Below are 72,089 nucleotides of genomic sequence, written 5' to 3'. Positions count from 1 at the left end.
TTTGTAGGGATAATTATTTTCTTTTCACATTTTTAATATGGTTGAGTTAATAGTGTTTAGTATTCTCTAGTTAGTTAATGATGCTTAGTGTTAATGTAATGATAAATATGTTAAATTTCTCAAATTTCATGTCACTGCTTATGTTCTAGAGTATGCCAGTCTTTTAGATGTTTATAGATGTTGCGATAGATATTTAATTGATGGTGTGCAAGTAGAGCAAGTTAGTTTATATACTTGCTATTTTGTATGCTTAGACGTGGTATATAATACTCTAATGAAATCAACTTATATTTACACGCATGCTAAAATTCCATACAAATGATTTTTAATTTCTATATGGAGAAAATATTGATAAGTTTTTGTTGTTTTGATTTTAGTTATTATAATTTGTAATATCTATTCATGTTGATTCACACTACTATATTCATACTACTATGTGCAATGATTAATTTTTGTTGTCACGTTATTATAATATTTTAACTATACGACAACGCATGAGAAACAATGAATTTAAAAAAGTCGCGCTCAATGAATTTCAAAAATTGACGGGAACGGTGAAAATTTTGAATTCCATGTCAAAAGAAAGGGTTCAATTCTATAACGATAAAAATTAGAAAGACGTTCCCATAAATTCTTTTTTTTAATATATAATAGACAGAGCAATGTAAAATTATAAATATTTTATTAAAATAATTAAAAATTATATGAGAACGACTCTAACCTATTAGTAATCAGAATTGTTCTCTTTGACCACTATAAAAATGACTTTGAGCTGTTGCATAAAATTTATAAAAAAAACATATAAATTATTGCAATTAAATATAAAATCCGTTGTCTATCACTTTTTATAAGAATAATATTTTTATCTCTCAAAAATTAAAAGTTGTCATAGAGTTTAAATTTTAGTGTGTTAAAATATAATTTTAATCATGGTTGGAGGAGTCAAAGAGGTTGAAACTATGCAAGCTAAAGGATTGTGAAAAACTCTTATTAGAAAACATGAACCACAACACAAAGAGGCTATCTATTAGTTCAATTTTTTTTTTTTGAATAATCCTAACGACATACTTCAATCACAGGTTTCTTTAGAGTATTTGATAATATTTTAAGTTTTTTTCTAGTAATATTTAATTTTTAATTGTTATGTATTTTTTTTTTTGCTATTATGATTTTTGAGTTGTACTAACAAGATATTGGTGTCTCCTCACGCGTAAATTAATTTAATACGATATACAATATATTTAAATATACGTGTAAATTTAAAATGAAAAAAAAATCGGAAAAAGAAAATTTTAACATTTAAAATTAAAAAATTCATCTCTTAATTAAAGGTAATTGTTGGTTAAAATAAAATAGATGTTGTCCTGTGATGCGTGAAATAAAAAGTTAGTGGTGCGCACTATTATTGAGTGTTATTTAATTTGGTGAAATATAAAATGTTTTTAAATACACATGTCAATTTATAATGTGTTACTTAATTGTAAAATGAACAGTGATTATATAAACTCAGGAGTATTAAATAATCATATAAAAAAGAGACTTGTGAGATGGAGAAAGAAAAAAAAATCACATTTGAAAATAAAAAATTTGACTCTCAAAATAAAGACAATTGATGATTAAAATAAAATAGATATTATCCTGATAGTGACCCGTAAAATGGAAAGTTAGTTGTGTGCACTGTTATTGAGTGCTATCCAATTTGATACAGTAGAAAATGCATTTAGAGATTTTTTAAAAAAAATAACCAGTTATTTCAAATTAAATTCCAAAATAATCAAATTTTAAAAATAAAAAACAAAATAACCATTTTTCCCTACTGATGCGCAAATTGAACTGACGTATCCTATTAACCTACAAAGGAGGCGCCCTTAGCCTTGGTGCATGCTTACAAAGTCAATGCATGTAGGCGCCACATGCATTGGCGCATGCATGTGTGCGTCACATGTATGTGTTATGTGTGTGTGTGTGTGATTCATAGGGCATTGGCAGACGCATGCATGTGTTCATCTATAAATACCATGAGCATCTCCCATATTTTTTCACACAACTTCTTACCCTCCTTCCATTTTTCTTCAATTTCTTCAATCTCCTTCAATTTTGTTTTCTTTAACCATGTTTGAATACATTCACAAGAGAAATATTGATTTAATCTTTTCAGTAGTGCAACCTCCGATAAAGATTCGACTTGGGAATATAGAATCGTTTGAATGTCTTAATCGGACGTTGAACCGTTGGTTAGATGGAGAAATTGCAGAGGGTGAAAGGATTAGAAGAATTCAATGGCTTGAGTCCACATTCAATCAAAATGGAGAAGTTCGTGTATGGATGAATATTAAGACTGACAGAGATGTTCACAGGATGATGTATACTATGTTCAAAATTGTTTTGATGGTTGTAATCGCATAATTATAGTAATGGTATTTTATTTGTTGTAGTTTGTTGTGTTGTTGTTTATGTGTTGTATTTGTTTATGATGGTACTTCCTCGCAAAGTTATCATATGAAATAAATATTGTTTTTAATATAAAGCAAAAGAGTTACAATTAAAATTATCTTGTTGTGCTTGTTCCAACACTGGGACATTTAGTAAGATTATGACCGGGCTGGCGAGATGAACTACATAATTGAACCATTTATTCGTCGTATCCATTTCGGTTCGAATACGGGTGTTGTTTGGGCGGCCCTTTTTCTTTCTTCGTATTACTTCATTGTGCCAGAGAATGTTCCCTTCATAATCAAACCAGTAATCCTCTTTTGCTACCACTGAAAAGCTAATTTTGTAAACATTTAAGAGGCTTATGACATTGTAAACGTCGGATAGTAAGTATGATGGATCCCGTCGAACCTTTGAACATGCGGCTATGACATGAGAGCAGGGCATACGAAAGACTTGGAACTTTCCGCAATCGCACCAACCTCTATCTAGTTCCACTCTATATTATCCCCTTGGCATGCCTTTATTATGATTCATTGACTCATCAACACTGTACCAACCTTTAGTATGGTCAAACACCGTGACCACATGTATGTTAGCTTTGGCAACTTCTGGCTAATGAATTTCATTAAAGCATCATTGAACAACTTCCCAGATTGTAACACTGAACTCCATTTGGAACGTCTGGTCTCAAACAACGCCCCTAACCTGAAATAGGTTGCTTGCGCTAAAGCGGTTATAGGTAGGTTTCAGATGCCTTTGAAGACAGAGTTTATTGATTCCACAAGATTTGTTGTCCTGTGTCCCCAACGTTGACCGTTGTCATATGCCATAATCCACTTCTCTAATAGAATATTGTCGATCCACCATATTGCATTTGTGTTTGACAATCTGATGTCTTCGCGGTGGTGTTTGAAAGAAGGTTCTGTTAATTCATACCCTGTGTTGACAACCTTCTTCCGTAATATTTTTTCTTTGATCTCCCACATAAAATTTTGAGCGATATGTATAATGCAGTAGACATGCGTCGACGGAGGATCCTGTCAGCCATTTTCAATGTTTTTGTAGGCACTCACTATTGAAGGGTGTCAGTCAGAGATCAAACATAACTTAGGTTGAGGAGCAACGTGCAATCAGATTTTTTTAAGGAAAAAACTACATCCCTAAATAGTCTCCCCTTCAACTAGGGCAAAGGCGATTGGACAAATGTTGATGTTGCCATCTTGTGTCACTTCCATCAGTAGTATTCCTTTATATTTCTCTTACAACCATGTACCATCAACTTGTATAATAGGTTTACAGAAAGCAAAACTTTTGATGCATGGTTGATACGCCCATAAGAGTCAGTGAAATATTCCATTTCCAATAGCACAAGTCTCATCTGGGGTATATGATGACAACGTTTACAAATTGACAATAGTCCCTGGAGTATACTGTTTAAGAGTTACCAATTATTTTAGAAGTTGTTTATAAGACTCCTCCCAATTGCCATACACTTTTTCAACTGTATTTGTCCTAGCTATCCAAGGCTTCCTGTATGATGGAGTATAGTTGTATTGTGTTACAATATGCAATATTTTTGTACTCACCTTTAACTAAGGGTTATTGCTAATGACATACACAATTTCATCGCATATTAACTGAGAGTTGAGTTTGCGATGGTCTTGCATTGGGTTCGTGAGCATGAATGTGTGAATTGGACCCATGGAACCAATCTCCCAAGAATCACTCCTCTTCCGGTAAGAAGCTGACAATCGGAAAAGACAGAGCTCATTTCGACAAACATATATAACTCTATATCATTGTACCCAGATTGTTCATGACTGACAAACATATGTTGAACATCGTCATCATCTTGAATCTTCAACTGATAAAACTTTACTTGGTTGTTTGCAAACCACACCGGATTTTTATAGATGATTTATCCCACCTGACTACAGTGCAATTTATTTTCTATTCTTTGTTTCAAATGTAAAAAACTTGATTGTCAATTTATTGTAAACCGAGTTACTTCTGTGTGGCGAAAACAAAAACTGAATAAGTGATGCTCAAATATTTCATCATCGGTATGGGCACTGATCATGTAATATGATGATGAAGACATTTTTTTAAATATAAGTTTAATGTTTGATGGTGAATGCATTTATCGCATATTAGCATGTATTTAAATAGGGGAGACAGTGAATGTGCTGATCATGCAAATAATCTGCAAAGACAAGATAATGCAATGCAAAGAATCGGCAGGATTCTATGCAGAGACAAGACAATGCAAAGCATACACCTGTATGATTCTCTGTCCTAATAAGCCAAAGCATGCACCTGCAAAGATACTTCTTCCCTAATAATCCAAAGCATGCGCCCTTTTTAATGGCGCATAAAGCAAGTCATGCGCCACATGCATTGATGCCACTTTCTTGCATGGATAAAAGTAAGGCATGCGCCACTAGCCTTGGAGCCTATTACCATGCATGTCTAATTACATGCATGCGTCCTTATCTTTGGCGCCTACCCCATTCTTCACATGCATGCGCCCTAGTCCTGCCCCTACTCCCATGCTTCAAATGCTACATTCACGTGCTGCCTATCTTATATATAAATATTGCAGGAACTCACAACACTCAACATCTGCAACACACAATATATGTAACAATCAACATCTGCAACACTCGACCTATACAACACTCAACCTCTATAACACTCAATCTGTCTATCAAGGTCAATCTCTCTGCAACATTATGTCTCTATTGACTATGGGTGATGAACATCGAGCAACAATCGATAATATTGTGACATTTGTATGTTATCACTTATTCTTATTCTTATTACTTCTTCTTAGTTATTTCTTACTTATGTTTCTATTGTTTATTACTTCTTCTTACTTTATTTCTTACTTATGCTTTATTAGGATCCAAAGAGATTTCGATGTCGTGTACATGAATATATACCACACGATCCTTTGATAGAGCCATATATTCGAGGATGCGGTTTTGGTAGTCTACTCAACATAGTCTCATACTCGGTTGACTATAAATTTCTTCTTGTTTTGTTAAAGAGATGGAGAACCGAGACCCACACATTTCACCTTCCTTTCGGTGAGTGTACCGTCACACGTGAGGACGTCTACATGTTGTTAGGTCTACGTATCGATGGTAAGATCGTAAATGGTAGAGTTAACCAAGATAACTCTATATGCAATGAATTGTTGGGTGCTCATTTATGTGAAGACACAACTACCTGAAAGACTTCTGGTCAAGTTAGGGGTCAAGGTATTAACTTAAAATATCTTAAACAATATTATGCAAGTATAACATTAATCGAAGAATCTATCAAGTATGAAAAAATAATTAAAGCTCAGTATTATATTACGATTCTATTTGGTAATTTTTTATTTCCTGAAAGTACTGGTAATACGGTAAATATTATGTATTTGTCTTTGTTACGAAACATAAATAAGGTAAGCACATATAGTTGGGGTTCAACTATTTTATCCCATCTATATAGTGTGTTGTGTAAAAATACCGAAAAAATACTTGTACGTTTTATTCATGCGCCTATTTGCTGCAAGCATGGGATTGGTCAAGAATGTCGTCACTCGCCCCGGTAAACGAGAAGCCATTCATATTCCCCTTTGCAACAAAGTAAGTTTAAAATTTTACCATCTAACTTATTAGACTTTATATTACAACTAACTGTAAATAATATTTTTCAAATCTTTTCGATCTAGGTGGTCAATTAAAGGGATGAACTACAATAGGTGTCTGAAACACGTTGTAGTAGTCTATCACAATCTATTAGACTATATTGGACCCGGCGATGTAATACTACTACACAACTCTACATTTGATTTTTTAAAAAAAATATCCAATTACATATCATCTAATCATGTCATACTATTGTACAGTTTATCTGGAGGCCATATATGGATCTTGATCATCAGGTTAACCATGATGATGATGCAGTTTGGACAGCAAAAACACCAATTATCTGGTTCACTACTGTGGAGATGCACCAGAGTGACAGTGTAAAACTGCAGTTCGGCATGCAACAACAAATTCTAGAACCTTCGACGTGTTTGGGAGATTGACATCAACAAAGAGTCAACGGCTAATGGGATTATTTCGACTGGAGAGACTTTACCAATGTTTCGTCATTGGAGGAATCGACGACAGCATATCTTAAATGAACCAGTCATACAGGATGCTAGACCAACTCAACATTATATGACATGGTTTAGGTCGGTTACCATGCCATAATTTGTGTCTGAGCCAAGTTATTTGATTGATCCATGCCAACGAGCTTCGTCATCATATGCCCAACAACAAATCCCCGTCCAAGAACAATGTCAACCCACCCAAACCCAACGACCAACCTCACACCATCACCCTACCATATACACCAGACAACCAAACACCCAACCTTGCAACCAATTCATGCCACACACCCAAACTCAAAACCAAGAATTAAACCCTAACCACCAACAACCACACGCAACCACCATAATATTCTATAGCCTAGATGATTCACACGATTCAACGTCATGCCATTGTAGCGCCCCACCAATGAACATCCAAACATCCCATCGCCACAGTATCCAGCCATTGTTTGACTTTAGTACACCCCAGGAACCATTGATTTGTTTCCAAACCGATTCAATGTCCCAATTCGGGCAACCATACCATCCACAACTCACCCAACCACAACAACCCAACCACGACAACATGAGCACCGAACTCAATTACGGAAGCACCATTAGCGACAACACCCTCATCTATTGGGGAAAAATGATGACAAATCTATCAAATACCAATGGACCTTCCACCGGGCTTTCACACCAGCTACCATTGGATCATGTCAGCACTCAAAGACCCCAAACATCTCAGGAAAATCGTGGGAGACATCGAAGACACACCAACGCACCTGGATGTAGAACATGAGGGCGTTTCAATCGGGCGGGTCATTGAATTTTTTGTCAATTCAATGTATTTTTTCTTTATAATATAATTTTTAATTTCAATATTTCATTTAATTAATTATAATTATAAAAATTTAAAAATTTAAAAAAATATATGAGAGGAGCATGTGCCACATGCATTGGCGCATACACTATGTAGTGTATGGATGCACCAATGCATGTGACATCAAGACATGCATGCAATAAGATGGATTGATGCCTCTCAGATCACTCACACTCCAACCAAGGGCTCTCAACATTTTTTCCTCTTCCACCTCTAACAACAAGTTGCTAATGATTGCAACCAATAATGGATTCTCACCTAAAAAGACATATTTCAAATGCTTTGGAAGATCCTGCAATTCAGGATCCTTTTGAACTACTTGTTGGCTTTGTTGTTCAGTCTCACTCAATTCTTCAATTTTTCTTGTTACATATTCAACTTATGTTGCTTGAAGTTGAAGTAAACATTCAGCTACTTCCATATCATAATCATTTTCGTCTTGTCCTATTGAATTAAGAATGACTCGATCCATTGGTTGTATAATGGTACTTGCATCATTGACCTCCTTCACAACCTCATCTAGCATGTATACTTAATAATGTTAATGGTTTTCCTTGTGGTGTTTTATTTCTTCAAACACGTTGAAAACTACCTTTTCTTTGTTAAACCTTAAATTTTAATCACCCAGTTCAACATCAATAACATCTTTACTGGTTGCCAAAATTGGTATTCCAAGAACTAGTGGTGTCTCAGAATCTTCCAACATGTCTAGGATCACAAAATATGTAGGGAATAGTAAACCTTTTACCCTAACTAGAACATCTTTAAGAACTTAGTATGGGTATTTAACCGAGTGATTATTTAGTGTTAAGGTCGTCTTAGTTGGCTTTGGTTCGCCACACTTTAGATTTCTCATCATAGATAACAACATGAGGTTGATGTTGTCTCTTAAATCACATAAGGCATGACCAATACTTATTGAACTAATGAAACAAGGAATAGTGAATCTACCTGGATCAGTGGGTTAGGGTGGAAGTTTCCTTTAGGGTGGGTTAGGCATGACCAACACACTCAATAAGTATAAATGTTGCTTATTTTATAAAACTTGAGTGAAATTAAGACAAAATTATTACCGCCCCAACACTCTAAAAACTTCAACATGTTAGATCAGTTTAAGTACCTATTATACCAATTCCTTGAACTTTTAGTTTTATAGTAACCCCGAGTAGTTTATATGAGAAGTCGGCACCATCTTAATAGCAAATTACGTGGAGAGCCGATGAATACAAGTGAATGATTCCCAAAACAACATATTAAAAATCAGGAAATGCACTAATTAAGTTAGGTGATCCTTACCCGATCATTTAATCCAAAGGTTGCGGACCCTACAAAAACATAGTATGAACGATCTATTGTGAGTTGGTTCGGCGGTTTCTGGTGCTGAACTTGGTAGGGCGGACTACGGTTCGATCCCCCGCAATTTGCAATAGACTAAATAAAGAAGTTATCCAACTTATGTACTAGAACTTCTAACTAAAAGGGGATCAGAATCGCTAACCGGTTACTCTACTATATGCGCGAAAAGATAAAGGGCTTAATGTGATTTCGCTCGAATGAAAACGGGTGAAATAAGAGTAAAAGAACTAGGCTGAGCTATAATAGCATGACTCGAACTGGTTTGCATAAGGTGGGGTTATCTAGTGTTGTTACGGTAGTTTCTGATGTTAATATTAAACTCAGGTTATTTCTAAACGAGATTTACTCGCAACCTATTACGAATTGATGTGTGTTTGGAAATTTCATCTTGCTTGAGGACAAGCAAAAGTCTAAGTGTGGGGGAGTTTGATAACATGAAACTATATCACATTTTTAGACTTGATTTAATTAAATTATATCGTTATTTGAGTCAATTTATTTTATATTATTCGATATTACTCGGTATTTTCTTATTATTTATTTAAGGTATCATTATTTAAAGCACGTGTGAAAAAGAAAGAAGATGGGTGCAAAAAGAGGATTTTCTAGGAAAAGCAGCAAGCTGAAGCACCAAAGCCCAGCCCACGTTTGGAACAAAGGAAATGGCTGTCACGACCGTCACAACCACGTGCCGAGCGCCACGTCCTAAGACCTAGTGTTACGACCGTAACACATAGTGTGACGGACGTCACACATTCCATCCTATATTTTAGGCTTTACGTGCGTAACGGAGTGGACGGTTTCCCCTAAATCCTCGCCTGCACTCGTAGACGTTTTGAATGACACTGAAGACCCATTCTAGAAAACGGTTATTTTGAGAGGTGAATATAAATAGACTTCACAAAAGCCAATGAAAGCTCTCTCGGCTCCGTACTATTTTTCCAGCAATATTTTTCCAGCACTCTAAATTTTCAAGCAATTTATTTTCTTTTCTTTTCTAGTTTAATTTCCGCAGCATACAATTTATTTTCTCACGATAGTTTCTACACCGGAAATTATTGTGTAATTTTTACTGGATCTAACCTTACGTTAGATCATAGTATTTTATTTCCTTGTTTTTACTTTCCTATCTGATCGAGAATTGTGAAGAACAAATCCAACCGACTTGTGGTGGAGTGTTCGAGCACCGAAGCTAGGAGATAAAATCCAGATTTCTAGTATTTTTCCAGGTTCATTAATTAATTGATTTATTGTTTTAATTTACATATGCTTTGTTCTGCTGTTTATATATATATTGTTTGTTTGATATGACCGTATTTATGCATGATTATAGTTTGTGCATGTTTATCATGTCTGGCTAATTAATTTAGATATCGGTATGTAAAGTAAGCGGAATAAAGGAATTCAAATTGAATTGGTTTTAAATTTATTTCAAAATATAGTCACTCTTTTTCTGGTCTCAATTTACAGAGTTAATACCAAGGTTTTTGTACGAGAGTAAAAGGCATAAAGAAGTTAAAATCAATAGAACGACGGTTTGAGTTTTTAACTGGACAGTGTAAATTGAACATTAACTTTAAATCAGGGCGAAAACAATTTTTAAGGTTAATTAAATTTTAATCATTTTCAAAAATTATTTTTAAAAGTTAAATGTGAGGACGAGAGTTAAGCATTTAAGTTTAATCATATAATCTAAGTTAATAGAGCGAGAGTTTGAGACGAGGGTGTTTAGACGGTTAGTATTTTCTCAAAAGGAGTTTCTATAGATTCTATTATTTTCAAAAGTGATTTTAGATTTGACGAAATAGTGAGAGCGTACGTTAAAATATAAAGTCATAGTCTAATTCAACAGAGCGAGAGTTTGAGGAAAAGACTTTTAATTAATAGTGTCTACCGAAAAGACTTATTTTAAAATTAAGAAAAAGACCAACGAAGATTTGATTCCCTTATTACGACGAACTACATACTGATATCCATATAATTTGATATTTTATCTAGATCCAAATTTAGTTTTACTTTTCCCCTAATCATTAAAGTATCATCCGTCTTAACTTTACGCAGTAACCCTAGAAAAACGGTAGAATCGATTCATTAAGTCCCTGTGGGATCGATATCTTTTAAAACTACGCGATTAGACTGTGCACTTGCAGTTAGTACCCCGATAGACTCATAAAGTCGCGATCATGACTCTAATAGAAAAGCCTCTGAAGGTGTGTCAAGCCTTCAATATTCTGCACTCTCAAGTTTGTAAAACTCTGAAGAACAAGATCTAAAGACTCTGAAAACCAGGTTTTGAGGAACTATGTCAAGACTCTGAAGATCAAGGTTCTGAAGATTCTCTCAACCAGTCTCTTAATCCTTTTAAACATGCTTCAACATCATTTATTCATACATTTCCCTTCTCTCAACCAGTCTCTTAATCCTTTTAAGCAGTTTTTCATCCAAAAAAATTGAATTTTTCTCTTGCACCAGACTGTAAACATTGTTCAACAGATCAATAGCTCCTTGCTCCGAAGTTAGCATGTATATACTAAAGGACATGAGCGTTTCTTGTCGGGGAATCACATGTAGTGACGGATATATATGTGAAGGTTTGTCTTGATGAAATTGTTATGTGGATCCGAAATTGGAATACTCCTTGACCGGCTCTCGATTGAACATGATCATGTTGCGAAGATTGGATAGAGATGCTACCAAGATTGAATTGTCTTCAGTTTGATGAGGAGAAAGCGTATCTTCAATAGTTTCAACAACGAGGCGTCGACTTTTTGTTGAATGGAGGAGCAAATGACTTTGGATGCCACCATGGTTGATGAATTTGAAGAAGGATTTGTTGGAAATGAGGTTTAGATTCGAGGAAGAAGGTCATTAAACAGAGATTTGAACTTCTAGAGATGAGATTTGTATCTATATAGGAGATTTGAATGTAAAAATCTGTGAGAATTAGATTTCAGTTCCCACGGACATCGCCATTGTTTTGTAGGAAAACCAAAATTCTTTGATGGGTGATGTAGTGATTACTACGATGGACTTGAAGTTTCGATGCAGTGGAGAGAAGGCTGACCTGCAAGATTAAGACTTCGACACTCAAGTCTATAAAAGAATAAAAAATGATGATAAATTTCAATACTTGAGAAATGACGCGTTTTTCCTCTTAAATAATAGGAAAGATTCTTAACATGTTTAGATTGTTAATTGTTAAACTCTATAGATTTTTCTTTTGTTGACTAAATAAGTCTTGATCTTGGATGCAACAAACAATGCCATAAAGCTTAACGCATATCTACTAGTATACATGTAATATTTTAGCAAGGAGGGGGAAAGAGGAACCGTAGACAAAGGGCAGATGTACTAGGAATGGCCAACCTGCTTGAGGTAAGCATCATTGGTTGTATATGTGACTGAGCATTGACATGATACAGTTTTGATAATGTGTGACCCACAACCCCTCATGACAATACTGGTCAATGACAATTTTTTTGGAGGCATCCACATGCTTCACCTACCCATCTTTAATGGGCCATAGTAAATTCAGTTGGGTGGGACTTCACAGTAGGTCTGAAATACAAACATTTATGAAATCCACAAGAAAATGCTTCCCCAACAAACAACACAAAATGGTTAGGACTTGAGAGAAATATTGGCAGCATGTGATCTGTATTTCTTGAATTAATATCCTATGCAATTGTAAACACATCACACTTCAAATATGCTTCTTTCTTTTAGCTAATGCCATCATTGTCAGAAACCAAAACTTCAAAATAATAATTAACATTATAAGGTAGATTAACTCCTGTGGAATCTAATAATTTGAATATAATGGTGGTTGAGCGACAATGGATATCTCTGTAATCTAACTATAACTCTAAGGTATCAAATTTCTTAAAGTTGTCCGAACAATTTAATGAAGAAATGATGAGTGTGCAGTGTACAAGTATAAACACATTCCTTTCATTTGTTCATCACTAGTTTATTGTTATTCTTTGTTATATCGCTTTTGCTTTTCCGAATCCCTCCATTCTTTACTAATAGTCGTTTTAAAGTTTATATATATATATATATATATATATATATATATATATATATATATATATATATTATATATTTGTATTTTTTTCCATTATAATTTTATCTATATTCTCTGCAATAAATAATTAAAGATAGTATTGACAAGATAATAGTTAATATTTCATTAAATTTTAAAAATAACAACAAAATAGAAATTAAATTGCATGCAAATATGAAAAAATAAAATAAATTGATTGTTATTTTAAGTCTTGTTCCTTTCGGTCAAGAAACGTTATTTGATAGTAGGACCGACCCGAACATTTCTGTTCTAATTTTAAAAATATATATTTTTATAAAATTTTAATATATTTATTATTTTTAATGTACTATTAAAAATAAAATAAAATGATATATATTTTTAAAAAAAATATTAAGTCACATACAACACTACATTATATTTTATCATACAAATATCATATAAAGTATCTTAAAATATTTAATAATAACATTTGTTAAAAAGTAATTATTCAAAGTTTTTTTTGAAAAAAAATAGACTAAAATTAAAAGTGTATGGATGAAAATATACAAATATCTTATCCTAGCCTCTATAAAAAAATACAAAAATTATACGTGGAGTTTAACTAAGACTGTGTTAGTTATAAACTTAAAAAAAATGTATTTTAAAAAATGATTTTATGAGAATTTTATAAAAATATTGGAAGTTATTTTCAATTATTTTTTATAAATTAAAAGAGCAATTTTGACATCTAATTACTTAAATATATATCATTAAATATTTTCATATAATAAAAGTTACATAAAATTTTAAAACTATCTCAATTATAATTTTTTTTAAAAATATATTTATTTAAAATAATATTATATTTAAGTGATATTTTAAATCTAAAAAATTGTAACAGAATAATAAAATACTTAAAATAATATTAAAAAATTAAAATAAACTACACTTGGGTTAAAATGGAATAATCCTTAAAGCATTCAACAACTAACTTTGTTTTTGAATTAAAACAATTAATTGTAAAAAAAACACATATGGATTTGGATTCCCATCTATAACACCTCTTACCATCACTCCAAAATTGAACCGTTGCATCAATTGTTGCTATTATATAACGAAATGTATTATATTTGATATATAAATAATTATATTTCTATTTAGTCCACGTGTAAATTTGTGACCGAAAAATATTTGAGGTATTGTGTAGTGGATTTGGTTGCACATCCACTTGGATGACTATGTTTGATAGTGAATTTGGTCAAGTCCAAACAATTCTAGAATTAAAAGTCTTTTAATGATTATCCAATGTGAGAGGTATAAAGAAAATAAAGTGTGTGTTTACCTTGATTTGAAGTATGTTGTCCCATGTATAGGGATTCTCTAGCTTTTTGAAGACATAGAATTGTTGGTTGAATCATCGTCGTCAAGTTGAAAAGATGTTTGAGTATAATTAGTTTTGTCATCAATCATTTATTCTTTAATAATTTTCCTAGATCAAGTGTTTTTTTAGGACGAGTTCATACTTGTTCTCGAGATCATTATCTTAGATTATTATTGTGAGAGTGATATTTCTTCCTATGATGTTCTTGGTTTGACATCATTATAGAATACCATCATGAATTCCTTTTGCTTATTGGTTTGACATCATTATAGAATACCATCATGAATTCCTTTTGCTTATTGTACTTCGTATCTTTAGGCCTCGTGTTTCCTTTGATTGTTACACTAGGTAAAAATAAATGCACTCTGACCCTTGTTAGTTGTAGAGATGAGTTATGGACAAAGTTTTGATTACTTGTCTAGGTCCATTTAAATTTTGACACATGTGAATTTTACTCCTTAAACAATGAGTTATGTGGTTTAAACTTGTTGATTCATGTATACGAATGTGATATATCTAACAATTATTTTTAAAAACTAACTAGTAACTGACACGTGCATTCACACGGGCCCGCGTATTATCACTCGTAATTTGGTCTTGAATGTTGTAGTTAAAAAACGGTAAAAATTATTATGAAACAGTTGATTCCTATCTTATTTTTTGTGATGGAATAAGAAAATTATTTAGAAATTAAAATTGATAGATGGAGATAAAGTTAAACACAATCAACATAAGGAATATAAACATAACTTACATATAATTGATTTTATACACATCACATTTTTGTTTATGGATGTAACACCAAATTTATATCATATTTTGTCATCAGATCTAAACAAATTTGATTCACAAAATTTGTCTCATTCGTATGTTAATTTGGTTCTATATGGATCTTCAATATTCAATAATGTAAGTGTTTTTTTCTTCCCGTTATCATCATATAACATAAGAAATTGATAATCATATTCCCTTAATACTGATGCAAAGTATACCTTTAATTTCTAAAAAAACAACATATTTCAAACTAGTAAAGATAGAATGAAATTGAGTTAAATAAAGTAAGGAAAAAAAGAAAAATCATACATTTGTTGAAAGTAAATAAGGTAAAAGAACTCAATTAATTTTGGTGGTGAAATATTAATAGGGGTCAATGTAATTTCAAATGAATATATGTATTTGTGATAGAGATATCTACTATGATAGAGGGGTAATTGTTCAAGATGAAACAAGGGTTTAAAACCATTTATCCCAAAATTGTTGTCCCCGTGATATGCTACTTTAACAATAATATTTGGCGGGAAATTGTAGTATGCCTCAATATCTTTCAACCCATTGATTATAAGTGAATGATCTTGATCTATATTATATATTATGAGACGATGGTTTCCTTGATTATTTAATATTTTTTTATTGTTATGTTATTTTCATAAAAATTAACAAAAGAATGATCAATCTCAGTAAATGGCTGCCAATAACATAATGCACCGGGAAAAAATTAGGGTTAAAGATGATTAAAGTAAAAAAAATTAAGTCAAAGAGTTAATGAATTGAAAAACTACTTACTTGTAAAGAAATTTTAGCAATTGAGAAAGTGTAAATCATGGTTGAATGGAGAACAACTCCTCTTAATTTCATATGTGAATTTTGTGTCTGGTGGGAAAATACAGGGAAAATGTGGTATTAATGAGTTTGGTTTTGGAAGTGATAAGAATGCTAGGAAAAAGATTTAGTTGGTCAATGTGGTATTTATGATTGGGCTTAGATAACAACAAGCTGGCATAGGTGAATAGTAACGATAACATAAAATCTTCTTTAAAGATTTCTAAAGTGATTAGTCACAAGTTGTTAATCAAAGCAACCATAATTGGACATGTATGTGTGTTATGTATCGAACGGTTTGCACAAAGTTTATGGATTGGGCCAGAAAAAATGAAAGGTCCATTAAAAGATACATTAAGCGGATAATATTGGGTTAGAACTATAAATATGGTTTACATCTTTTCATTTTTTATCTAATACCAGTTATCTGCAAAGTCCAAAACATGTCGAAAATGATCACCTTGTCTTCTTCCTCTTCTTCATCCAACGGATAAATATTACAAATTTTTATGATATTCTTTTGTTTGTTATATATTTGTCAGTTTTATAGGATGATATATGTGTGGTGCATGCACATTTATTAAAAAATCTTTCCAATCAACTGATGATATTTTTAGTTCCATGCATGTATATTGAAGTTTTTTCCATTACATACATGTATCAGTAAGTTTATTAACTGCACTCACATTTTTGTAATTGTAGTTCATCAGATGGTGACATGGAAGAGATAATGGCAGTTGAAATTGTATATTTTATACTTTTAATAATTTTGGGTTCAATTTTAAAATTGAGGAAAAATCTTTATTTAAACCTTGGATGGGCTTTCACTTTGAAAGAAATCTCATTTTCCATCATGGTGTCAAGGTGAGCATGGTATTCACGGAGGACCAAATATTCCCTATTGTTAAATAGGCATGTTATAATTGATCAGGTAAATGGATATAAGATCAAAGAATACCTATTAACGAGTATAAGTAAGCTGGTATGATTCATAATATTCTGCAGTTCCTAAGCAATTTTTCCCAAAAGGATTGTGCAATCATTGTCCCATAGAATAAGCCTCCTCCTCAAGCTTGTACCTTGATTATGAAATAAGATTAAAAAATGAAGGGCAATAAAAATTCCTTTGATTATAACATAAACATGCAAATATCCCAAGGCAATACTTAATCAAATGAGATATTATAGTGTGATTTTCCTTCCATTTGAAAGGTGGTTTAAGAGTAATGATACTTATGGGGAATTGGTCACAACATAAATAATGTCGTCCATGTTTTGATACCATTACATGTTAAGGAGTGGCAACAGTAGTAAAAAGGAAATCCTAATGGGTAAGTATGATATTGTCAGAATAGAAAATAACATTTATAATATGAGATGTGAATGAAATCATAAATAATAATGAACCCACTCCAAGGAGTGTTAGCATTTCAGAAATATGTTGTGGTGGTTCCATACAATTGTATCGTATTAAGGCTGAGTATTGGGAAGAATGTGAGGTGTATTGAGTGAGACTTAATGCGTGTCCATAGACTAAAGCATTTTGAGACATAATTTTGACTTTATCAGGTAAATTGTTTGATAAAACAAATGAGTTATTGATATGAGGACATAACAAAAAAATAAGTAATTGAGCTCATCTATCTATATATAATAACCTAGCTACAAAGTCTTTGTTCCTTTAAATTCTTGATTCAATATCAATTTAGTTCCACTCCAAGAATTTGAGATGATCAAATCATATTGTCCTAGAAGGAAGTAAATGCAAGTTCATATTGAAAGTGTAATAAAGAGTGTTAAGGTAACATAAATGACCTTGTGGTTCCTTGATTTTAGCATGCTTCATAATAACAACGTAAGGCAACGATGAATCACGATTGGTGAAACCTTTTACAAAGTCAGCATCAAAGGTCTCCTAGAGAGTCCGTGTATTTTTGTTCATTCTGCATCAATAAACAACATTAAGTAAAGATAACAATCCAAATAGAGAGTTAAAATAATAACCAATCATAATGAAAGTGAAAACCTTACTTTTCATTAACTAAGGTGAAGGTGGTAGGTAACTTCTTATGGTCAGGATTAGATCTGAGAGGACCAACTTCATAAACAACTCCAATAAAATATGGAGATTTAAATTAAAGTTAAAACTTTGTTAAAAATAAGATTATTGCAAGATCCCATAACTCTTTCTGTGGAGAGTTTACAAGTAAGAGATCAAGATAGTATCTCCCATAGTTGATTTCAACAAATATTTTAAAGTTAAATTTGTATATGGGAATATCGGGAAAATCCTTTGGAGTGAGTTTGGATCCTTCTTCTCCTCAAAGGAATAGCAGTTTGAAACGATGATCACATGACTCAGCGTAAAGTAATTATTTTGAACATTAAAATTTTGCATAAGATAACTTGCTCCTTCCACCAATTTTGACTGTCAAAGTGGACACACCTCAGAGGGTAGAACAACTTGTATGTTGTGACCCTATGAAAGTAAATAAATTTATATTAGTTGGTATAAATATGAGGTGTAATATAACGCAAAAAGTTAAAATTCAACAAAATTATACATGTTTATCCAGTAAGAGGAACTCAATATGTTCACCCCCTTAGAGGGTTGTGTAACATGCCAAATGTCTTCAATACAAATAGCAAGCTTCTAGAGTTCTTTTGAATCATCAATGTCTTTCATATTCTCAATAGACCTTGACATTGTAAGTTGTTATGAAAAGAAGGTGGGTAGAAGTAATAAGTTATAGAAGTCAAAAGATGATGAAAGAAAGAAGAAAAAGGTTGAAAGTAAAGCATGCTAAGGAAGAAAAAAACGTAATTGAAAGATGAAAAAGCGAAACTCTAACCGAATGAAGAAAAACATGGGACCAACAAATGAAAGGGTAAAAACGACATGAAAAACAAAAACATGGAACCAACAAAAGAAAGGTTAAAAGAAAAACCTTTACTGAAATAAGGTCAAAGCAAGTACTTCCTTTGACATGTAAGAAAACACGTAGATGAAAAAGGGTAAAAAAAATGAAACTTGACAAAAGTAGGTGTAAAAAACTAAACCTTTATTCTTACCTGCAAAAGTAACGTAGAAAGAAAAAGATTGTGAAAAGAAGAAAACCCTAACTAAAAGGAGAAAAAGAAAAACCCTAACTGAAATAAGTAAAACCAAACCCATGTCATTGGAAAAGACATGCAAATAAAAACTTGTAACGAAGATGTTGAGCGAATTCCTCAAACGGTAACCAAAATGTTAAACAAACACCATGAAAGCAATAAGGAAAATCGAATAACAGCAACCTTCATATTAAGCGAAAACCATAGAAAACAATCATAAACCCGTTTTGAAAACCATGAAAATCATAAAAACTAATACCACCATAAAAAATATGACAACTACGAAAAGGAAGAACGAAGAACGGTAACAGAAATATTGAGAAAAAACCATATCAAACTGAGTTAACATGCAAAACAAGAACCTTACTTGCTCGGTTGGTGTAAACGCTCGTTTGCGTAGCTGGAAAGAGGAAAAACGGAGTAAGTAAACAGATGTGAAGAAGTAAAAGAGAGAAGAAGAAGAAGAAGAAAAGTTACTCATTCAGCGCATAAGATGAAGAGAGAATTGAGATAATAATGAAGTAGAGAGAAAACACACACACACACACAGAGAGATAAACATATAGAGAGAGGTTTTTATAGTGAATATATATATATATATATATATATATATATATATATATATATATATATATATATATATATATATATATATAGACATATAGAGAGAGGTTTTTATAGTGAAGTAGTTATGGAATAAAATATTTACATTATATAGACAAAAGTGTGGGATGACCAAAAAAACTACTAAATATAATAGGTATTGCGAAATCCGATATGGACAATTATATATATATATATATATATATATATATAAAGGTTTAGCTGAAAAGTAAAAAAATACTACAAATAATATTTAAATTAGTTTAGACTATATATTAAAATTCATTTTACGTATCATTTATGGTTTATTTTACATAATATTTATAACTTAAATGTTATAATTGAATATTTAGCAACAATTACAATTATTTAGATTTTAAAAGAAATGAATTTCTATGTTACTAATTATTTATTTATTTTAACAAAAGAATTATTTATTTCTTTATTATCTTAAGATAGCATATCAATCAATTTAATCATGGATTAATCTGGGTTAAATTCAACCCAATGTATCACAACTCGTTATTATTTGCGGACAAGCCAACTTGGACCATCTAATGTGTGGATTTATTCACATTGGCTTAAACGGGGCATACTGACACATGCCTAACTCTAGCTAGAAATGTGATATGATTAAGACCTTACGATCTCTTAGTATGTGGTAAAGAGTGAATCCTCTAGGATTTTGATTTGAACACACATATATAAAGGAGAAATGGTTCACCCACTCATCTTAATTGTGACCTTGGTATTGACTCTGACCTTGTATAATTGTTATTCACGTATCTCCTTACTTCAGATTGGACGATCGAGTAATATCCATAATTTGGTGGTGCCTCATTGTTGGTTGATCGATTATGACCTTGTGTACCCCTGTTATTTGGAATTTTCCTTACTCGGATATTGGTTCCTCGTAATTGGTGATTGGCCTAAAGGCCTAGTATGGTAAAGGTAAATTATATACAAGATTCTTATGACAATCCATATCTCCCCAAGCACTAAACCAATAAGGTAAAAGTGCTTAAATAAATGTGTGAGAACCTTAGGGGTTAGCGAGGTGCTACATATCCACGAACTTGTTCTAGGAGTAGATATGCATTATTGGCATCCTGTCATACCCTCAAATTCGTCCTACCCCATGTCATATTCTTGAGCCCTAAAACCTTAAGCATACACCCCATACATATCATCTCATATGCATCTATACTCAATGGTCACAATAATCCACAAGTCCAAAGGCATGTGATTCATCTGCAAAGCCACGGGATTATCTGGTCATGTTGAGGTGTGCCCAAGCCACCTTAACCCTAATCTCATCCTCAAGCATCTCACAAAGCTTGAAGTATCATATAAGACATCTCACTCACTCCCCAAGTCCAATTTGGGTGGTGAGTCCCATTTGAATAAGCTTCAAGATTCATCTAGTCACCTAAGGACCAAACCCTAGATCTTGGCCCTCCTTTTGGATTGTAGAAGTCATGATTCACCATGGATCTTGACCATTCCATCAAGGATCCATCAAATCCTAAGTTTGTTCGTGCCCTATGACCTTTAACATCTCAATTGGATCCCTACAACTCAAGCCCTAATTCATCTGACCATGGTTCTTGATGAAACTTGTGGCTCAAGAAATCCTAACTTAGGGGCTCATTGACCATTGAGATTGATCACTTTTTGCCATCCAATCACCCTACCATTCATTAAAAATAATTTTATCTCTATTACCATCAAAATAAACCATTTAAACATCCATCCAATCCATGTTACAAGTAGTTGGTTCATACATGATTTTTCAATTTTTCCATGACTTGATCCACCCACCAATTTGACCTAAAACCATTCCACAAAGGCCCAAACTTCATTTCCCATAATTATTTGATCATTTTAGGTAAAAAAACATCCATCATTGTGGCTTTAAAAGCAAGAAATCACAAGAACCCTAAAACAAGGTCATGTTGATTGGTCACATTTTGGCAAGAATGGCCAATGGAAAGTTCCAAGGACCATAAATTCTTCATTTTTCAAGATTTTTAAATTCAAATTTGAGAAAAATTTCCTAAATAACTTCCTCTCCAACTTTGTTTCAATGTGAAATACCTAATTCATTGAGGAAGGGGTTCAATTTTGCTATTGGTCAAGCTGGTCCAACATGCCTACATGTTTGTTGTGATACACCATCGACAAGAAGCAACGGAGTGCAATCTATCAACATTAGAAATATTTGTGTTAGTCAAGAGTATTAAACATGATTTTCTAATCCCTAGAAGAGTTTATTGTCAGTCAGAAGCAACTGGACATGATCTTCTAATCCTTTGAGGAGTCCACTTTCAATCAAGAGCAACTGAATTTGTTTCCCTAGAGAATTTGCATAGCATATGATGATTAAGGAATCAAGAGTATTGTTTGGTCTTAGTGTGTTCATTTCAGTTCATAGTTAAGAAATCAAAAGTGTTTCTTAATTCCTTCATTACATTTGATGAGTAAGTAATCAAGAGTATTGTTTGGTCTCAATGCTTTCATTTCAATTCATGGTTAAGAAATTAAGAGTATTTCTTAATCACAGTTCATCCATATCATATCCCTTACATTAGAGTGCAAAATTTGGGTATGTTTAATATTTAAACTATCTTTCACCATGACGGTTTGAAGACAAGAGTTCTTCATATCCTCCAGTTAAAAATATTTAAATAGGGGCAACTGTTCTACCCCAATTTTGCCCCAAGCATTCATTCATCAAAGCATGTGTATCATAGTTCAGTCAGTCATTCATTAGTTTAATAAAAGTCGACATTCAGTCAACTTTCAGATTGTTTTAAGTTCAAAAGTCGACTTAATTACATTTCCTGCATTTCCATTTTCTCATGCATCCTTTTACAGCAATTCAAGGTCACCAAAATAAAATTTTCGATCTCCAGACAGACATGTTGAACTAATTCTCAAATGCAAGTTAAATTAGCGGGCAAAATTTTTTAAAATTAAGTTTGCAAACGTCAGTTTTATTGACCTACAATCCGCATAGTTCAATATGGCGTGCTCATTTTATTTTTTTGGCGCTATTTACAGTCGCATTTTTATCAACCAGAGCATTTTCAATCGGACATTTTACACTTCTAAATTTGATCAAAATCAGTCTGTTTTCTGAAAGTATATTTCACACTGATAATTTTGGCGCGTTCATTTTATTTTTTCGGGCATTTTTGTGTCCGATTTTTTATTCACTTTTATCCCTTTTATTTTGTTTTTTTTATCAAAATATTCAAAATAAAAAAAATAAATAGGTTTTGTTATGTATTCAATTTATTTTTATTTTGTTAATTTTAAAACTCATTTTATTTAAAAAGGACATTTTGGAATTAAATGGAATTTTGAAGCCTTCTTGTATGACTTTGTCTAACTATTCTCACGGACCCTAATTCTTCCCAATGTCTCTCGCCTTTTTTTCCACCGAACAAGTTGTAATACCTTACCATATAACTAACACTCCATTGTATACGGAGGCGAATGATTTCCCCCCTGTCACCAAGACTATCAACAACATTTTATTCTCACACTGAAGGAAAGAAAATGAAAAAAGAAAAGTGGCAGTCTTCATCAGGAAAAACGTGAACTCCTCACGTTAAGGCTAAAATAGATTTTGTTATGCATTCAATTTGTTTTTATTTTGTTAATTTTAAAACTCATTTTATTTAAAAAGGGTATTTTGGAATTAAATGGAATTTTGAAGCCTTCTTGTATGACTTTGTCTAACTATTCTCACGGACCCTAATTCTTCCCAATGTCTCTCGCCTTTTTTTCCATTGAACAAGTTGCAATACCTTACCATATAACAATAACACTCCATTGTATACGGAGGCAGATGATTTCCCCCCTCTCACCAAGACTATCAACAACATTTTATTCTCACACTGAAGGAAAGAAAGTGAAAAAAGAAAAGTGGCAGTCTTCATCAGGAAAAACGTGAACTCCTCACGTTAAGGCTAAAATAGATTTTGTTATGCATTCAATTTGTTTTTACTTTGTTAATTTTAAAACTCATTTTATTTAAAAAGGGTATTTTGGAATTAAATGGAATTTTGAAGCCTTCTTGTATGACTTTGTCTAACTATTCTCACGGACCCTAATTCTTCCAAACGTCTCTCGCCTTTTTTTCCATTGAACAAGTTGCAATACCTTATCATATAACAATAACACTCCATTGTATATGAAGGCGAATGATTTTCCCTCTCTCACCAAGACTACCAACAACATTTTATTCTCGCACTGAAGGAAAGAAAACGAAAAAAGAAAAGTGGCAGTCTTCATCAGGAAAAACGTGGACTCCTCACGTTAAGGCTAAATCTTTTATCCCCATTTAATAAGAACCCCCGCCAATATACTTCAGCTCTCTACTTCACAAAACCACTCAACATTTGCACAAACCATGAACCTATTCCTCGTCTCTTTCACCCATTTTTCTTTTCTACACATAGTAAGAGAACACCATCACTTGCAACATTCTGAATGATTTTTCTCTTCCTCTCTCGGTCTCTCTTTTCGATCCACATGTTCCATCATTTCTTACAAAACTTCACTGGAACATACATTACACGTCACAAACATTTCACCTCTCTTCTTCAATAACAAGTGAACACACAAAAACAATTCTTTCATCATTCAATACCCCTTACCATATTCATCATTTCATCACCATCCTCATCATAATAATTTGCAACAACAATAATCGAAAGTAGAGGAAGATTGAAACAGAGCAAAAAAATGAATGTCCTTGCACAACCATTCCACCCACAATTTCCAACGAGCATCCCTTTACACGCCACGAACAACAACTAACGCAAGGCCATAACCTCCATTGTTAAGATCACAACATTAACAACAAAATAACACGTATGAGCCACCAAAAAAGAGAAGAAGATTCGAGTCGGAATCGAAACAATCATGAGTTTGAAACCACTGCTCACTGTCGAGCACCATCAAAGCAACGTCGCCACCATTAAAAACGCGCATCACTCCGTGGAGTCACTCTCTGTCCCGACAAGATTCTTCTCTGGCGGGATCTCAAATTGCTACCACCACCAATGTGTGTTCATTGTCGTGTGTCATCCATCTTCGATTGCCTTATGTTCTAGTAAATAAAAGAGGTGAGAATTCTTGTTTTATAAGAGAGTTCTTTTCATGTTTCGAACCTAAAAATCAGAGAGAAATAAAGTTTTATTTTGGTTTGGTTTTGTTGTATAACTGAAACAGGGAAAAGTGAGAGCGAATGAGGTTTTGAAACAGGGGCGTTGTCGCCGCCGATGGGCTGGCTGGCCGGCTTCCCCTTGTTCGCATATCTTCAACGGGAGAGTTTAAGTTTGGAAAAGAAGATTTTGTTTTTCTTATGCTGGAAGCGTGATTTGAGAGAGATGATCGAGTTTGGATTATTGAATCTCACTGCTTTCTTTGTTCTTTCTGTTTTTTGTAAAGTTTGTTTTATTTTTCCTTTGCCATGTGTATGGCATTGATTGGTGTCTAGTGTCACGAAAGGAAAGATAATAATAATGCATAACAATTAAAGGGGGTGCCGCCCCTTATTAGGTCTCCCCCTCTTTTTATTGAAAATTTTACTTCGTACCCCTACGTTTAGCCTCATACCCCTACAATTCTTCAAAAATACCAATTTTACCGTTAACTGGTTTTAACCAATTTACCATTTCATTTTTACCATTCAGTTGAAACTTTCAAAAATTACACATTTCACCCTCGCACCGGAACTCCTGGAAAAAGACTTCCGGTATGTATTTTTTCCAAACCGAAAGACTTCACAAAAGACATCCGGAACACACCAAGTAGTAAACCGGAAGTCTTCAAGAAAGAGTTTCGGTTCTTTAATTAAAAAGACACGTTCCAGAACACTTCTTGAAAGAGTTCCGGTAAACAAAGTGACACATACCAGAACTCTTTGAAGAAGTCTTCCGGTTTGTGTATTACGTATTCCGGAACTCTTTTTTGAAGACTTTCGGTTTGCTTTTTTTTTTAAAAAAATTTTATTGTGCAGGAATGGAAAATCTTCCCCAAATATGTGTAGATACTTCTGATGCGTTTATAACGACTGAAAGATTTGGTACACGAGAAGAGATGATCAGATGGATTAAAGAGGTTGGAATCGATAATAAAGTAACTGTTATTATCAGTCGTTCAGATACTGAAACAGGGAAGAGAGGGAGAAGTAACAAATTAATATTTGGTGGTGATAAAGGTGGGAAACACAATAGTACTAATAGTGGAACCCAAAGTGCGTCCAAGAAATGTGGAGGCAGGGGTTGTTACCTCAACTCTGCACTAGAAGCTCAAATTTGTCAAGAATGGAAAGCTAGTGATTGTGGGAGGAGAGAAAGCGATGTTGGTTAGCCATCTGTCATCTTTCTCGTATGTAGAAGCTGAGGATGAGGTTGGAACTCCATTCCAAGACTTATTTATTGCTGCTGAGTGTCGCATTACACGAAAAACCGACGGGAAAAAGAAACAACAGAGCCTCCACCGTGCGTTATTTATCCCAAAAGAGGGAAAGGAAACGCTCGAAGTAAACTTGGAAAAGACATGGTCTCGCGACCAGAGATGGATGGGATCGGGAGTCGGTTATGCGAAGGGAAGGTATTAGCACCCCTACGCATCCGTCGTACTCGACGGGATCCATGCTCAGAAAGAATAGAATAAAGGTTGCTAGAAAACTGCTCAAACACTGCACAAAACTGGAAGGAAACACAGATGAAAGACGGAAGAAATGGGACTCGGCAGGATATCGCATCTTGGGCCTACGTAGCCTGTCAGACACAGACATCAGAGTCGACGTAGTTCGGGACAGGGGGAAACGTGCTCGCTAGGATGTCGCATCCTATGCATACGTATCTTCTCTAACCGGAGAAGAATCAGAGCACTCGTAGCTCGGCTAACGCACGCCAAACAAAACCCACACGGGAAACCGACTGCCAATCGCTGGACTTACGTCAGACTCCACACAAACAGGCAAACATGGAAACCGAATGCCAATCGCTGGACTTACATCAGACTCCGGACCAACAAACACACACAAGAAACCAACTGCCAATCGCTGGACTTACGTCAGACTCCAACAAGCAAACAAGACACAGGAAACCAACTGCCAATCGATGGACTTACGTCAGACTCCAACTCAACACAAAGGGTTTGAAAAAGAAAAAGGGCGCCCGGAGAGATCAGCTCATCTCCTGCCTACGTACCTCATCTGGTATGAGGATCAGGGCGACGTAGTTCCCCTACGCAGGGAAAGAACTTCTATCCTAACCAGAAACAAAAGGGAGACACAAACTACTAGGGAGACTACGACTCGAGCCTAGAAATTGTCATGCATACGATCCCTATGTTAAGGTTTCTATCTAACTTGCACAGGAAGCAAGCTATCCTAAACAGCACAGGCAAATACATACAAGCACACAAAGCAAGCACACACACTATATGCACACCATTGGGCTCATACAAGGTTAGGCTGTGAGACACAAGCCAACTGGAATCGGGTGTAGTTAGCTCTTAACCCTAACATTGAGAGTTAGGGTGAAGCAGATGAAATGGGAAGTGAGGGTAAGACCTCACAGCTCTTATCCCTGGCCTGGGAGAGCTTCAGACAAATGAAAGTGTGGGAGTTCAGAATGTAGGAACTCTTCTCCACATATGACTGACACAACAAAGATCTTGGGCTATTATCCACAATACATCAACACAAGGTGTGTGAGCAAGGTGAATGACACAACTGAATAGCAGGGGATGGATTGCACATCCCTTTTATCTGCCAATTGCCTCTTAAGAGGTCTTTACTTGCTTAGCACAAAAGTAAACATTCACAAGCATTGCCTCTTAAGGAGGGCTTCAGACAGGTGTCTGCCCACATAACAGGACAGGTCTTCCAGACTACATGAAGTCAAGGGAATTATACCTCAATAGTTAAGCAACCAAGCAAAGCAAAAGCAAGTTCAAAAGAACTCAAAGCAACTTAGGTACCTATGAAAAATCTAAACTAATCAGTTCAATTGTACAGACAAACAATCAACAAGCAATAACAAACAGACAGACAATGTTCACAATATGCAAGCCACAAGGCAAACTCAAATGATTTAGCATCAACCTACAAAACAACACAAGGTTAGCCAATCATCAACCAATTAGTCAAACTCAAATGAATGAGCCACCCCATTCATGGCAATGTGCCTTTGAACCTGAAATTCACAATCCAAACAGTGAGTCCAAACCACTAGGTCAAAGCCTAGGGTCAAAAGAGGGTCAAACATTCAAAACAGAACATGAAATTTAACATGAATCATCTTCATTCAATCAAGAACAAACCTCAAAAGGTCCCATATCAAAATCATTAACCAAAAGCATTTCATGATCAATTGAAGTTCAAGGCAATTTCAAAGCTCAAATGTGATCAACCAGAATGAAAAATATCAATTAAATCCGAAATGATTCAAATAATTCCAACAAAATTTATGATCAATCTCTACATTCATAACATGCATCACACAAAAAATCAGGGCAATTAGAGATCATTTGGCATGGCAAATACATCATTCAAGTTGAACATCACAAGGTGTGACACAAATTGTCACACCAACTTAGCACATTCATAAAACAGAATTGACAATTGATAAAAATACCAAATTAACACCAAAATGTCAAGCAATGTGTCTAGTTTTAACATGCAAAATTCCAGAAGCATTGGATCAAAGACAAGCATTTCACAACATGATAACCAAGGCAAGGTCAAATATGGATACATGTGCAATCACCCTAGGACAAAATATTTTTCAGGCTAGGCACAACTTTCCAATTTATACTCATAAAAAACTAGACAACATGAGGAGTACAATGCAAAAAATTGGAGGTCATTTGGATTAATTTTCAAATTATGGTGAATTTTTGAAGTTCATGAAAGAAATAAAAAATGAAATGGAGCAAGCATGGAATAATGATGGAATAGAGAAAATACAAGGCAATTGGAAAATGCATTCAACCGGATTCGAACCATGTGCATTTTTGAATCACACGCGCGCCAAATGCAAAACGACTGCATTTCACCATTCAAACCCTAAACGCGCGCTCTGCATGGATTTGAAAATCCGTAGGTAATCCTTATGAACTCCCAGCTAAATCCGTAGGAAAACTGGAAAATGTATGAATCTTCATGCAAAGATGATGAAGATCTTCATGATCTTCATCTGGAATTTCCAGATTCCAAAAAAATATTCCAGAAATTGCTAAAACCTACACTAATCAACTCGCCATGCCATATACAACAAGGATCAACAACTAATTCATGCAAAAACATCAACATACACACAGATCGAAGGAATCAAGAATCATCATCAAAACTTGAATCGCATGTAACTTGCTCAAAACAGCACCAAATCATTCCAAATTTGTACCAGAATTACCACCATTCATAGATCTACGCAATAGGCATAATGAATTGGAGAATTAAAGAGGTCGAAAAACTGACCTGTTGAAGAACAGAATTGGAAAACGCGTGCTTCAAGCTCAAACAAGTCCTCAGATCTCTTCCAATATACTTATGAAGATGAATGATGATGAATGTGAGGCTCAAGGATGCACGAAACAAGCTCAATCTTCAACTGCCATGGATGCTTCAAGCTTCTACTCTAGCTCAATATGCCACGATTTCTTCTAAATCCACATCCAATTCTACTCAATTATGCTTCATGATGATGAAAGGATCAATGAAAAGTGTTCTTGTTTGAAGAATTTTGCAAAAAGTTTGAGAGAAAAATTTGGAGAATTTGCTTGAATCTAGATCTGAAATGTGTTCATTGTGAAAACAGTTAGGGTTTAAGCATTTATACTCCATGCTAATCATGTTTAGGAACTGTTTAGGACCAATGCAAAATGGGTTAATCACTTTGAAGTGTAAGTGCAAAAAATGAAGTTATCACTCCATGCACCCTCATGCACGTGAACAGTGCATGTTCTGGCCCAAAACCCACTTAAAAACATCCCATGCAAGGTTTAAAATTGATTTGGTATGCACATGTTCAACAAAAATGAGTTTATGAAATTTTTCCCAAAAATCTTCATGAATGCACCAATGATCATGCAATGAGATTTCATGCCAAGTGATAGTATGCTTGGAAAATACATGTTACAAGGATCAAAGTGCAAAAAGAACCACCCAAATTGGAGTTTTGGTTTGAAAGTTATGCCCATTTGAAGTTTAAACCACACTTTGCCATGATTGGACCATATCTCCTCAACCACACATGAGAAATCCATGATCTTGGACTTTTTGGAAATGGGAGAGAAAGATCTTCAACTTTCATGTTGGACAAAATTTCATTTGAAGCTTTATTGATGATGTAATCTTGAGTTGAAGTTGGTCCAAAACCTTTCCATTTTTGGAAAGTTCAAATTACAGGTCACCTGCTATTTTTGGAAAGTCTTGATCTGACTTCAAATTCTTCAATGTTGATGTTTGAAATGTCAAATGAGACTTGTTTGAACATGAATGAGGCATCCCTAACCATTTCCCACCTTCAAATTCACAGTTTACTGTGCAGTTGACTTCTGTTGACTTTTGTTGACTTTTGTTGACTTTTGTGGTCCTCAGATGAATTGGTCATAGACTGATGAGTTCTGAGCCTTCAACACTTGGCCAAGCCACTTCAAAATGATCCTTGAATCATGTGAACTCATTGTACCAACCCTAGGGCTTTGATCTCATGGAGAATGCTCTTGTGGCCTTGCACAGTTGAATCTCCTGACCAGTCTTGCCTGATGAGATGTGATGGACTATGCAATGTGAATGCAATGGTTATTGACCTAGAAATGAAATGTATATACAAATGGGAGGTGCAAATTTGAGGTGTTATAGCTGCCCCTATTCAATCAACTGGGAACCTGAACGGATGAGAGCAACGGCTGCCAGACCTTCAAGGTAAACAGGGATTGAATACCAAGAACCGTAGAAATTTGCACTCTGCGGGAGATGAATAGGATATTTGCAACAGTAACCGGACAAGACGTTTACCAACGACTCCACTGGGGATTTTGATTTTGTTATCAAAGGAAAGATACAGCCAGACGTCAACGGACGAATGGGAAAAACTCAATGATTATCGACACCAACGGAGAGGTGACCAGACATCAATGGATGAATGGGAAGACTCGACCAGACGTCACCGGACGAACGGGAGAAGTTCGACGTTTATCGATACCAATGGAGAGGTGACCAGACATCAACGGATGAATGGGAAAACTCGACCGGACGTCAACGAACGAACGGGAGAAGCTCGACGTTTATCGACACCAACGGAGAGGTGACCAGACATCAACGGATGAATGGGAGAGGAGCGATACAACCAAACGTCAACGGACGAATGGGAAAAACTCAACGTTTACCGACACCAACGGAGAGGTGACCAGACATCAACGGACGACCTGGGGGAATGAAATACAACCAGATGTCAACGGACAACTAGGAAAAACTCGACGTTTATCGACACCAACAGAGAGGTGATCAGACATCAACGGATGAACTGGGGGAAGGATATACAACCATACGTCAACGGACGAATGGGAAGAACTCATCGTTTATCGACACCAACGGAGAGGTGACCAGACATCAACGAATGAACTGGGGAAAGAGATGCGACCATACATCAACGGACGAATGGGAAAAACTCAACGTTTATCGACACCAACGGAGAGGTGAAAACTTCACTGGGGAATAGGAAGTGATACAACTAAACGTCAACGGACGAATAGGAAAAACTCAACGTTTATCGATACCAACGGAGAGGTGACCAGACATCAACGGATGACCTGGGGAAAGAACAGATGTTATGCACATCGAAAGATGATGTTTTACCGACATCAATAAAGGGACGACCAGACATTTACCGATGACTGGAATGGGACTCGATGTTTACCGACACCGAAACAATGGTGTTTACCGAAACCAAAAAAAATACGACCAGACATTTACCAATGACTGGAGTGGAACTCGATGTTTACCAACACCGAAACAATGGTGTTTACCGACACCAAGGAAAGAACACACTCGGGTGCTGACACGACACTTACCGGTATCACAAGAATGAAATCTTCAATACGTCAAGGCAAGGCTAAACCCTTGTTGGGGATCTCACTGGGGAGAATCAACTTTCCTCTCACGGACGGGCGAAGAAATAAACCTCTCTGAGGGGGTTATCAATCCTGAATGCTGTCAGGAGCAACTGTAGCAAATGTGTCGTACAGGTGTTGAACAACGATCCGCCTCTGCCGGGGATATGGTCTGATTAGGTTTAACACATGAATGCATATGTTTGAATTTTTCTATGGCGTAATGCTCTATATTGAATGGAAATGCTACGCGATTTGAGGATGCAATGATCACTACATGCAAGATGCAAATGATAGAAAACCCTGCTGAGGAGCAAGAGGATTGCTCTACCGAGCACACAAACATGATGGATTCTCCAACTCTGTAGGGAGACTTTGTCTGAGGAATATGCTCTGTGGGGAAAAAACAACAACTTCTCACTCATGTTGGAGAATAACACTGCTGCTGGGGAAAGAATAGATCCTACCGGGGACAACCTTCACCAAATCCAATCCACTCGGGGATTCTGCTAGGGAAACAACCAATGGCGACTTTACTGGGGAGAGCTGCCAATCCACAGGTAGGATAAACTCTGCTGGAGATAATTTTCGTCGAACCTGATCCACTCGGGGAACCTGCTGGGGAAAACCATCAACACAACCCTCTGCTAGGGAGATCCGCTAAGGGAAAACATCCACAACCCTAGCGGGAAACACATCCATCACCCTGCTGGGGATAGGCATACACAACCCTGTTGGGGAAATAACCGACCAGACCATGCTGGGGAAAGCAGTACTTCAAGCCAGACTGCTGGGGAATAAAACTACTCAAAGACACCTTCGCTGGGGATACAACAACCTTCTAACTCGGTGGGGATTAAAAATCTTCAGACTCAGTGGGGATAAACCACTTCCAGGCCTCCGAGGGAGTTAACAATCCTTAGACCTGCTGGGGATAGAATATCCTTTGGACCAGCTACTGAGGGACACCATTCACGGACGTCTCTGCAGGGGAGAATAGTTCTGATAACCTTCAGACTTGCTTGGGGATATCCCTGATCTTGACTATGCTGGAGACAAGCCCTAAGCTTGCTTCACCTGCTGGGGAACATCCCCATCCTCTTACACTACTGGACAGTGCTGACAACATCCCTTAACGAACCGTGGCTTTTCTGCTTCAGCCAAGAATCAAAGGTAACAACCTGCAAAACAGCACGATATATATGCCCCAGGGGGTTGCATGGACAAGATATGCTCAAGTGTCCTCAACATTCAAAATGATTTTCAAATGTTTTATCTTTCTGCACGTTATTGTCTAGCCTTCACGTTTTTATATGCAATGTTTATCAAAAATTCGGACATTTTTGCAAACAAAACAGTAAAAATAAAAACAAGAGAGCAATTTATCTGAATAACGACTTTTATTGATTGAAAATGGGCCTGAAAAGGCGAATACATCGGGAAGCAATTCCTAGAAAGAGGTGATTGCGCACAAAAGGAAAAATCTACCCTAATGGCAATGTGAACACGACATCCACTATTTCCCAATTCTGTTATGACTCACAGATCATCAACTTTCCCCAAATCCTTGCTTTCTGAGAAGAACGACTGGACCGATCATACCCTTCGAGATGGTAGACGATAAAGCACGATGAAGTACAGATAACTCAGACTGTAGTCTTCGCTTTAATCCCTCTTTTGCCTGGATCGCCCTTTCGGGTTTTCAATCCACCGGGATACCCATTTTTGCCTAAGCCGCCCTTGCGGGTTTTCGACTTACCGGGTGTACAAATTCTTTTCATTTTTTATCCCTAATTTTTGCCCGAACCTTTTCTTTTTTTTTTTTGGTTCGCCGGGATGCCCTTTTTTGCCTGGACTCTTTTGTTCTTTTAGCGGGTCAATTTATGCGAAGTATTTTTTGACTACATCTGAGTTAACAGGGGACGGAAAATCTTCACCATCCATAGTTGTAAGCATCAAGGCTCCACCGGAGAAAACCTTCTTAACAACATATGGACCTTCATAATTAGGAGTCCATTTGCCCCTGTTATCTGTACCGGGAGGAAGGATCCTCTTCAAAACTAGATCACCAGTCTGATAGCTTCGAGGACGCACTTTCTGATCAAAGGCTCTCTTCATCCTTCTCTGATACAACTGCCCATGGCATACAGCTGCTAACCGTCTCTCTTCGATAAGGCTCAACTCGTTAAACCTTGTTCGAATCCACTCGGCTTCGTCAAGCTTGACGTCCAACAAGACTCTCAGAGAAGGAATCTCTACTTCAACTGGTAGGACTGCTTCCATACCATACACAAGGGAGTACGGGGTTGCCCCGGTCGACGTACGTACTGAGGTACGGTACCCATGCAAAGCGAAAGGCAGCATCTCATGCCAATCCTTATACGTCACGACCATCTTCTGCACAATCTTCTTAATGTTCTTGTTTGCCGCCTCTACAGCACCATTCATCTTCGGTCTGTAAGGAGAAGAATTGTGATGTTCAATCTTGAAATCTCTACAAAGCTCTTTCATCATCTTGTTATTGAGATTCGAACCATTATCAGTGATGATTCTCTCAGGAACCCCATAGCGACAAATGATTTCCTTCTTGATAAACCGGGCAACCACTTGTTTGGTAACATTAGCATAGGAAGCTGCTTCCCCCCACTTGGTGAAGTAATCAATCGCAACCAGGATGAAGCGATGTCCATTAGAAGCAGTAGGCTCAATCTTCCCAATCATGTCAATGCCCCACATGGCGAATGGCCAAGGCGAATTCATGACATTCAGAGGGCTTGGTGGTACATGCACCTTATCAGCATAGATCTGACATTTATGGCATTTCCGAGCGTACTTGAAACAATCGGATTCCATGGTCATCCAATAATAACCATCTCTCAACAATTTCTTAGACATTGCATGACCACCAGCATGGGTACCAAAAGATCCTTCATGCACTTCTTGTATTAACATGTCTGCTTCGTGTCTATCCACGCATCTGAGCAGAACCATGTCAAAATTCCTCTTATACAACACATCATCCTGATTTAAATAAAAGCTTCCAGCTAGCCTTCTCAGGGTTTTCTTGTCATTCTTTGACGCACCTTCAGGATACTCCTGACTCTTGAAGAAGTTCTTGATGTCAAAGTACCACGGTTTCTCATCCACAACAGACTCGGCTGCAAACACATACGCAGGCCTCTCGAGTCGATTCACCGCCACCTGTGGCACATGATTCCACCAATGAACTTTGATCATAGAAGACAAAGTAGCCAAGGCATCAGCCATCTGATTCTCGTCCCGGGGGACATGATACAATTTCACCTTCTTGAATAACGTCAGTATTCTTCTGGTGTAATCTCTGTAAGGAATCAAATGTGGCTGATTGGTATTCCAATCTCCATTGACCTGGTTAATCACTAGAGCGGAATCTCCATAAATGTCCAGAGTTTTGATCCTCAAATCAATGGCTTCTTCTATACCCATGATGCAAGCCTCATACTCAGCTTCATTGTTGGTCACGTCAAAAGTCAATCTGGCAGAAAAAGGTATATGAGCCCCTTTTGGATTGATAAGCACAACCCCAACACCGTTGCCATTCATATTCACAGCCCCATCAAACATCAGTGTCCACTTGTCATCAGGATCCGGTCCTTCCTCGACAAGGGGTTCTTCACAATCTTTCATCTTCAGATACATGATGTCTTCATCAGGGAATTCAAACATCATCGGCTGATAATCATCAATCGGTTGCTCGGCAAGGTAGTCTGACAGAATACTACCTTTGATGGCTTTCTGCGACGTATACTGGATATCATATTCTGTTAAAATCATCTGCCAACGGGCAACACGTCCGGTGAGAGCCGGCTTCTCAAAGATGTACTTCACTGGATCCATCTTAGAAATCAATAAGGTAGTATGGTTCAACATATACTGCCTCATTCGGCGAGCAGCCCAGGCCAAAGCACAACAAGTTTTCTCAAGCTGTGAATATTTGATTTCACAGTCGGTAAACTTTTTGCTAAGGTAGTATATGGCATGCTCTTTTCGACCAGACTCGTCATGCTGTCCCAATACACACCCCATCGAGTTCTCAGTCACTGACAGGTACATTATCAGAGGTCTCCCAGGAACTGGAGGTATAAGGATTGGAGGTTTATGTAAATACTCTTTTATCTTGTCAAAAGCTTTCTGACAATCATCATTCCACCTGATTGCTTGATTCTTTCTTAGCAATTTGAATATCGGTTCACACGTGGCAGTTAGGTGAGATACAAACCTTGCAATGTAGTTCAATCTCCCTAAAAACCCACGAACCTGCTTTTCTGTTTTCGGTTCAGGCATCTCTTGTATAGCTTTGACTTTTGCTGGATCAACCTCAATCCCTTTCTCACTGACAATGAAGCCCAACAGCTTCCCGGATCTCACCCCAAATGTACACTTATTCGGATTCAGCCTCAGTTTGAATTTTCTCAGCCTTTCAAACAACTTCTGCAAATTTACCAGGTGCTCCTCTTCTGTCTGCGACTTCGCAATCATATCATCCACGTACACTTCAATCTCTCTGTGCATCATGTCATGAAAGAGAGTCGTCATAGCCCTCTGATAGGTAGCACCGGCATTCTTCAACCCAAATGGCATCACCTTATAGCAGAACGTGCCCCAAGGTGTAATGAATGTCGTCTTTTCCATGTCCTCTGGCGCCATCTTAATCTGATTATAACTAGAGAAACCGTCCATGAAAGAGAAAACCGAGGATTGAGCCGTATTATCAACCAATACATCAATGTGAGGTAATGGGAAATCATCCTTCGGACTCGCTCTGTTCAAATCCCGGTAATCGACACACATTCTGACTTTGCCATCCTTCTTCGGCACGGGAACAATGTTGGCCACCCACGGGGGATAAGTCGTCACTGACAGAAAACCCGCGTCCAACTGCTTCTGAACCTCTTCCTTGATCTTAACAGCCATGTCAGGACTAGTTCTCCGAAGCTTCTGCTTGACTGAAGGGCAATCTTCTCTGAGAGGTAGCCTATGCACCACAATATCGGTATCCAACCCAGGCATATCTTGATACGACCAGGCGAATATCTCCACGTATTCTCTCAGCATCTCAATCAACCTTTTCTTGACATCTTCCTTCAAAGCAGCCCCGATCTTGATCTCTTTTCTGGCATCCTCAGTACCAAGATTAATGATCTCCAACTCCTCCTGATGAGGTTGGATGACCCTTTCCTCTTGCTTCAACAATCTGACCAATTCTTTGGGGAGTTCACAGTCTTCCTCACTCTCCTCTTCAGCTTGGTAGATGGGATTATTGAAATCATACTGAGCCATAACAGAATTGTTCATAGTGGAGTCCGTAAGATCGATTCTGCATGTTTAATGCTTTGTTTTAGAAAAAAGAGTTCAAGAAAGTCACAAAAAACAAAAACATTGCCATTTTTATTGTTTTGAAAATGAAAAACAAAAACAGAAAGACAGGGATCACAAAATTGTTTGCAAAACGTCCTTTATTAATGATACCATTGGAAAAACATGATGAGGCCATACAATGAACCCCTACGCCTTGGGCAGAACGTAGGGTTTTGTGCAAAATGAAAAACAAAAGAAAATTACTCTGTTTGAAGAGTAACTTGGACCACATCTTCTGCCGTCCAGTTGTTGATCGACTCCCCTGGTGCACACGGGCGAACCCAGTTGTCCAGATCACAATCACTGTCACAGTCTTCACTACTGGTTGCAAAGACTTCACCATGATTCATCAGCCCAGCGCTGGTGAAGGTACTCGGCCCCTTCTGCTCAATCTGCTCCACCTGCAGAGGTAGATAACCAATACCGAACTTATCTTCTTTGACAGGCAAATCCACCATCTTGCCCCAGCCTTCTGCCTTACCAGAGTTGACAACCTCCACTGCCTGCTTGTACGACGCAATTGAGGCACTTGGCTTCTTCTGCTCAGCAAAAGCCACCCTCTCAAGAGCAACGATCTCGAATGCCTGGCATAAAGTTTCATGGATCTCGCCATCCACCTCTACATACTTGAAAGAGGATAGATGACTCACCAGAATATCTTCTTCACCGCACACAGTCACAATCTGACCGTTCCAGACATACTTCAGCTTCTGGTGGAGAGTTGACGAAACTGCCCCAGCTGCGTGTATCCAAGGACGCCCCAATAAACAACTATATGCTGGCTGGATATCCATCACATAGAAGATAATATCAAATACCTCCGGGCCAATCTTCACCGGCAATGTGACTTCACCAAAAACAGACCGCTTGGATCCATCAAAAGCACGAACAATCAGATCGCTCGGAGTAAGGACAACCCCTTCAACATCAATCTTGCTCAGGATCTTCTTAGGCAGCACATTCAAAGACGAGCCAGTATCCACCAACACGTGAGACAATACTGCGCCTTTGCACTCCATGGTGATATGCAGGGCTTTGTTATGGTTGCGACCTTCAGGCGTTAAGTCCAGATCTGTGAACCCCAAACCATGCCTGGTACTGACATTAGCAATAACACCCTCCAGCTGGTTGACAGAGATCTCTTGAGGCACGTAAGCCAGATTTAGCATTTTCAGCAAGGCATTACGGTGTGCCTCAGAGCATAGCAGCAATGAGAGTATGGAAATCTTGGACGGAGTCTGATTCAGATGATCTACAATCTTGTAGTCACTCTTCTTTATAATCTTCATGAACTCCTCCACATCTTTCTCAAACGAACCCTCAGGCGCCTCCTTCTGAGCAGATTCTTCATCAACCACCGCTTGCTTACCCTTAGCTTTGGCGAGAGCCTCAGCATTATTATCCCTCAACGGTTGTGGAGCAAACAGACGACCGCTTCTTGTAAAACCTCCTGGTCCCCCAACATTATCCACTACTGGACCTGCAATCACAGGAATTCTACTCGGCAAACCAATCGTCACTGGAGACTGACTAACCGGCCTGGTCTGACTTTCAGCCCTTCTGTTGCTGCGATAAGCATTGTCATACTTCCACGGCACTGCTTTACTGTTTTCAACCGGCCTTCTACCGGTCACAGCAATAGTAGTTGTAGTGGGAGCGCCGACAGTTACTGGAGCAGAAATAGTAACAGGAGTACCACTAGTTGCAGGCGCACTGACAATTCTCTGGCCACGTCCCTCAGACGGTTTGAAATAAATGGTGACAGTTGACACCACCCCACGCTCTTTCACGGCCCGAGCAAACTGCAGACAACCCTCGTCAATCAGATTCTGGATACCATCCCTCAACTGTACACAACCATTCTCCGAAAGAACACAATCTCAACAGTCTTCATAACAGCCCGGGAATACTCCCCCATTCAACAAACGATCCTTCACAACAACTAACGGAGTCTGAATCTCATCAACACTGACCACCAAGTCTTCAGCTTCACCGTCTTCCAAATTGTTTACTCTATGCGCACCGTGCTGAGGCATAGGGTTGTTCACAACATTCGGCACAGGAGCAAAATTGATAGTTTTAGCGTCAATTAAGTCCTGGACCTTATGATGAAAAGCCTGGCAGTTCTCAATATGGTGCCCCGGTGCACCAGAGTGGAAATCACAACGTACGTTAGCATCATACCCAGGTGGTATCTTTGTCAACGGAGCCATAGTGCGCAACTCAACAAACCCCAATCTGAGCAATTCGGGTAACAATTCAGCGTATGTCATCGGCAACGGGTCGAAACGTCGATATGGCATCCTTTGTCTCGGCTGATAAGGATGTTGTTGTTGTTGTTGTTGTTGTGGTGATTGTTGAACCCTCTGTTGTTGCTGTTGTTGACGTGGCTGAGGTGCTGGAATGGTTACAGCAGCAACCTGGCGATACTGCCCTCTGTTTGTATTCCTTCGGTGTTGCACAACATTGGTTTCACCCTCTCTTCTACGAGGTGCCCCAGCAAACGACTTCTTCGAAGATGAGGAACCAGCATCCTGAATCTTCCCAACTTTAATCAAGCTCTCTGTCCTTTCTCCACAAATTACAACATCTGAAAAACTACCGAACGGGCAACTCCCCATCCGGTCCATAAACACGCCTTGTAATGTACCGATGAACATATCAGTCAGTTCCCTCTCCAGCATAGGGGGTTGTACTCTTGCATCCAACTCACGCCACCTCTGGGCGTACTCTTTGAAACTCTCTCCAGACTTTTGACAAAGACTCTGCAACTGAGTCCGGCTCGGCGCCATGTCCATATTATGTTTGTATTGCCTCAAGAAGGCCTCACCCAGATCTCTCCAACTACGAATAGATTCTCTTTTCAGCTCCATGTACCAATCCAAGGAAGCTCCAGATAAGCTATCCTGGAAGAAATACATCCACATCTTTTTGTCATCTGTATAAGCAGAAATCTTCCTGTAGTACGCCTGCACATGGGTGCGAGGACAAGAAGTACCGTTATATTTATCGAACGAGGGCGCCTTGAACTTGTAGGGAATCCTCAACCCTTCCACCAGGCCCATATTAGTCACATCAAACCCCAAAGAGTTCTGACACTCCATGGCTCTGATCTTCTCAGCTATGGCATCAACTTTCCGATCTCGTTCGTCAGTTCTTCCCACAACTTCATCATCCTCACTGAGCAGGGTAAACATGTCTTCCTGCCTGTCAACCAGCGGAGCAGGATGGCGCACGGGAGCACGAGTTGCTCTGGCATTAACAGTCTCTGCAGCAAGAGGTTGTCCATTAATCCGAATACCCCTCAAATCATCTCCCACGGCATAATCGTTGACGGGAGCAACAACAGCAGCATTATCGGTCACAGGTGCACCCACTGGTGAAGCACGACTGGGTGGTAGAACGGCTTCCTGTCTCTGGGCTAAGGCACGCAGCTCCTCTTGCCCTTGAACGACCCCTTGCATCATTGTCATGAATTGGGCCATGTTAGCCCTCATCTCAGCCAACTCTGCTTGAACCTGGTCCATGTTCCTCTGCTGATTAAATCTGGTTGCGTAGCGGTGCGGCCATTGATCAGTTATCCTGCCTGACACAGGAACCAGAGTGAGAAGTCTCGAGCAAGAACACATGTAATGCAAAATGATATGTGTATGATGCTAATGATGCGTATGATGCACATGATATGTTCATTTCTCAGGCATTCAAGAGCCCAATTCATCTTTCAAGAAATGGCAACCTGCAACAAGAACAACAAAGCAGCAACATACACAAGATAACTGAGCACAAGGTGAAACATCAACAGCCAACTCTATAGATATGAGCAACAAGGATCATACAACAAAGGTTCAAATGACCAGAGTACAACAATGAATCCCATCCAACAAGCCTGGAGGTGATTCTCAACATAAACATCAAAGCTACAAACTAGGAAAGATGTCCTCCAGGAATGAGCGTCTTCAGATAATGGCACTGGTCTATCAACAGGTCGCATTCTGAACACTCTGGGAGAGGAGTGATCTTCTCCTTCAGTTGTCTTCTGAGCTCCACAACTTCTCCTCCAAGCTGGTTCTCTGATGCATGTCTCAAATCTACTTCCTTCTTCAATTGGATGTCTTTGTCTCTGAGTTGCTTCTCCAAGTCCCTTATCTTCTTCTGATAATTGGCTTCAGCTCTCTGCAACCTCAGGCACTCACGATGTTCTGCATTCAACAAGGCCTCCATCTCCTCATAGGATCTCTTCTTACCCTTCAATCTAGCAGCATCTTCACCCTGCACGCCTTTGAGTTGATGAGCCAAGTTCAACTTATCGGCTTTGGCTTTGTAAAGCTCCATCTGGGTATCTTGTTCCTTCTCCTTCAACCGACGGTTCTCCATCAAGGCTTGCTTGTACTGCTCAGCAGGCACACTCTCAGCAAGGATCAAGGGTGGTTGCTCTTGCAAAGACTCCATCCTATCATAGGGCAACAACAAAGTCTCAACTCTCCTCTTGACCCAATCAAGGTAATCAGGCATAGCAACTGTAAACTTCTTCCCCAGAACAGCTCCATCCTTGACACCAATGGTCTTCCAAGCTTTTCCTACTTGCTCCAATCTAGCAGGGTCACTCCGCTTCTCAAAGTACACACTCTCGGCTATCTCAGCATCAAGTGGTCTTCCATTCATCACAAACCCCAACCGACGAAGAGAAAGAACCGGATTGTAATTGATGCAACCCTTAGTCCCTATAAGTGGCACATTACGAAACTCTCCACAACTCATGATGACATTACGCACATCCATCCGGTAAGATCGCCATCTGATATCATAAGAAGTAAGAGACATAACCCTCTGAGTCCACTTATGGGTGCTCTGAGCATCCACGAAAGGTCCACTGACTGGCAGGAGAGACAAGAACGATCTGAGCAACAATGGGAGACAACATCTGATAGCTCTACCCTTACCATGCCTACTGTGAATAACATAGTAAATGTCAGCTAACAAAGTAGGAACCGGGTTCCCTCCAAGGAAAATAGTGACAGCTGCAAAGTCCACAAAGTTAGGCATACTCGGGAACAAGACAATCCCATAAATCATGATAGCCAACTGAGCATGAAAAGCTTCCCAGTTTCCCTTCTTTTCTTCTTCTCTAGCCATCCTCAACAGATACTTCAAAGGCAACCCTACCACATCACCACTCGACTTCCAATTGTCACTTACTTCCTTGATACTCAGATGAAGAGTTCTGGCAACAACTCTGAAATCAACCTCCTTTGGCACGTCCAAGAAAGGAACCTGATACCGGATCGGGACATTCAGCAGAATGGAGTACTCCTCAAGAGTGGGCGCCAACTGATAGTCCTGGAAGGTGAAACAACGGAGCTCTGGGTCGTAGAACTGTAGAAGAGTCTGCAACGGCACTGGATCTACCACCATCTTCAATAGCGTCAACAAATCCCCATACTGATCAACAAACACCTTTTGATTACCGCCGGTCACAAGGTTGCTCAACCCTATCAACGATGTCAATGGCTCATGGTGAAAATTGTAGGTGCAAGTCTTCCGCTTCAATTCGGGAGCGGATGCCATCTCTCACAGTGAATAGACTCCTGAATGAACCTGAGAAATGATATGCATGAGGGGATTAGATTTTTCTTTTGTTTTTTTGATTTTTTTTTATTGCATTATTTTTTTTTTAAATAAACATGCTATGATGCAAATGATGCAAACACGACTGGCTGGCTGTGTTTCTCGGAGCACAGGTTCAAAGCTTCGGCTTGAATTCGGAACCACAAATCATCTGAGACCCAAAAATCATCTGAGACCCAAAGTCCTCTGAACCAAGTCACCAACAGAACCAAAGAGTCATCAACAAGTCACCAACGGTACCTGTAATAATGATCATTCCCTCCCCACTCACGGGTATCATCTAGGCCAGGGTAAGGTCGAGAGAAACGCAGGATAAACAACCCTTTCATAGAATATCATCCTGTACACACCCGAAGTATGTACCGATAATACCCCATCAGGATCTGAACTGCTCGTGATATTAAGTTCCGCTAAGTGGCGCAATACCACCCGCTTCCCAAGAATCACTCTATTCCTAGGTGTCCTAGAGTTCACTCATAGCTTGGGTATTGGGCCTTTTACCTCATGTAACTCCCACCCCAATAGAGAGACAAACACAGCACAACCAGCACAGATGAACCATATGATGAATGCAAACATAAATGCAAACAATAAATAAATGAATGCAATAAATAAAACAGCGAAAGCAACCAAACCCTATCCTAGAGAGCGCTAGGAGAGACTCGCTTAGGGAAGATGGACCAGCAAGAGGTCAACTTCTCTTTATCCCCAGCAGAGTCGCCAGTTGTCGCATTACGCGAAAAACCGGCGGAAAAAAGAAACAACAGAGCCGCCACCGTGCGTTATTTATCCCAAAAGAGGGAAAGGAAACGCTCGAAGTAAACCTGGAAAAGACATGGTCTCACGACCAGAGATGGATGGGATCGGGAGTCGGTTATGCGAAGGGAAGGTATTAGCACCCCTACGCATCCGTCGTACTCGACGGGATCCACGCTCATAAAGAATAGAATAAAGGTTGCTAGAAAACTGCTCAAACACTGCACAAAACTGGAAGGAAACACAGATGAAAGACGGAAGAAATGGGACTCGGCAGGATATCGCATCCTGGGCCTACGTAGCCTGTCAGACACAGACATCAGAGTCGACGTAGTTCGGGACAGGGGGAAACGTGCTCGCTAGGATATCGCATCCTATGCATACGTATCTTCTCTAACCGGAGAAGAATCAGAGCACTCGTAGCTCGGCTAACGCACGCCAAACAAAACCCACACGGGAAACCGACTGCCAATCGCTGGACTTACGTCAGACTCCACACAAACAGGCAAACATGGAAACCGAATGCCAATCGCTGGACTTACATCAGACTCCGGACCAACAAACACACACAGGAAACCAACTGCCAATCGTTGGACTTACGTCAGACTCCAACAAGCAAATAAGACACAGGAAACCAACTGCCAATCGCTGGACTTACGTCAGACTCCAACTCAACACAAAGGGGTTGAAAAAGAAAAAGGGCGCCCGGAGAGATCAGCTCATCTCCTGCCTACGTACCTCATCTGGTATGAGGATCAGGGCGACGTAGTTCCCCTACGCAGGGAAAGAACTTCTATCCTAACCAGAAACAAAAGGGAGACACAAACTACTAGGGAGACTACGACTCGAGCCTAGAAGTTGTCATGCATACGATCCCTATGTTAAGGTTTCTATCTAACTTGCACAGGAAGCAAGCTATCCTAAACAGCACAGGCAAATACATACAGGCACACAAAGCAAGCACACACACTATATGCACACCATTGGGCTCATACAAGGTTAGGCTGTGAGACACAAGCCAACTGGAATCGGGTATAGTTAGCTCTTAACCCTAACATTGAGAGTTAGGGTGAAGCAGATGAAATGGGAAGTGAGGGTAAGACCTCACAGCTCTTATCCCTGGCCTGGGAGAGCTTCAGACAAATGAAAGTGTGGGAGTTCAGAATGTAGGAACTCTTCTCCACATATGACTGATACAACAAAGATCTTGGGCTATTATCCACAATGCATCAACACAAGGTGTGTGAGCAAGGTGAATGACACAACTGAATAGCAGGGGATGGATTGCACATCCCTTTTATATGCCAATTGCCTCTTAAGAGGTCTTTACTTGCTTGGCACAAAAGTAAACATTCACAAGCATTGCCTCTTAAGGAGGGCTTCAGACAGGTGCCTGCCCACATAACAGGACAGGTCTTCCAGACTACATGAAGTCAAGGGAATTATACCTCAATGGTTAAGCAACCAAGCAAAGCAAAAGCAAGTTCAAAAGAACTCAAAGCAACTTAGGTACCTGTGAAAATCTAGTGTGCCTTATACCTCAATTGTCAAGGGAATTATACCTCAATGGTTATGCAACCAAGCAAAGCAAAAGCAAGTTCAAAAGAACTCAAAGCAACAAGCAATAACAAACAGACAGACAATGTTCACAATATGCAAGCCACAAGGCAAACTCAAATGATTTAGCATCAACCTACAAAACAACACAAGGTTATCCAATCATCAACCAATTAGTCAAACTCAAATGAATGAGCCACCCCATTCATGGCAATGTGCCTTTGAACCTGAAATTCACAATCCAAACAGTGAGTCCAAACCACTAGGTCAAAGCCTAGGGTCAAAAGAGGGTCAAACATTCAAAACAGAACATGAAATTTAACATGAATCATCTTCATTCAATCAAGAACAAACCTCAAAAGGTCCCATATCAAAATCATTAACCAAAAGCATTTATGATCAATTGAAGTTCAAGGCAATTTCAAAGCTCAAATGTGATCAACCAGAATGAAAAATCTCAATTAAATCCGAAATGATTCAAATAATTCCAACAAAATTCATGATCAATCTCAACATTCATAACATGCATCACACAAAAAATCAGGGCAATTAGAGATCATTTGGCATGGCAAACACATCATTCAAGTTGAACATCACAAGGTGTGACACAAATTGTCACACCAACTTAGCACATTCATAAAACAGAATTAACAATTGATAAAAATACCAAATTAACACCAAAATGTCAAGCAATGTGTCTAGTTTCAACATGCAAAATTTCAGAAGCATTGGATCAAAGACAAGCATTTCACAACATGATAACCAAGGCAAGGTCAAATATGGATACATGTGCAATCACCCTAGGACAAAAGATTTTTCAGGCCAGGCACAACTTTCCAATTTATACTCATAAAAAACTAGACAACATGAGGAGTACAATGCAAAAAATTGGAGGTCATTTGGATTAATTTTCAAATTATGGTGAATTTTTGAAGTTCATGAAAGAAATAAAAAATGAAATGGAGCAAGCATGGAATAATGATGGAATAGAGAAAATACAAGGCAATTGGAAAATGCATTCAACCGGATTCGAACCATGTGCATTTTTGAATCACACGCGCGCCAAATGCAAAACGACTGCATTTCACCATTCAAACTCTAAACGCGCGCTCTGCATGGATTTGAAAATCCGTAGGTAATCCTTATGAACTCCCAGCTAAATCCGTAGGAAAACTGGAAAATGTATGAATCTTCATGCAAAGATGATGAAGATCTTCATGATCTTCATCTGGAATTTCCAGGTTCCAAAAAAATATTCCAGAAATTGCTAAAACCTACACTAATCAACTCGCCATGCCATATACAACAAGGATCAACAAATAATTCATGCAAAAACATCAACATACACACAGATCGAAGGAATCAAGAATCATCATCAAAACTTGAATCGCATGTAACTTGCTCAAAACAGCACCAAATCATTCCAAATTTGTACCAGAATTACCACCATTCAAAGATCTACGCAATAGGCATAATGAATTGGAGAATTAAAGAGGTCGAAAAACTGACCTGTTGAAGAACAGAATTGGAAAACGCGTGCTTCAAGCTCAAACAAGTCCTCAGATCTCTTCCAATATGCTTATGAAGATGAATGATGATGAATGTGAGGCTCAAGGATGCACGAAACAAGCTCAATCTTCAACTGCCATGGATGCTTCAAGCTTCTACTCTAGCTCAATGTGCCACGATTTCTTCTAAATCCACATCCAATTCTACTCAATTATGCTTCATGGTGATGAAAGGATCAATGAAAAGTGTTCTTGTTTGAAGAATTTTGCAAAAAGTTTGAGAGAAAAATTTGGAGAATTTGCTTGAATCTAGATCTGAAATGTGTTCATTGTGAAAACAGTTAGGGTTTAAGCATTTATACTCCATGCTAATCATGTTTAGGAACTGTTTAGGACCAATGCAAAATGGGTTAATCACTTTGAAGTGTAAGTGCAAATGACAACATGAAATTATATCACATTTTAAGACTTAATTTAATTAGATTATATTATCATTTACTTTAATTTATCCCATTTTATCAGATATTATGCAGTATTTCTTTTCTATTTACATCAGGTACCCATTTTGAAGCAAAAGTGAAAAAGGGAAGAAAAGGAGGTGTAAAAAGCAATAAAAAGGAAACAAATAACCAAGACCAAGCCCAGCCCAAAAGAAAGCGCACGTTGCCCCTGTGACGGGCGTCACAAGGGTTGTGACGAGCGTCACGCGAAGTAGCCTTGTGACGGACGTCACACATGGTGTGACGAGCGTCACACCAGTCCACTAGCTTTTTGGCGCAAGTTACGCTCTCAGAAGAATGGAAGTAACGTTGAGGATTTCGTGTCCTATTCTCAAGCCGTGTATTTAGCCATGCTGAAGACTCGTAGGAAACGCAAGGCAGTTACCAAGGCTATTATAAATAGCCATCTCCTCTCTTTGCCGTAAAAGGAGAGTTTTTGCACGCCCAGTTTGCCGAAGCTCTGCCAAATTTTCTTTTCACGCCTTTTGCTTATTTTTTCCTTTCCAGCACTTAGCATTGTTTATTTTATTTATTTCTTTTGCAAGCTTTACATTCTTTTTTTTTCTCTTGCAAATTTACCTTTCCAGTTTTAGCTTTTAGATATTTTTCGCATAATAGTTTCTACACCGGAAACTATTGTGCAACTTTATACTGGATTTAACCTTACGTTATATTCCAGTTTTATTTCCTTGATTTAATTTACTGTTTAATTGAAGAATCCAAGAACAAATCCTACCGGCTTGTGGTGGAGTGTTCAAGACCATTGTATTACGCATTCAGGTTCTTTAATCGTTATTTAATATTTTGTTTTATTATTTACCTATATTATCTGCCTGGAATGAGTCTGTTTATGCATGATATAAGTTCTTATTTATTTAGCATGTCTGGCTAATTTGCCTAGGTATCGGTATGTAAAGTAAGCAGAATAAGGGATCAAGACTAGTCGGTCTATCTAAACTTAAAATCAAAATCAATCTTTTTACGGTTTCAACTTACAGGTTTAATAACAAGATTTTTTACAAAAGTAAAAGACATAAAGAAGTTAAAATCAATAGAGCGAGAGTTTGAGATTTTAACTAGACAGTGTAAGTTAGGCATTAATTCTAGATCAGGGCGAGAGCAAGTTTTAGAGTTAATTAAATTCTGACCTTTTCCAAAAAGTATTTTTAAAGATTGAATGTGAGGACGAGAGTTAAGCATTTGGATTTAATTATATAACCTAAGTCAACAGAGCGAGAGTTTGAGATAAGGGTGTTTAAAACGGTCAGTATTTTCTTAAAAGAGTTTCTGCAACTTTATTGTTTTCAAAATATGGTTTTTGACTTAATTATAAGTGACAACAACATTAATATAAAATCATGGTTTATTCAACAGAGCGAGAGTTTGAGATAGAACCTTTAACCAATAAAGTTAACCGAAACGATTCATTTTAAAACCAAGAAACCGACAAAGACTTGATTCCCTAGTTTTGACGAACTACATACCGATATCCGTTTTATTGATATTTAATCTAGATATTAGTTTAGCTCTTAGCTTTTCCCCCAAACAATCAAACATTTTCACCTTAGATTTACGTAGTAACCTTAGATAACGGTATATCGATTCATAAGTCCCTGTGGGATCGATATCTTTTAAAACTACGCGATAGAACTGTGCACTTGCAGTTTGTATCCCATTCTCGACTCACCCAGTCGAGCGATCAAGTTTTTGGCGCCGTTGCCGGGGACTTTTATTCAATCGATATCGTAACTCTTCCGTTACGCTGTAGAGACTAAGGTTTCTTTTTCTTCTATTTTCTTTCTTTCGTTGATTTGTATGCCACGCACTCGCTCTCAAGGCGAACCGCTCTATTTACGAATCAACGATATTGAACTATATCTCCGAGTCTTACGACGAATTCGGGAATATCGTGCTGAAAACAATCTCCCTCCTATAGACCTTCCTGATCTCAAAGATTTTCCTTCTTTAACCGAGATGGCAGAACCAGCTCGTGCTCTTAGAGATTACGCCGCTCCATCGCAAGATGAACCGCATTCAAGTATTGCTCCGCCCGCAATCGAAGCAAACAACTTTGAACTTAAACCTTCGTTGTTGCAGGCTGTGCAACAGAACCAATTCTCTGGAAATCTTACCGAAGATCCAAACCTTCATTTATCCGTATTTGTCCAATACGCTGATACTGTTAAAGCTAATGGTGTCACTTCAGAGGCAATTCGACTTCGTCTTTTTCCTTTCTCATTAAGAGATAGCGCTAGAAGATGGCTTCAATCTCTTCCTTCCAACTCAGTCACCACATGGAACGAGTTGAAGAAAGTTTTTCTTGCCCGATATTTTCCGCCAAGCAAAACAGCTATGTTAAGAGCCCAGATAAACGGATTTAAATAGAAAGACAACGAGTCTCTTTTCGAAGCATGGGAAAGATACAAAGACATGATGAGACTTTGCCCACACCATGGTTTGGAAGACTGGTTAGTAATTCACACATTTTATAATGGTCTCTTATACAATACAAGGTTAACAATAGACGCCGCTGCAGGTGGTGCACTAATGAACAAACCTTATGCTGATGCTTACCAGCTTATCGAGAGCATGGCCCAAAACCACTATCAGTGGGGAACCGAACGAACAACAGTGGAAAAACCTCAACCGAAAACTGGCATGTACGAGATAAGTAACCTTGATCACGTCAATGCAAAAGTGGATGCTTTGGTCCAGAAGATTGAAAGTTTAAACGTATCACCTCCAGCAGCCGTGGTTGCTATAACTCAGAATTGCGAGGTCTGTGGAATCCAAGGCCACACTCCTGCGGAATGTCAACTCTTGACTGGAATCCAAACAGAGCAAGTAAACTATGCTCAAGGAAGCCCCTATTCGAATACCTATAATCCAAATTGGAAGAACCATCCAAACTTCTCATATAAGAGTAATAATGCTTTATACGCACCTGGACAGTCTCCAAATCAAGCCCCATCTATACCTCCAGGATATCAGAAACCGAATCCTAACAATAATACCCCTAGAAAATCCAACTTGGAAATCATGATGGAAAACTTTATAGCTTCCCAACAACAAACCAATAAAGATTTCTTAAACCAGAACATACACACTGGCGAACAACTTAAACAACTCGCAAGCAAAGTAGATGCCTTGGCTACCCATAACAAAATGCTGGAAACGCAAATATCTCAAGTAGCTCAACAACAAGCACCTACCGCTGCACCAACTGGTACATTCCCTGGACAGCCCCAACCCAATCCGAGAAGCCAAGCTCATGCAATTATATTGAGAAGTGGAACGGAAGTGGAAGGACCGTCTGACCCAAGGATAGAAAACCAAAACCCTGAGAAATCCACTGAGGAAAGTGAACCTAAGGAAAAGGAAGAGAGTAATAAGGAAACCCTAGAAAAGAAGGAACCTTATGTACCTCCACCACCTTACAAACCACCTATACCTTACCCTCAAAGGCTTGTTAAAACCAAAGATGTAGGCCAATTTAGAAAATTTGTTGATCTCCTTAAACAATTAAACGTTACAATTCCGTTTACCGAAGCTATTACGCAGATGCCCTCATATGCTAAATTCTTAAAAGAAATTCTTTCTAATAAGAGGAAACTTGAGGATAGCGAAACCGTTACACTCCCTGCCGAATGTAGCGCTATAATCCAAAACATGCCCCCTAAACTCAAGGATCCGGGTAGCTTCTCTATACCCTGTCACATAGGAAAATTTGTCATCGACAAAGCCTTATGCGATTTAGGAGCCGGAATTAGCGTTATGCCCTTATCCATATGTAAGAAACTAGAGATGGGAGAATTAAGACCGACCAAAATGTCTGTGCAATTAGCAGATCGTTCCATCAAATATCCTGTAGGAATCCTTGAAAACGTTCCCGTACGCATAGGTCAGTTTTACATTCCCACTGACTTCACAATTATGGACATCAGAGAAGATGATACGACACCTATTATACTAGGAAGACCATTCTTAGCAACTGCCGGTGCAATCATAGACGTAAAACGAGGACGACTCACCTTCGAAGTAGGTGAAGAAAAAATTGAATTCATTCTTTCCCAATTCTTGAAAGCACCTGCAATAGAAGATACATGTTACTTCATGGATATCATCGATGAATGCATAAAAGAAGCAGAGTCAGGAGAAGACAAACCATCAGACTATCTTTTAGAGGACAAATCTAAACAATGCCTAGCAATAACACCAGATCCTACGCAGTGTCTTAACAAACCAACCCCTGATTTGAAAACACTTCCCAAAAATCTGAGATATGAATTCCTAGACTTAGAACTTGAACGACCTGTGATAGTTAATGCAGATCTAGGAAGACTCGAAACAGAAAAACTCCTACATATCTTAAGAAAATATCCAACTGCACTAGGATACCACATCACCGATCTTAAAGGAATAAGCCCTTCTATTTGTATGCACCGCATCATGTTAGAAGAAGACTGTAAAACCTCTAGGGAACACCAGAGAAGACTAAATCCGATCCTAAGTGAGGTAGTAAAGAAAGAAATAACCAAGTTATTAGAAGCAGGTATTATATATCTATATCTGATAGCAAATGGGTTAGTCCTGTACACGTTGTACCCAAGAAAGGAGGCATAACCGTTATTGAAAACGAAAAAGGAGAAACTATAACTAAACGAATCGAATCGGGATGGAGAATGTGCATTGATTATAGGAAACTAAACAAAGCAACCCGAAAAGATCATTTCCCTTTACCATTCATTGACCAAATGTTAGAACGATTAGCTAAACATTCACATTTCTGTTATTTAGACGGTTATTCAGGCTTCTTTCAAATACCAATTCACCCTGATGACCAAGAAAAGACAACATTCACATGCCCTTTTGGTACCTTCGCGTATAGACGAATGCCGTTTGGTCTGTGTAATGCCCCTGCAACTTTTCAAAGATGCATGATGGCAATATTCGCCGACTTTCTCGAAAACATCATGGAAGTATTTATGGATGACTTTTCTGTATACGGACAAAATTTCGAAGAATGCCTTGAAAACCTGGAAAGAGTTCTTGAGCGATGTGTAAAAGTAAACTTAGTACTTAATTGGGAAAAGTGCCACTTTATGGTACAAGAAGGTATTGTTTTAGGACACATCATCTCGAACAGAGGAATTGAAGTAGACAAAGCCAAAATAGAGGTAATCGAAAATCTTCAACCCCCAAGAACTGTGAGAGAAGTACGAAGCTTTTTAGGACACGCCGGTTTTTACCGACGATTCATCAAAGACTTCTCTAAGATAACTAAACCCTTAACCGGACTGTTGATGAAAGATGCTGAATTCATATTCGACGATAACTGTTTAAAAGCATTTCAAACTCTTAAACAAGCATTGATCTCCGCACCCATTATGCAGACACCAGACTGGAATGAACCATTCGAAATAATGTGCGATGCCAGTGATTATGCTGTAGGTGCTGTTTTGGGACAAAGAAAGGATAAAAAGCTTCACGTTATATATTACGCTAGCAGAACCCTGGATGAAGCACAGATGAATTATGCCACAACCGAGAAAGAACTCCTAGCAGTGGTATTTGCGCTAGATAAATTTCGTTCTTACCTGGTAGGAGCCAAAATAATAGTTTACACTGATCACGCTGCTATCAGGTACCTTTTAACAAAAAAGGATGCTAAACCTAGACTCCTAAGATGGATCTTGTTACTACAAGAATTCGACTTAGAAATCAAGGACAAGAAAGGAACTGAAAACGTAGTAGCAGACCACCTCTCTAGACTTGAGAACCTTGAACCAGAAAGAACATCCATTAATGATGATTTCTCGTATGATAAACTCATAGCTACTTTGGAAGAGAACAACTCCGACATGCAAGTAGAAACCACCTTAGCTATATCTGTCATACCATGGTACGCTGATCTAGTCAATTATTTAGCTGCCGGAATAGTTCCACCTACTTTATCTTACCAGCAGAAGAAACGATTCTTCCACGACATAAAACACTATTACTGGGATGATCCCTTACTTTTCAAAAGAGGCCCCGATGGTATTTTCCGTCGATGTATACCCGAAGAAGAGGTAGAAAATATAATCCAGCACTGTCACTCTGCGCCTTATGGTGGACACACAAGTACATCCAAGACCTGCTCTAAAATCCTACAAGCTGGCTTTTATTGGCCAACTATATGGAAAGACGTACATGCGGCTATTAAGGAGTGTGACAGATGTCAACGCACGGGAAACATATCTAGACGTGACGAAATGCCACAAAAAGGTATTTTGGAAGTAGAGATTTTTGACGTGTGGGGGATAGACTTCATGGGACCCTTTCCATCCTCTTTCGGTAACAAATACATACTCGTGGCAGTTGACTACGTATCAAAATGGATCGAAGCCATAGCTTCTCCAACAAATGACACCCGAGTAGTAACTAGACTCTTTAAAAATATAATATTTCCGAGATTTGGCATCCCAAGAATAGTAGTCAGTGATGGTGGATCACACTTTATATCCAAGGTACTCGAAAAACTACTACTTAAATATGGAGTGAGACATAGGATAGCAACACCTTACCACCCTCAAACCAGTGGACAAGTGGAAGTATCTAACAGAGAAATCAAGCAAATACTAGAAAAAACGGTCGCCACTTCAAGGAAAGATTGGTCATTGAAATTACCAGAAGCTTTATGGGCATACCGAACTGCTTATAAAACTCCCATAGGGACGACCCCATTTAAGCTCATTTATGGAAAATCCTGTCACCTCCCGGTAGAATTAGAACATAAAGCCTATTGGGCTATTAGAAATTTAAATTTGAATTATAAAGCCGCCGGTGAAAAGAGAATCCTTGACATAAACGAATTAGAGGAACTCAGAAGAGACGCCTATGAAAATGCCAAAATCTATAAAGAAAGAACAAAACAATGGCATGACAAGCGTATATCAAGGAAAGTCTTCAAGCAAGGCGACGCAGTACTTTTATTTAACTCTAGACTAAAGTTATTCCCGGGAAAACTACGATCCAGATGGTCAGGACCTTTCCATATTACTAAAATCTTTCCCAATGGAGCGGTAGAAATAAAAGGACAATCTACAGAACCGTTCACCGTAAACGGGCAACGTCTGAAACATTATCACTATGCAGAAACCAACGAGGATTCGCAAATTCTACACTTAGACGAAACGCCCCCAGGACTCATAGACAATATTTAACAGTTTCTTTGTCGAGCTTGCGACATTTAAACAAAGCGCTTAGTGGGAGACAACCCACAAATTAATCTGTTATTTTATTATTCTATTATTATTATCATTTCTCTATTTTTCTCTTCATTATTCTTTTAATTTCTATTTAGTATTCATTATTGATTTATTCAAAAAGAAAAAAAAAATATATCTATATATAATAATAATAATTCTTTTCTTCTTTCGGCATTTGGCCAAATCCTGACTTAAACTCATGTTTCTTTTCTCTAGTTAACACTAACCAGATGGGACATTTTGATCGTATGGGTATCAAGTTCAGAGGAATGGCTCAGAAACGAAAGTTTGAAGAACTAGCCGCTAGAGAGATGCTACCTAGTTTATATGCTGATGATTGGGCTATGACTGCCCTTGGACTGAGACAGAGTGTCCTGTTTTTGCTGAATCAGATAGGATGGGAGACCTCCCCTATCCTGAGACATTTCACCACCTACCGGAGACTCACACTAGAATTCCTTAGTTCATTAATCTATCTACCTAGCCATGGAAAAGGAATTAGCAGAGGTTTTATCCAGTTCAGAATGTTCAATATGGAGTACCAATTTAATATTAGAGACTTCACCAACCTTTTGGGTTTTCCTACCTCCTTTGATACATTCACTGTAAGCCAGGAAGAACTTTTTGAATATAGAGAGCTTGAACACTTTTGGGGTAAGCTGACTGGAAATGATGAGCCCGAAGAACATGAGTTTCTCTCTGGAAACATACATAACCCGGCTTTTCGCTATTTCCATAAGATCCTGACCCACACTTTATTTGGGAAGAAGCCAAATAGTACTTCAGTTTCACGTGATGAACTCTTCATCATATTTTGTGCTTCCCAGAACCGTCCAGTAAACGGTGCTACTTTTATGTTAGCTAATTTGGACCACCTTATCCAGGATGAGCGAGCACCCATTAGAATAGGCGGTTTGATCACTATGATAGGTAATGCTATTGGACTACGTCGGCCTATGCTTGACCTTAACCCTTTTTGTGGCATTACTACTATGAGTATACCCTTCCTCTTCAACACTATGTTTATAGCAAACATAGGGTCTGATGAGTTCGAGCTTATTATTGATAACCAGGTTCTCTGCCTATTCACCATGCCCGATCCTAGAACTAGTGTTCATAATCAAAGGAACTGGCTCTATAACCTGAATGAAACCCCAACTCCGGCTGGATCCACTGAATCCATCCAGGATTATGAGATTTGTGACGACTATGAGCACTATGTTGACCATATCTCTCTTGCTGAATCTGACCCTCAGACACCTTCCGGCTACTATGATATTGATCCTCCCCCTCAGCCTGTCCTGACCGAAGAATCAGTCATGCCTGATCTCCGACATCATATGCCAGGAACAGATATTAAAACAGTCATTGAAGCCTTGATGTCAGAGCAAGACGCCCTCAGGGAAGATTTCCATAACTTGAGACTTGAAATCCTAGAATGCATGAGCAGAACGGCAAGTCAGTTACGTATGTTACGGCATCATGTTAACTCTTTTGCTCCTCCGGCCAGAGATCCGAAGATAGATGGAATTTAGTTATATTTCTTTCTAAGTTATTTAGTTTTAGGCTAGATTTTTTTTCATTAATGTTGTTTGAATTCATGTTTATTTCTATTTCATTTCATTATTTTCCTTCCCTGTAATACATTATGATCATTTTTATTGAAGCTGTTTAATTAATTTTATTATGCAATGGCTATTATGTTCTAATGTTGTTACCTACTATTATTATTATACAAAGCAAGTAAGCGTGCACAATGCATTAAAATTGCATACTAAAAATGATCATAAGAAAATGAAACATTAAAATACGCTACCAAAGTAATTCTGTGAAGCGCCACTGAAGCCTTGCCAAAAAGGAGGTGTGACGAGCGTCACACACTCCATGACGAACGGCACGCAAAACGCCTGTTACGAACGTCACACCCCTGTGACGAGCGTAACACCCTTCAGACAAGTGAACGTTAAGGAGCCGTTGGAGACGAACGTTACACTTTAATTTTTTACATTCCCCATTCATTTTTCATTTACCACACTTAATTACTTTTCAACCACTTTTTCTTTCTACCTTCCAATCCTTCTCCTATAAATACCTACCAAAACTTCCTTCATTCACCACAAAACAATTCTCTCATATCAAACACACTTCTTTTCCTTTCCAAATCATCCCTTCAAAAATTCATCACAATGGCGGGAAATCAAAATTTCGGAAATATCATCTTCCGATCCGGAGATGACAACTATCAGCAAGAGCAATTCGAGCGCTTCCAACAGCGAGGCGTCGCTCCCACCAGGTACCCCGATTTAACTTGTTTACAACAATTGGGCTTACTCCAAGGTATCGAGTGGATGCTCCGTAAAGCCGATTTAACCTTCCTTTGCACCCATAACCAACCCACCTACCCTTCCCTAACCTTAGAATTCCTAAGTTCTTACGACTACACCACTCCCGCCGGTGAAGGTGAATTTCTAACCGGTACGGCAACCTTCCGTATGTTTAACACCGAGTACTCTCTAACCCAACGCCAATTGAGTGCCATGCTACAATTTCCCACAGAAGGTCTGCTGCATGCCAGAATCCCTCCAACCTCAAACTGGAACACAGTTCTAGTTTTCGATCTTTTTAAGAAAATTTCCGGTATAAATACCTACAACTGGGAAGAACTCCTTCTCTCCCACATCCATAACCCCACCATCCGTTATTTTCTCCGTATCCTGCAAAACACACTTTTTGGAAGACCAAACAACAGTAAGGTTAACTCGAAGGAGTTATTTTTCCTCCAGTGCATTTTCGAACCGGATACTAAGGTAAACGCCGCCTCTTTTCTCTTTCATCATATCCGCACCTTATGTGCTAGAGGCCGGCAACCCTTTATAATTGGCGGATTAATAACCTCCATAGCACTTGGCCTGAACCTAGGGGATAAACTCCAAACTTTAGAATCCCTACCTCCCCTGTCTATGGATATCAGCTATTGCCGTTCCAGCCGCCTGATTAAAAACAGAGTAGGCGGAGGCTATTATCTTATGGTGAACAACCAAGCAGTCCCGAGTGTTGTGCTACCCAATACCACCCTAACTGATGTCACAAACCCCGACCGCCACCTCTACGATCTTAGCGCTCCTGAAACCACCGAGCCTTCACAAACAAACCAGCAAACAGATGAGTTTGAAGAAATGGAACAAGGTGATCATCCGCCAACACAACAATCAGTCCCGCTAAACCCTTCCAGTAATGCAGCCGGCCCATCCTCCCAACGTCGTCGACGACGAAGGCCTGCGACCAACGATGACATTATGGATGCTATCGATGGTACGCAGGCACAGAATACAGAGATGATGCAGATGATGCGTCAAATGCAACAGCAACAGGACGCTCGGAATGCCATAACCGACCAGCGGTTTACTGAATTGTTCAACAGGTTCGACAACTTAGACATACGTCAAAGATCACCAGGTCCAAGAACCAGAGGCGGAAGGCAGCCTTAGTTGTTATTTTCTTTTTCCTTTCCATCTTGTATTTCATTTCCTTAAAACATTGAGGACAATGTTTAGTTTAAGTATGGGGGGGGAAACAATATTCTTTCCATTCTCATTTTTTTCAAGTATGTTATTTTCCCTTTTCATTGTTATTTCCCTTTCTTATTATGAAAAAAAAAAAATTATTATAATATATATTTATTTTAAGTTAAGTTCCTAAGTGTGAAAATTTTCTATTATCTATTCCCCTCAATTTCCTGAGCCATAACAAAAATTTTAACACGCCCAATAAGTATAAAGGTTGCTTACTTTATAAAACTTGAGTGAGATCAAAACAAAACCATTACCGTAACAACGCTCTGAGAACCTCAATATGTTAGATCAGGATAAGTACCTATTATACCAATTCCTTGAACTTTTAGTTCTATGGCAACCCCAAGTAGTTTATACAGAAGTCAGCACCGTCTTAATAGCAAACTACGTGGAGAGCCGATGAATATAAGTGAATGATCCCCAAAGTAACCTAAAATATATAAATATATCAAGAAATGCACTAATTAAATTAGGTGATCCTTACCAGATCATTTAATCTAAAGGTTGCAGATCATGCAAAAGCACAATACGAAAGATCCATTATGAGTTGGTTCAGTAGGAATCTGGTACTGAACTCGGTAGGGCGGACTACGGTCCGATCCCCCGCAATTTGCAATGGACTGAATAATGAAGTTATCCGACTTATGTACCAGAACTTCTAGCTAAAAGCGGATCATAATCACTAACCGGTTACTCCACTATGTGCGCGAAAAGATAAAGGGCTTAATGTGATTTCGCTAGAATGAAAACGGGTAAAATAAGACTAAAGGAACCAGGATAGCTATCATAGGGTACTTGAAACTGATTGGCATAAAAATAGGGTTATCTAAGTTGTAACGGTAGTTGTTGATGTCAAGATTAAACTCAAATCCTCCTAAACAAAAATCCATTCGCAACCTAGTACGAATTGAGGTGTGCTTTGAAATTTCATCTGGCTAAAACTTTTAACAAGTTCTATACTGAATTTTGCTTGAGGACAAGCAAAGATTTAAGTATGGGGGAGTTTGACAACATGAAATTATATCACATTTTAAGACTTAATTTAATTAGATTATATTATCATTTACTTTAATTTATCCCATTTTATCAGATATTATGCAGTATTTCTTTTCTATTTACATCAGGTACCCATTTTGAAGCAAAAGTGAAAAAGGGAAAAAAAGGAGGTGTAAAAAGCAATAAAAAGGAAACAAATAACCAAGACCAAGCCCAACCCAAAAGAAAGCGCACGTTGCCCCTGTGACGGGCGTCACAAGGGTTGTGACGAGCGTCACGCGAAGTAGCCTTGTGACGGACGTCACACATGGTGTGACGAGCGTCACACCAGTCCACTAGCTTTTTGGCGCAAGTTACGCTCTCAGAAGAATGGAAGTAACGTTGAGGATTTCGTGTCCTATTCTCAAGCCGTGTATTTAGCCATGCTGAAGACTCGTAGGAAACGCAAGGCAGTTACCAAGGCTATTATAAATAGCCATCTCCTCTCTTTGCCGTAAAAGGAGAGTTTTTGCACGCCCAGTTTGCCGAAGCTCTGCCAAATTTTCTTTTCACGCCTTTTGCTTATTTTTTCCTTTCCAGCACTTAGCATTGTTTATTTTATTTATTTCTTTTGCAAGCTTTACATTCTTTTTTTTTCTCTTGCAAATTTACCTTTCCAGTTTTAGCTTTTAGATATTTTTCGCATAATAGTTTCTACACCGGAAACTATTGTGCAACTTTATACTTGATTTAACCTTACGTTATATTCCAGTTTTATTTCCTTGATTTAATTTACTGTTTAATTGAAGAATCCAAGAACAAATCCTACCGGCTTGTGGTGGAGTGTTCAAGACCATTATATTACGCATTCAGGTTCTTTAATCGTTATTTAATATTTTGTTTTATTATTTACCTATATTATCTGCCTGGAATGAGTCTGTTTATGCATGATATAAGTTCTTATTTATTTAGCATGTCTGGCTAATTTGCCTAGGTATCGGTATGTAAAGTAAGCAGAATAAGGGATCAAGACTAGTCGGTCTATCTAAACTTAAAATCAAAATCAATCTTTTTACGGTTTCAACTTACAGGTTTAATAACAAGATTTTTTACAAAAGTAAAAGACATAAAGAAGTTAAAATCAATAGAGCGAGAGTTTGAGATTTTAACTGGACAGTGTAAGTTAGGCATTAATTCTAGATCAGGGCGAGAGCAAGTTTTAGAGTTAATTAAATTCTGACCTTTTCCAAAAAGTATTTTTAAAGATTGAATGTGAGGACGAGAGTTAAGCATTTGGATTTAATTATATAACCTAAGTCAACAGAGCGAGAGTTTGAGATAAGGGTGTTTAAAACGGTCAGTATTTTCTTAAAAAGAGTTTCTGCAACTTTATTGTTTTCAAAATATGGTTTTTGACTTAATTATAAGTGACAGCAACATTAATATAAAATCATGGTTTATTCAACAGAGCGAGAGTTTGAGATAGAACCTTTAACCAATAAAGTTAACCGAAACGATTCATTTTAAAACCAAGAAACCGACAAAGACTTGATTCCCTAGTTTTGACGAACTACATACCGATATCCGTTTTATTGATATTTAATCTAGATATTAGTTTAGCTCTTAGCTTTTCCCCCAAACAATCAAACATTTTCACCTTAGATTTACGTAGTAACCTTAGATAACGGTATATCGATTCATAAGTCCCTGTGGGATCGATATCTTTTAAAACTACGCGATAGAACTGTGCACTTGCAGTTTGTATCCCATTCTCGACTCACCCAGTCGAGCGATCAGCAAAAAATGAAGTTTTCACTCCATGCACCCTCATGCACGTGAACAGTGCATGTTCTGGCCCAAAACCCACTTAAAAACATCCCATGCAAGGTTTGAAATTGATTTGGTATGCACATGTTCAACAAAAATGAGTTTATGAAATTTTTCCCAAAAATCTTCATGAATGCACCAATGATCATGCAATGAGATTTCATGCCAAGTGATAGTATGCTTGGAAAATACATGTTACAAGGATCAAAGTGCAAAAAGAACCACCCAAATTGGAGTTTTGGTTTGAAAGTTATGCCCATTTGAAGTTTAAACCACACTTTGCCATGATTGGACCATATCTCATCAACCACACATGAGAAATCTATGATCTTGGACGTTTTGGAAATGGGAGAGAAAGATCTTCAACTTTCATGTTGGACAAATTTTCATTTGAAGCTTTCTTGATGATGTAATCTTGAGTTGAAGTTGGTCCAAAACCTTTCCATTTTTGGAAAGTTCAAATTACAGGTCACCTGCTATTTTTGGAAAGTCTTGATCTGACTTCAAATTCTTCAATGTTGATGTTTGAAATGTCAAATGAGACTTGTTTGAACATGAATGAGGCATCCCTAACCATTTCCCACCTTCAAATTCACAGTTTACTGTGCAGTTGACTTCTGTTGACTTTTGTTGACTTTTGTGGTCCTCAGATGAATTGGTCATAGACTGATGAGTTCTGAGCCTTCAACACTTAGCCAAACCACTTCAAAATGATCCTTGAATCATGTGAACTCATTGTACCAACCCTAGGGCTTTGATCTCATGGAGAATGCTCTTGTGGCCTTGCACAGTTGAATCTCCTGACCAGTCTTGCCTGATGAGATGTGATGGACTATGCAATGTGAATGCAATGGTTATTGACCTAGAAATGAAATGTATATACAAATGGGAGGTGCAAATTTGAGGTGCTACACTGAGAAGAGAGTTGGGGCACCTATGTCCTCGTTGAAAGATGCTCAGAAAATTATAGAAGAAGGACTTGTTGATCAATGGGGGCGCATGGTAGAGGTCTCCGATAACAAAGGCAAAACTGGTTTGGGGTTCCATAAGGGATCATCAATTGCAAGATCTAAAGAGATGCAATTCAGCTTCCGTAGCGGAGGGTTCATTCATGGCAATGAACAACACTTAGTTGTTGTGCTAGATGATAGCGAAGAGGAAGACTGCACCAACTTTATAACGCATGAAGGGACATGCAATAATTGGACTGCTGTTGATATTCCTGTTATTTTGCATCGATCTAAATAATTGCTTTTATATTTTAAAATCCTTCTCCTATGCCTAAGGGAGAAGTGAACATTGTTTGGGCATTTTAAATTGATTATCAATCAAATTAATTCTATTCATCCACATCTTTGATGTTTATTTTTACTTCTTGCTTTATTATGAAAATGGTAATCACCAAAAACATAAATAAACAATATAATTTTCCATCTGCATAATATTTGGTCACAAATTCACTTCTCTAAAATCAAAATATCAAATCATTATGTAGGTTGGTTCCTAACCCCATTGAATACAATGATCCTTCTCCTTCTCCAAATTTTGAATTCCCTGTGTTTAAGGCCGAGGAGGAAAATGATGTAGAAGTGAGTGATGAATTGTCTCGTCTTCTTGAGCAAGATGAGAAGATTATTCAGCCGTTTGAAGATCAGATTGAGCTAGTCAACTTGGGTTCCGAAGATGATGTGAAGGAAGTCAAGATTGGGTCTCGCTTATGTCCAGATGCTAAGAAGGGGTTGATTGATCTTCTTCGAGAGTATTCAGATGTGTTTGCTTGGTCCTATCAAGACATGCCTGGTTTGGATTCTGAGATTGTGGAGCATAGATTGCCGTTGAAGCCAGAATGTCCTCCAGTCAAGCAGAAGTTGAGAAGAATGCATCCTGATATGGCTATGAAGATCAAAGAGGAAGTTCAGAAGTAGATTGATGCCGGTTTCCTTGTGACTGTTGAGTATCCGCAATGGGTGGCCAATATCGTGCATGTGCCGAAGAAGGATGGAAAAGTCTGCATGTGTGTTTACTATAGAGATTTGATACAGCTAGTCTGAAAGATGATTTCCCTCTGCCACACATTGATATGTTGGTAGATAATACTGCTAAATTCAAAGTCTTTTCGTTTATGGATGGATTTTCCGGATATAATCAGATCAAGATGGCACCCGAAGATATGGAGAAGACCATATTCATTACACCCTGGGGAACATTATATTATAGAGTGATGCCTTTCGGTCTAAAGAATGCCGGTGCGACTTACCAGAGAGCAATGACTACTCTTTTTCATGATATGATGCATAAAGAGATTGAAGTATATGTCGATGACATGATTGTTAAATCGATTGACGAAAAGGAACATGTTGAGCATTTGTTGAAGCTATTCCAACGTTTGAGAAGGTATAAACTCTGCTTGAATCCCAATAAGTGTACTTTTGGTGTTTGTTCTGGTAAGTTGTTGGGCTTTATTGTCAGCGAGAAGGGTATTGAAGTTGATCCCGCCAAGGTCAAAGCAATACAAGAGATGCTTGCGTCAAGACTAAGAAGCAAGTCAGAGGTTTTCTCGGCCGCTTGAATTATATTTCCAGATTCATTTCCCACATGACTGCCATATGTGCGCCTATATTCAAGCTTCTTCGGAAAGATCAGTCTTGTGATTGGACCGAAGACTGCCAGAAAGCTTTCAACAGTATTAAAGAATATTTGCTTGAACCTCCGATCTTGTCTCCACCTGTTGAAGGAAGACCGTTGATCATGTATTTGACTGTGCTAGAAGATAGTATGGGTTGTGTTCTTGGTCAGCAAGATGAGACTGGGAAGAAATAATTTGCAATTTATTACCTTAGTAAGAAATTCACCGACTGTGAGACTCAGTATTCGATGCTTGAAAAGACTTGTTGCGCATTGGCTTGGGCTGCTAAGCGTCTACGCCAATATATGTTGAATCATACCACTTGGTTAATATCCAAAATGGATCCAATCAAGTATATATTTGAGAAACCTGCTTTAACTGGGAGGATTGCCCGTTGGCAGATGTTGTTATCAGAGTATGATATTGAATACCGATCTCAGAAAGTAATCAAAGGTAGTATCTTGGCTGACTATTTGGCTCACCAACCAATTGAAGATTATCAGTCAGTACAATATGATTTCCCTAATGAAGATATTTTATACTTGAAAATGAAAGATTGTGATGAACCATTGCTAGAAGAAGGGCCAGAACCTAGTTCCCGTTGGGGCATGGTATTTGATGGAGCTGTTAATCAATATGGAAATGGCATTGGGGAAGTGATTATTACTCATCAAGGCACGCATCTACCATTTACAGCTAGATTGACTTTCAAGTGTACAAACAAAATGGCAGAATATGAAGCTTGCATTATGGGGCTTGAAGAGGCCATGAATCTCAGAATTAAGTATTTGGATGTCTTCGGTGATTTGGCTTTGGTTGTGAATCAAATCAAAGGAGAATGGGAGACGAATCAACCCGGTTTGATACCGTATAGAGATTATGCAAGGAGGATTTCAACTTTCTTTACAAAGGTTGAGTTTCATCATATTCCTCGAGATGAGAACCGGATGGCAGATGCTCTTGCAACGTTGGCATCAATGATCGTAGTAAAGTATTGGAATGATGTTCCCAATTTATTTGTGATGCGTCTTGATAGGCCAACTCATGTGTTTGCTGTTGAAGAGATTAAAGACGAGAATCCGTGGTATTACGACATCAAATGTTTCCTCCAAAGTCAGATTTACCCGCCTGGGGCATCTTTGAAAGATAAGAAGACTTTGAGAAGATTAGCCAGTAATTTCTACTTGAATGGTAATGTACTGTACAAGAGAGACTTCGACATGGTTTTGCTTAGATGCGTGGATAGACACGAAGAAGACTTATTGATGATTGAAGTGCACGAAGGTTCCTTTGGTACTCATTCCAATGGACATGCAATGGCAAAGAAGATGTTGCGAGCAGGTTACTATTGGCTGACAATGGAATCTAACTGTTGCAAGTTTGTGAAGAAATGCCACAAGTGTCAAATTTATGTTGATAAGGTTCATGTTCCTCCGACACTTTTAAATGTTATCTCTTCCCCATGACCTTTCTCAATGTGGGGAATTGATATGATTGGGATGATTGAGCCCAAAGCTTCGAATGGACATTGTTTCATTCTAGTGGCAATTGACTACTTCACAAAATGGGTTGAAGCGGCATCGTATGCAAATGTAACCAAACAAGTTGTTGTAAGGTTTATCAAGAATCAGATTATATGTCGTTATGGTGTGCCAAGGAAGATCATTACTGACAATGGATCGAACTTGAATAACAATATGGTGGAAGCTCTTTGCAAAGACTTCAAGATTGCACATCATAATTCTTCTCCCTACAGACCCAAGATGAATGGGGTTGTTGAAGCTGCAAATAAGAACATCAAGAAGATATCCAGAAGATGGTTGTCACATATAAAGATTGGTATGAGATGCTCTCATTTGCTTTGCATGGGTATCGTACATCTATCCGCACTTCAACAGGGGCAACCCCTTTCTCTCTCGTGTATGGTATGGAAGCAGTACTCCCCATAGAGGTTGAGATTCCTTCATTGCGAGTGCTTATGGAAGCCAAGTTGACTGAAGCTGAATGGTGTCAGACCAGGTTTGATCAGTTAAATTTGATAAAAGAGAAGAGATTGACTGCCATGTGTCATGGTCAGTTATATCAGCAGAGGATGAAGAAAGCTTTTGATAAGAAGGTCAAACCTCGAGTGTTCAGAGAAGGTGACCTTGTGCTCAAGAAGATTTTATCGTTCAAACCAGATTCCAGAGGAAAATGGACTCCCAATTATGAAGGCCCATATGTTGTTAAGAAAGCCTTTTCAGGCGGTGCATTGATTCTTACAACTACGGATGGTGAAGAGTTCACTCGTCATGTGAACACAGATGCAGTCAAGAAATACTTCGCCTAAAAAAATAAAAGAACAGCTCGCTAAGTTGAAAACCCGAAAGGGCGGCTTAGGCAAAAATGAGCGTCTTGGTGGATTGAAAACCCAAAAGGGCGATCCAGGCAAAAATTAGAGACATTAAAAACAGAAAGAATTTCCCAATAAGTTGAGTACCCCACCTTGCGGCAACTTATGCAAAAATTAGGGATTATGGCAAGTAACTGCATTCTGCTGATCTTCAGTGATTTTGAAGACTTGTTTGAGCATAAGGGTTGGCATTAGTTCATCATCCCAGCCGCGGTCAAAAGCATGGTGGATATCAAGATTTGATAGAAGGATTAAGGATCATTTGTATTCAATGTACCCCTTTTCCATGTAAATTACCATTTTCAACTTTGTAAAATCTATGGAGTCTTGTCATTTACAGACTACCATTCTATTAAATAAAGTTGAGCTTTTATCCAATTCTTTCTACTCTTATTTTACTTCAGCTAATAGTTTTAAATTTTATTATGATCATTTTGAAATTAATTTTTAAATCAAAATCAAGTTTTCTTTAAAATATAAAAGCAAGAATTTTTTCAAAGCAAGTAAAAGGAATATCAACAGCATTTCAGCAAAAAGCAAGTCCTTAAGTGTGAAGCATCTGAGGTTCCCCAAGCAGTTAACCCTTCGGGTATCCCTAGACGTTCGTATTGATTCAGTTCCTTGGCAGAGTGCTTGATCCCCAGTGGAACTTCTTTCTTTATCCCCAGCTGAATTGGTTGATTTAGGTACCCTGTGGCGCGTCCTTGTCCCAACAGAGTTTCTACCTTCTCCAGTAGAGTTTCGGCCTTCCCCAACGGAGTTCGTATTTCCTCAACAGGTGGATCTTTATTAGAGATGTTTGATACTTCCCCAGTAGATCGCTTTGGTGTCCCCACCAATCGCTATATCTTTGCTCCCAGTCAGAGTTTCCTCCTGGTTTCTGAGCAGCTTTTGTCGATATTTTCTCTGTAGGATTGTCTCCCATTTTTATGGTGTTGACCTAAAATTCCCCACAAATATGATATTGTTCTATACTCAGCAGATCTCCTCTCTCCCCAGCCAGAGTTGAGCCCTTGGGATGTTAATCTCTTTGTTCTCCAGCAGTTTGTCTCCATACTTTGTGGATTGACCGAGGATTGTACCGGTGGTTCAATTTCTTTGCGACACCTCTGTATTCCCTGTGATCGTTTTGTCAGCATAATCATCATATATACATATACATATACATTCATATAATTTCATGATTTTGCACATCCTGCATATTTGATTTGTTTGAGATTCTCATTCTCTGTTATGGCGGTACTTTATCCCCATACCAAATCTAGTGTCTGTCCTCCTTCAATTGTAGAGTTTCAGCCCCTTAAGCAGAAAGACTTTAACCTTTCTCTGTTTCCCCACTGAGTTTGTTTCCTCGTGGATGGTTGTTATTTCAGTTTCCTCTCCAGTAGATTTTCTGGATGAAATTACTCCCCTTGAGTTATGTCCTCATTGGGTTGAGTCGTGATTGATTGTTTCTTTCTAGCTCTTACCTAGATAGATCTTTGGTCCCCTAAGAGTCCATTACCCAGTAACTGGTAATATTCTTCTTAGTTTGCAGTTTGTTACTTTTTGCCCAATACCCGACAAAAGTACCATTTTTTCTCCTCAGTGGAGTCCCCTGAAAGTATATTCTTGATATGTTAATCCTAACCGATGACGAGTATCTTTCTTTCCCCCTCAGGAGTTTATCATTGATATGTTCACTCTAACCAGTGACGGATATTCTCTTCTTTGGTATTCTACCCAGTAAAAAGGTTGTTGTAATCCCTATTTTGTTTCTCAGAGAGTTAATCCTTGATATGTTCATCTTAGTCGATGACGGGTTTTCTTCTCCTTGTTGGTCTTCTACCCAGTAACCGATAGTTGTAAATCCTACTTTTTCCCATGCACAGGAGTTTATCCTTGATATGTTCACTCTAACCAGTGACAGATATTCTCTTCTTTGGTATTCTATTCAGTAACTGATAGATGTAATTCCTACTTTTGTTCCCCTTTTCAGAGTCTATCCTTGATATGTTCATCCTAACCGGTGATGGATTTTCTCTTTAATTGGTCTTCTACCCAGTAACCGGTAGTTGTAAATCCTGCTTTGTCCCCTCGCAGAGTTAATCCTTGATATGCTCATCCTAATCGATGACGAATTCTCTCTTCGACGGTTTTCTATCCAGATTTCGATAGATGTAATTCCACCCTTTTGGTCAGTTGGTATATCCTTGATATGTTCATCCTAACCGATAACGGGTATTCTCCTTGACATTTTCCAGGCAAGACTATCCTTGATATGTTCATCTTAACCGATGACGGATTTTCTTCCTTGTCGAGTTTATCCTTGATATGTTCATCCTAACCGATGACGGATACTCTCAGATTTGGTCTTCTACCCAGTAACTGGAAGTTGTAAACCCTATTTTCTGCAGTTTCCCCAGCAAGGTTATTCTTACCCAGTAACCGATAATGAATACTCCCTCCTGGCGTTTCCCAGCGAGTCGTCCTTGATATGTTCATCTTAACTGATGACGAATGTTCTCTCTGTCAGATCTTTATTATCTCTTTACCCAGTAACAGGTAGCAGATAATAAATTTCTGCTCCTCCTGTGTTGGAGTTTATTTCTCCCAAGTTGAGTTGAGTGCGTGTTTCCTTAGTGAAATCGCTTTCCCCTGCATGAGTCGATTACTTCAGTTTTATCCTGACTTATTCGTATCCCCTGTAGATGTTTTTGTTTCCCCGGCTGAGTTTTTCCATTTTTGTATGGAACCCCTCTAGTCCCCTAGTAGTTTTAAGTTGTAGCTTGGCCTACGCATAATTCCCTTTTCCCCCCAGAGTCTCTGTCTCCCCAGTGAGTTTCCTTACGGAATGCATTATACTCCTGTGGATTTTCGGTTTCTCTGATTTCTTTTTCTTTGTGGCAATATTTCCCCACAGAGTATTAAATTTTGCATTCATATCATTTGCATCATGAGGTCTCTTAGGGACCAAAATTTGTTTCTCTATGTTGTTATTTAAGCCCATTCTACTGAGTCGACATGAAGATTTTAACCTTCGCCTCCTCAGTTAGAATGTCCTTAAATAGGGGCAACTGTAATACCCCAATTTTGACCCTAAGATCCCTCATGCATTTCCATCATAAGCATAAGCATTGGGATCATATCTTCGCATCCTCCTTACCCCTCTTTCATTGGGTTTGTTTTGGGAGAGATCACCAAGCACTTTGTGATTATATCATACTTTTACATTATCATTTTACTAACCAAAATACCAAAAATATGTCTTTGCATTTGTCTAACTCTTTTGTAGGTAGGGCATGATCTCATTGATTCATCAAGATCACATCTAGGGTTTGAGACCCTCATGAACAAAGAACACAACTAAGAATTAATTCAAGAATGGTTATTAGCATCATATATGAGTCCCAATGTTCTCTACATGTTATATTGATCAAGTTTTCTTCAAGAGTTTGAAGGTGATTTTCCTTGGAAGCCCTAGTTTGACTGGGTATCTTGAGTAACTTCTCCAACAAGCTATCTCACCAATTGATAAAATTTCTCAAGGGACACTTCAAAATTCATCATCTTATTCATATATGATCTACCATGAGTCAAGAAAGTCAAGAGAATTGGAAGTTAGCAAGTTGGTTGATGGTGGTTGGCCAGATGAATTCATTTGATCAAAACTGGGTCTCCCTAGACCCTATCTCCTACAATTTTCACCATATGAAAATTATTCCAAGAGCAACCTTACTCTAAATGACATTCCAAACAACTTTCATGTTGAGACCTAGAGCTAGTTGTTCTTGGAAAATCATTTTCTATGTTGAAACATTATAGGTTATTTTGTCTAAACCTTAATTTGAAAGTCAACTTCTCAAGGCCATAACTTGCTCAACTTTTATGAGATGAAAGATTTCCAAGTTGCACAATCAAATTCAAGATGTATACTTTAACTTTTATGTTTGTAGTGAGATATAATTCAACTTTTATGAGCATGTGATATGAGGTTACATTATAGGTCACTTTTAACCTATACCATTTATCAAGTGATTTTTCCAAACTTCAAAAATGCATAACTCTATCATTTCAAATCCAAATGACATGAAATTGGTGACCATTTTGAAGGTATTTGAGAGAGATACAACTTTGATGAAGACACCTTTCTCATTTGAAGCTCCTATGAAAAGTTAAGCAAGGTGGAATATTGAGACATATGGCTTGACACTTAGAAATGTTTTGATGTGTCAAATTTTTCCAAACTTACACCTCAAATTTCTCCAAGTTCCAAGCTCCAAATGAAAAAGTGTTCAACATCAAACTTGTTCCTCTTGATCTCACCTTTCCAAAGAGCTCAAATTTATGCATTTTGGATGAGAAATGCGTAGGCTGCGCATGGCTTAAACAGTCTGATATCATTTGGCATGGATCAATCTTCAAGTATCAATGAACATTTGCCTTGCAATCCAAGCTTGCTTCAGCACATCTGATCTTCATTTTGGACCTTCAAACCATCATTTCATGGGCCTATGCGCGTCCATGCAGCATTGAATCATCATTTGCCAATTTTGGAAAGTGAAAGTGAGTGTGCAAATATCACATGATTCATCTATAAATAGAGCTTTAATTGCTCAGAAATGACAACACCATTGCGCCAGCTTTGATCCCCCATTGAAAACCCTTCACTCTCATAGGATAAACCTAATAAATTCATTTGAATTTGAGCTTGAATCTCCACTATTTTGAAATTCGATTCTCCAGGAATCCATTGCTTCTAAACCTTTCCATTCTCTTCCTGCAAGCAATTGAAGTGAGTCCAAGCATAAGTCAGATGAAGATCCATCAAGTTCAGATCTCCATTGAAGGTAATTTGCAGAAATTTTAAATTATTTGATTCTATTAAATTCTTGCTCAATTCCATTGATTCTTTGGTTGTCTGAAGTCCTACCAATGTGGGCAAGAAGATTGAGTTGCTTTGAGGTCAAATCGAAGCAACTATGTTCATGTACCTCAGATTTCAATTCCACATCTCTCTTAGTATATTTGGAATTGGAGTAATTGGAGGTCAGATTCGAGCTCAGTGTCATTTTTTCTTCAAGATCATGTCCTTGTTTCTTTTTTTGGTGATGGTTCATCTTGACCAGTCTGGTGAGTGCCACCGGAGAAGATGACCGGAGCTTTGGCTCCGGCGATGAGTTGTCTTGCATCTGAACCATAGGATCCATGTATCACGTTCTAATCCTGAGCGTTGCTTTGAATTACCATCTGTGCCACGCGGTTGACTCATGTACATGTGGAGCGCGCGTTTTGGATCATCAGATCTGCCACCTCAATTAATGAGGGAGATCTGATGGTCTACGTAATTTAGAATTTTTAAAATTTTATTTTTATTGCATTGTCTTCAATAATTCATATTAAATTTAATATTGATCCAAAAAATATGGGACTTTCATAAAAAAAAAATTAAATATTTTTCTCTTTCATATTCTGAATTAAAATTATTTTTTGGATCATTATTAATATTTTTCATGAATTAATTGATTTTGAATTTGTTTTTAATTGTTTAAAAATATTTTTAAATGTCAAAAAATTATGAAATTTTTTCTCCAAGGTCCTTTGACCTTGTTTGACCTATGATAAATCTCATGGCCATTTCTTTGGTGTTTTGATGAGATTTTAGGAATTGGACAAAACATATTTGAATTAAATGCACTATTTTATTATTTTTAATTGAATAAATGCCATTTAAATTTTGTTGACCATTTGTATTGACTTAATTGAGTTTGCTTGTTTGTTGTTGGGCTTTGATCAATGTTGATTTGACTTTGTCAAGTTAATATCATTGGATTTAGGGGATTGATGGAATGTACATTCCATCTCCCAAAATGAATGAATGATATTAATTTGGTAAAAGTCTTCCTTTGACCAATTTGTGATCTCATTCATCCCCTCCCCTCTTCATCTAATTCCCCTTCTTCATCCATTCATTTCCATTTTGACCTTTGACATCTCAAAGTCCTAATGCTAGTTGATTGAAAAATTGACATGAGTATGGATGAGATTAGACCACACCTTTTGCATATTTTTTGTGTGTGGTATGTTTCATGAGCATAGTTCATAATACTATGTATCCAACATGCATTAACACCAAAAGTCTATTGCCCGGCCTCAAATAGTTGTGACTTCTACATAAGTCATATTACGATTGCTTAACATAGCGCTAAATTTGTGATACAAAAGGCATAAGCATTCTAGTTAGTGAGATTGTAAGTCTCCCCTCTTTCATGGTATTGTATGGAAACTTGACCTTCTTTCCTTCCTTTGGAAGATGTTTTGGTTCAAGGATCCATGCTTGTGATAAGTGGGTTGAGTGTTCTCCAAAGAATATCTTGAAAGCAAAAGCAAAACAAAACTAACTTCTAACTTACTAACCATTAACTTTTAATTTCAAGCTTTTACTTTAATGCA

The 72,089-nt window shown here is 38.0% G+C and overlaps 1 pseudogene; it reads right to left on the bottom strand.

The window, feature by feature from the left end:
* Window positions 1-49,374: 49,374 nt before the first annotated feature.
* On the bottom strand, window positions 49,375-49,474 carry LOC127124557 (uncharacterized; annotated as a pseudogene).
* Between the last annotated feature and the right edge of the window lie 22,615 nt (window positions 49,475-72,089).

Source organism: Lathyrus oleraceus, chromosome 2, assembly GCF_024323335.1.
Source record: "Lathyrus oleraceus cultivar Zhongwan6 chromosome 2, CAAS_Psat_ZW6_1.0, whole genome shotgun sequence".
Classification (NCBI taxonomy): domain Eukaryota; kingdom Viridiplantae; phylum Streptophyta; class Magnoliopsida; order Fabales; family Fabaceae; genus Lathyrus; species Lathyrus oleraceus.
This window is presented reverse-complemented; position numbering and strand designations above follow the sequence as displayed.